This window comes from Vulpes lagopus, chromosome 1, assembly GCF_018345385.1.
Source record: "Vulpes lagopus strain Blue_001 chromosome 1, ASM1834538v1, whole genome shotgun sequence".
Classification (NCBI taxonomy): Eukaryota; Metazoa; Chordata; class Mammalia; order Carnivora; family Canidae; genus Vulpes; species Vulpes lagopus.
Window position 1 is genome coordinate 1,625,901 of NC_054824.1, and position 72,089 is coordinate 1,697,989.

A 72,089-nucleotide genomic window follows, 5' to 3' on the forward strand; every position below is an offset into this window, starting at 1 on the left:
ACCTGTCAGTCACAGATCAAGAGGGGCTTTGATTTATGCTTTCATCTATCGGGTACCTGGGCTGAGGGAGACTCCATCTCAGTGCTCCCATCCTCCAACATGAGAAATGATGTGCTAAGTCTGAAGGTTCCAGTTGGAATTGACATCTGGCTTTTCTACTCATATGTCATTGGCCCAGGCAGATCGCGTGATCACAGCTGAGGAAGTCTCAACCTCCCATGTGCCCGGATTGAAAATGGAAAATTAAGTAGAAGAATGTCAGTACAGTCAGGCTACAATTGAATTATCTTCACAAAAATTTCACAATTTTGTTTATGGCGCAGAGAGCTCTGCAACCTTCTTGGACAGAAATCCTTACTGCAAGTGCTCTGGGTGAAAGATCAGATGGAAAGTGCTCAATAGAAAAGAAGCATAACTGCAGGAGTCGGTCGCTCCTGGTTCCTTCTCTGCGTCTTGGAGGGCTAAGGCTTTGTTCTTCCCTAAAGCACTGATCTCTAAGGTAAGTCAGCAGCAATAAGCTGGCCTCAGTGTTTTTTCCTCCTCCTTTTCTCTCTACTTCTGCTCCTTTTCCCTATTCTTTTTTTTTAACCTCTTTTTCATATGCTACTCTTCATTTTTTTCCTCTTCTGTTGAAACAGGAAAAGTTTGATTTTTAAAATGATCTGTATATAAAAAAATACAAGAAAACAACATCAGAGTTCAGAAAAGAAACAAGACAAAACAATTACCTGAAGCCTCAGCTTAGTTTTCACAATTACGTATGTAGTTTTATCCGTTTCTCTCTCTCCCTCTCTCTCTCTCTTTCACACACGCCCATTCATTCACATACATGGAAACACTCCATACACGTTTTTTTATTCAAATGTTGTCATCACACTATCTAAACTGATTTTTGAGGATTTTTTCCTCACAAATGCATGGTGGACACCTCTCTTTACCAATGAATTTAGAGCTGCATCAGAATTTTAATGTTTGCATAATGATAATCTGAATGAATTCATATTCAACCCTCAGTCTTCTTTTTCTATTGTCCTATAATGTATATAATAAAAGTTGCCATTCTTACTCTTTTAAAATATACTATTCAGTGGCATTAATTATAATCGTAACGTTGTGCAACCATCACCACTATTTCTAGGGCGTTTTCGTCATTCCATCAACTTGTTCACCAGTACCGCATACAAATAACTATCTCCCTCCACATTGTCACATTATTTTTTTTTTCATCCTTTCCTATACTACAATAGATTTTTAATGGCTTCCCATTCTTGAAGGGCAAATTACAATGTGTGTGTGTAGAGGGAAATTTTGGAAACAAATTTTTAAAATTAACTGATATTTAAATATGATAGTTATTCTGATTAGCAAAGGAAATCCAAGAAAATATTTGAATCATATATTATAAATGAATATTTGATACATTAAACTAATAATCATCTATAAAGTTAATCATTTCGTAATTCATCTACTGTTCAAATATGAATTTGTACCCCTCACTTGCACAAATGAAGGTGTAGCCATTAAGTAATTCCTGGGTGTAAGAGAAAGGCATTACCACATGAAAAATATTCACTAAATACTACTCATATGTTAATAAATAGTCCCATGTTACAATTTATGTTTCTCACATATTCTGAATTTCCTCTGGAAATTACTAAAGCAAATAATTAGCACCTAAAGATATACTCATTGTAATAAAATAAATATGTCATTTAAAACCCAATAATTGCCTGTAGAAAATATTTATAAAAACAGAAGTGACTGAAAATATTCAGAGATAAACTATCAATGCTCCTTGCATATAAAATATGTGATTTATTTAATTAATACAAACACAATAGTTTATATTCATAAACACTGGAGGTAAGTAGATGCAACCGCTGTATCACATATGTTAATCTGACCTTAGGAAATAACTGTAGTCAGCGTGACTTGCAGAAAAAAATCATGAAGTTTTGCCCTCAGACAGTTGTGGGGTTTCAAGCTTCTTTGGGCTGTGCCACCTGTGTGAACCTGGACAAGTCGCACACATTTTCTAGATCTACTAGAAAGAAATCTTTCTAGATCTCAGTACTTTCACTCATCCATAAAGATCCATAAAGATCCAGCCTCACTGGAAAATTGTAGATCAAGTGAGATAACATGTGCATTTACCACAGGGCCCAGCAAATGACATACGGTCGGTATATGTTCTGCTTTCGTATAAATATGATGTATATGATCCATAGCACATGGGATGGAAGCTCAAGTCTTATCCATACGCTGCCCTTCCACAGAAATACGTAGATGAAACCGTACTCTGGTTCGATATCTCTTACTCTTTGATTTTATGTGGTTATTCTGTTTTGTTAACTGTAGCCTGTGGTGTTATTTAAACAATGAAAGATTTGTCTCTGAAATCCAGAGCGTCTTTATCCCTAATTCTAACCCCTGCATTAATATCAGCAGTGGCTGCTGATACGTAGGGAGGCAATGATAGCAATTACTGTCTAGCATCTAACAAACAGCTTCTCTCGGAGAGGGAGTTCCATATGTCCCTCCTGTTGAGATGCTTTCATTCAGCCCTGCAGACTGCCTATACTAATTAGTGTGCATGTGTGGTGGTGGTGGGGGGGGGGGTGTTTGCATAGATTATGGAATAGACATTGTTTGTTTTTTAAAAAGGATAATTGCATAAAAATACCTTTGATTCCATTTAGGGCCAGATTTATATGAAAAACAAACCGACCCTCTTAAATGTTGCCTACAAACCATTGTCCCTTTACTGTAACTCCCAGATTTCTAGACATGTGAACACAGACATGGTACGTGGTCCTTGGTGGGTATTTAATAAGTGCTTTCAAAAAGACATGAATAGATAAACATGGTAAAAATAGTAAGAAGAGAAATGATTGCGGCTCTCTTCCTTCTGTGAGCTTACTGATGTGGTCCGTGAATCGCTCATCTGTTCACAGGATAAATGCAAAGTGTGCGCATTTTCCCCAAGAAACCCTGATCTACTAATTAAAAGTTAAAAAAGCGAGAGCCAAAAAAGTAAAAAAATAAAAAAATAAAATAAAAAAATAAAAAAGCGAGAGCCACCGGTGTGTGAGGATGCGGAGTACACACTTTCTTCTGACCTTGCTGGTGATTGGCCAGTCCCGCAGCTCTTCATACTAACCCTGACCCCACTGACCTGTGGCGCCCAAGCCCCACCACTGCCAGCCTTGCACTTCAAGAAGTCATGATGAAATGTAAAAACACGGAAATGTTGATAACTCGATCGCTCTTATTTCCTACTTGCAAATAGAATGTTTGGGCGATGCATTGAAAACAACAGGGTTTAAGCGGGAAATTTAATCTTCGTTTGGCATTTCTACCCCAGGGTTGCTCTACTGATTATTATGCCTTTCATTTCCTCTTCTGAGTCTCTTTACTTCTTCCCTTCGATTTCCTCTGAGAACCATCCTCACTAGGGAGGAGAAGTAGGGATCTTGAGGGGTAAAGAATGGCTGTTTGCAGAGCTATCTCATTTGGCCCCATTTCCGACAGATCCTTAAGAAAGAGGAAAAAGTCTAAAAGCAGCATCTATGATCCTGAGGGAAAGGAAGTGCCTGCTCAGAGATGCTTAGCGCTCTCCAAGCTTATTTTTAAAAAGCACCATTTGGGCCTCCAAGCAGCTCAGCTCTGGGCTTGCTTCTTGCTCCTTTCATGTTAAAATGCTCCTTTGTCAAAGCTCTTAGGCCCCATGGTGATAACTGCTACAGAAAAAATACTAGTGATGGAAAGATATATTTTCAATAACCCTTGACTTTTATTAGTTCAGCCACAGCTAGAATAAAGGGTAAGTGGGCCCTTGATATTTTAAATGTTCCATGTCCCCCTCCATATACTTCCCAGGTCAGCATTCTTTACTGATGAAAATTCTGCTCTGGATCTTGGTTTGCTGTCATGGGGAGAAGTGTCTGCAATATCCTTTACCTCTGAGCTTTGGCTGCTATCCCCAAAAGCTTAAGATCAATAATGGTAGCATGAGCTTTGTGGAGGTTTCCTTATGTTCATTATATCTGAAAACCAGGCATCAGATTAATAAATCTCCTTGGAGGGTGGAGGTTTCCTGAAACAGGGGAGAATAGCACAACCTCCAGTGCTGGAAACTTAAACGTAATCAAGAAGATTAAAAAAAAAAAAATCCACATAAAACTCCTCAGAAGAGCTCTGTAGCTTTGGGTCCATGTTACGGATAAATTTTTAAAATTCTATTATCTGTAAAACCTTTACTAGCCCACAATTTTTCAGGATCTCTTTCTACATTAGCTGGTACTAGCATGAAATGCATGACACGACGGGAAGTATTTAACACGAGGATGGATGAAGCCAATGTTAGTATTTTTAGCACAAGTTCAACTTGCTCAAAGGTTTTAATCCAATGTAATTGTTCGTGTATCTCAGGGATGGTCGATCCATACCAATCTGTGCACTGCACTGAGAGAGTTTTAATTCAGGCAAAGGACAATAAATTAAAAGTTGACCTTCTAATGTGTAGATGAGCTAGATTTATTGCCCTCTGACTTTCAAAGCATATTTCTCAGGCTTTCAGTCAAGTGACTAGTTGATAGAGTGGAAAAGCTCTAATACGAAAGCTAGGACAGGTGGGTTCTAGCAATGACACCGGACGTGGGGCCTGTTAGTTCATGCTTCTGGACCTCAAGAAGCCCGCCTGTAAATGCAGGAGCTTGGTTAGGTGCCCTGCGAGGACCCTTTAATTAGAAAATGCTGTTTTCATTGAGTGGTGCCATCTATAATTTTTGCAAAACTGTTGAAGCCAGCTTGAGATGAAATTAGTGGAAGGATGTTTCATTTAAATGGATTCCCAGATATAGTCTGTCATTTGGGCATTGATCATTAGTTCATTGTAAAATAATTTTCAATTTTGTCTGATCTGATCCCCCTCTTCGGCTTGTGATGCAGAGGAATAAAAAACCTAGAAGTGAATCAATCTCGCTTTTATTTTTGTATAGCATCTTATATATTTTATATATTTCTTGTATTTTATCTGGTATGATGTTAAAATGAATCCCATGAAATATAAAAAATGGGAATTATGGTTACCATGTTAGAGATTTTAGATAAATGAGGTCAAATTATTTCTTCAAGTTCATATTAAAAAAACAGAAAAAAATTTTATAAAGAGGAAATTTTTTTCTTTTTAAAAAGACTTTATTTATTTATTTGGCAGAGAGCAGCAGGTGGAGGAGAAGCAGGCCCCTGCTGAGCAGAGAGCCAGAAGCAGGACTCGATCTCAGGACCCTGGGATCATGGCCTGAGCCAAAGGCAGATTCTTAACCACCCAGGTGACCCAAGAGTAAAGCTTATATGCAATCAATCCTGGCAGTGTAAACAGGGCGATTTTTAAGGAAAACAAATATAAGCGCACACACTGAAAATAGAAAATTACAAAATGGTAAGAACATTCATTTTCAGTATTCAGAAATTCAGTTGAGGGGCACCTGGGGGGCTCAGTGGTTGAGCGTCTGCCCTTGGCTTAGGCCGTGACTCCAGGGTCCTAGGATCGAGTCCCACGTCGGGCTCCGCGCATGGAGCCTGCTTCTCCCTCTGCCTGGGTCTCTGCCTCTCTCTCTGGGTCTCTCATGAATAAATAAATAACATCTTTCAAAAAATTCACTTGAAACCAAAGTATACTTTGTTCAAAATAAATTTTAAAATGAGACTCAGTGACCTGTGGGAGGTGTTAATTGGGGCATATCTTTAGATATCTCCCTTCTTATCCAGATGTTGCCATCTATTACTACTTAAGACTCACAGCACATCTTAGGAATTTCAGCCCAAGAATGTAAATATCAAGGTCAAGGCTACTTGGAAATCTCTTCCCATTTAATCAGCCTGTGCATTCTTCATTTCCTCTGGTGAAAGACTTGATGAAGTTTAAAAGAATTGATGAAACAAGTCTGATTTGGGGAAAAATTTGGAAGAAAGGTGGTGACAGACCTGTGGACTATAAAAGTCATTATTTCAATAAGCACCATCATTAGGTTAAAATGAAAACTACCACTACTTAGATTACATTTGGATCTATTGAAAAAGGCTCTGAAATTCTAGAATCATTAAGCATGCTTTGAAAAGACTGTCTTATCTGTTTATTGAGATACCAGGGATGTGTTTAATTTGTGCTTAAGCCAATCAACTGACCTTGCCAGTTGGTGGAACCAAGGGTGGAAAACCACATTAAAATTGGCTTTATATTTCTATTGGATTTAACATATATATGCATTTTTTTCTTTTTTGCTTGTTTCTTTTTTGCATATAATTGTAGTTAATTAAGTAATATTTCGGCATGGTCATTGATTTAGAAATATGAAGAAAGGATGGTAATTATTCAATCTATACAGTGGACCCCCATTTAGTCCATCTTTTATATACTTTTCCAGGTTGGTAATTCATAATCGGCCCTGTATCATTATTTTCTAGGCTACTAACACAAAAGTTTTGATGTGAGGACAAAAGATATGTTACACTTTTTGAAAAACAAATGTTCTGCATTGTTTAGAATAAGACAATAAATACTCCCTCTACCTCACAAAGGAAGAAGACGATCTTACTTATTTCTCTATTACGGTTTGTTTACTTGAACCACTTAAAAGAAAATATGGGTAAATATATACTCTTTGAGTGATAATAGAAAATAGTGCTAATTTACAAACTCATCTTTCCTTTAAAAATTATTCTTTTCATACATCATTTGTATGATTACTTGAACTTAGGAAATAGATACTTTGTGGTCGTCTTGTTCATTCCAGCAAAATCTTCATAAATTCGCAAAAATGTTTTTTGCTGAAAGAGGTCTTCTGCTGTCCTCTCCTTGTATAGATGAAGGCTCAGAGGCTCTTTAGGACAGGTGAGTCTCCTAAGATACAATTACAGGCTTAAAATAGCATCCAATTATTCTAACACGTGTCAGAGGATTTTGTCCTTTTCACCATCTTCACAGGAAATATGTTTAAAATGTAACTGAATTCACAAAAATACAATATTATAGGGAAATATAATTAAAACTACAATGGAACATCAGTTTAAATGTACCATCTTGATGAAACTCTTTAAATCCCGCGAAATAAGATATGAGTAATATGGAGAAACCAGAATATTTTTATTCTGGCTCTCCTGATACAGAATATGCCCCTGAGAGTAGCAGTGGCTTACACTTGTAAGCCATTGTACAGATGACAATTTGGTATTATCTGGCAAAGAGGAAAAGTGTATTTATGAAGCCTAACAGTCCACTTCTGTGAATATTTGCAAATGTTCCGACCAGTGAAAACCTGAAAGTAATAGAATGTGTAAGGATTGTGGTACATTCAAACAATGCAATACTACATAGCAGTAAAAACCAACAAACCACAAGTATAGGCATCATTTAGGGTGAATGTGAAGAAATACAGTATTGAAAAAATGAACAAATGATAGGAAAAAACATAGAGCACAATTCCATCTTTATAAATTCTGGAACATACATTTAAAACCATAAACCTAAGGGTTTGAGTATTGAACCAATAAAGAGAAGGACAACACAATTAAAGCTATATTATCAATATTATCAGTTACCTTCAATGGTAGCAGCAGCAGAAGTTAGATTGAGGAGGGAGTTCACAAATACCCCTGGTAATATTCCATCCCAGGGTCTGATGGTGGGTACATGTGAAACTTCATTGCTCTTCTTTCTGTCTTTCACATATATAAGACATACCTATTCAAAATTCAAAAATTCAACTAATGTAAAATTTTCCAAAAAAGAAAATCTTATGTCAAATAAAAAGCTGTCCAGGAATAGATCTTTGGGATCTTTAAGATGATCAACATCCGGACCCTTACTACATTTAGCCATCCGATGTCTCTGGCTCTGTGATAAAGAAAACAGAGAGTGAGATTGATAGGGATTGATTGAAAGGGGGTTTGAAGCAGTCTAGTGGAAAATTAGCTAAAAAAAAGTTAGGTTGCACCCAAAGTGCAGCAGCCACCATTTCCTGGCCTCATTGTTAGTCAAAGTAGTAACCATGACGCAAAAAGATGTTTTAAGGGGACTGATTGGACATAGTGTGAATGATTATTTGAATTTGGGAAGAACAACTACAGGTTGCAAGACCAGTTTTCAGCAGCAGTTATAGTATTAGCACAAGTAAATACGGAGCCTGAGGGTAGTGACACAGTGGACTTGGAAAGCAAAAATAAATAAATAAATAAATAAATAAATGAAATTCAAAAATGAAAAACAAAAATTACATACTATAAAGCAGAAAAATAATTTGGTTTTATTTTTTACATTTTTAAATTCATTTATTTATTTTAGAGAGAGAAAAGAAAGAGATGAGCAGAGGGCTGAGGGCAGAGAGAGAGGGAAAGAGATAATCTCAAGCAGATTCCCTGCTGGGCATGAGCCTGACCTGGGGCTCAATCCCACACCCCACCTCTGAGATCATGATCTAAGCTGAAAGCAAGAGTCTCCGCCACTTAACCCACTGAGCCACCCAGGTGCTTCAAGAATTTGGTTTTAAAAATAGATGTGAACAGTCCAGATCAAAAAGTTCAGTTTTGACTTCAGATATTAAATGCAGGTAACACAAGGTATAGTGATAACAACAACAAAAAATATGAAGTCAGAAAGATAATAGAAAGTTTGTATTGTTTTAGATTTTGGATAAAAAGAAAGTAAACTTTTAACAAACATTTTAGTGACATAGCGACTTAAAATTTCTGGTTAGATGATATTCATTGCTCAACTGAGTATATCTCCTGTAACAGGCTGGTGATACTGCTATTAATTCAAATTAATGCACATATAAGCACAATTTTAAAAACTTGATGAGACAGATGGATACATAGCTCTGCATCTGATGACATTAAGGAGAAAATGATCTGTACATATTACTCTCTAAGAACGGAACAGTCGTGGTAAACAGGCCAAGACTCATGACTGTGCTGTAACACAGGGTCACTCCTATGTGCTTTCCACACGGTCATTCCGTTACATTTCATTCTTCTTTAAGAGAGAGTTCACAATGATCTGTAAAAGAAAAAAAAGGAACATCCTCTGGTCGAATGTTAGACTTCATAAATACAAAATTTATTTGCAGCATATGAGATAATTGTATCAGCAAGTAGAGGGAAATATGCTTTTCTGAAGGAACTTATGTACATGAAGCACTTGGAATAATGCTATTTCCTTTCCTGCTCTTCATCACCGACATGACTTGAACAAAGTAAATATCACTTTGCAAATATTCGTGGATACATCTTCTAACTGATTTGAAAGTTAGGGCCAGTGATCATTGCCTATTTAAATAATAATGATGGGGTTGTGCAAATGCAAATCTCATAAATCGATGAGACAAAGATCTTGTTATCAAGGTTGACAAAACTTTATTATTTAGTGACTTAGTGGCCAGTCACAGACTTTTCTCCAATATTTTAAAAAAAAACAAGAGTAAAAAAATAACAAAACAATGAAAATCACTACATGATACATCCATTTGGGTTAAGCATTTTTTTTTACACTGGTATGCGAATTAATTAGTTGAGTAAGCTAAGTGAGTAGATAGATAATGAATGAATGAATAAATTCTAGATATAATATTAGATACTGGGACTATAATACTGAGCAAAACAAAACCATAAATGCATGCACTTATGTATAAATAAGATATTTTGTAATAAAAATAATAGATGTATGTTGGCAAATTGAAACACCAAAAGAAATAAATTTATTATTAAAAAAATAGATGAAATGGATCAATTTCTTGAAAGATGCAGTGTACCATAATTCACTTAGGGAAAAGTAGGCAATCTGAATTGGCCTATGTTTATTAAAGCAATTTCATCAGTAATTAATGCCCTGCCAAAAAAAAGAAAGCATCAGAACCAGATGGTTTAACTGGTATAGTCTCTCAATTTTTTAAGGAAGAAATTATACTAATTCCACACAAACTTTTCCAGAAAATAACAAAAGGAACGCTTCCTAAATCATTCCAAGAGGTCAGCATTATGCTAATACCAAGCCCAGAGAAAGATATCGCAAGAAAAGTTAACTAGAGACCAGCATCTCTCATGAATATAAACAAAAATGTGAAATCTTGGGAATCATGATAGTACTTATTTTGGATCATTTCCCCAGTAGATAATTTGGATAATTTAATTACCTAGCCTAGAGCCATAACATACAGTTTCCAAGTATCTAATTCAATTTGAAATATCAAGATAAACGTTGGTTAGAGAAATCAGCCTGATGTGATCAAATCAAAGGCATAGGAATACGTGATATCTCTTTTGCAGTTGGATAGCATATTCTTCCCTTGTCCCAACCAACCAATTCCCATCCGCGCGCTATTATTTTTTCCATATTATTTAGTAATCTCTTGCGTGCTTCTTCGTCAACCTGGAATATTTACTTCTTGCACTCTTTCACTCCGTTTCTCTGATTTTAAATCCCTCCAAGACCTTCCTAACAGATTTGCTAATTTATCATAATCTATCATAATGAGAATTTTGTCTTCTTACTCTTTACCTTTAATTGATAAAATAGATCAAGAAAATAAAGAACTAAAAAAAAAAATCGTAAAATGTATTTGAGAATATGGGTCTTGAATCCACATGTTAAGGCACCAGAATGTAATCCATAAAAATCTCAATTACATTCAACATAATTTTATGAAAACTAAGATTTCCATAGGTAGAAGCAAAGTTAATGGAAAATATAATGGACACAGAAAATATATCTCTAAAACATACATAAAATGCAAGAAAAATGAAAAGGAACAGGATGTGACATCTGTGTCTAAATCGACATGTCCCCCCTCATGATTGAGGCTGGAGTTGAAACTCTGAAGGAGTTTGGGCGAGATCAGCAATTCCTTGATCGCTCCAAGAAATCTGAGGAATAAACCACTGGTAGAGAGAAGGGACAAGTACAGCTTGATTGAAACAGACCTGATAGTGATTTTAACTGTTGGCAAGACATCACACCTCCTACAGACCTTTAGACATTGTATTGAATTGCAGTTGACATACAGTCTTCTATTAATTTCTGGCGTACAACACAGCAATTTGACAATTCTGTGCATCCCTCGAAGCCCTCGCAATACCGGTAGTCACTGTGTGTCACCCTACGAAGCCATCACAGTATTATCGACCATAGTCCCCCTTTGCGGTATTTTTCATCTTTGTGACTCCTTTGCTTTATAACTGGAAGTTTGCACCTCTTGATCCCCTTCACCTATTTCACTATCTCCCCACCCCTGCCCCTCTGGCAACCGCCAGTTTGTCTTCTGTATTCAGGAGTCTGCTTCTCTTCTCTTGTTTGTTTGTTCACCTACCAAAGAATGAGATCCTGCCTTTCGTAACGGATTTAACAGAGAAGAATAAGCTCTGAGCAGCGAAGAAAGAAAATCTGAAGATTTCTCATGACTGCTCTGGAAAAATAGGTTTTAATGAAACAAAATGAATTTTCCAGCTGATGAGTCCCTGATGCTTCTAATTTATCTACTCACTTAATAACTGATGCAAAACATTTTTTGTTCTGTTGTGGTTAAGTAGGCGCCACACCCAGGGTGGAGCCCAACATGGGGCCTGGACTCCTGATTCTGAGATCAAGACCTGAGCTGAGATCAAGAGTCGGAGGCTTAATTGCCTGAGTCACCCAATACAAAATATTTTATAATTAAAATGTTTGTTTTCCTTTGTAGTCCAGATTATCTCATTAGCTTGCTAGGACCCTCACAACTGGATACACAATGTTTTGCACATTCTAATTTAAAAACACTTTTATACATTTTAACGCATTTTGTTATTTTCTGCATGCATTTCCCTTTAAATTAAATATGTTCATAAAATCCCAATAATTGTAAATAATATAAATACATAAAAATCCCAATAATTATAAATAATATAAATACATATTTAAAGTGAAATGACATTAAGAAAAATCAATGATTATTTAATATGAAGCACAGGGATGAGGTATGGTTTGGAACCTTGTACTGCAGTGATCTATCCTGAGCTTCACGGCATCTAGCTTGAGCTATAGCTCAGATCGCCTATCAAGTCACGCTCATTTTTACTGCTCATTATACAAATTGAAAGTGATAGCACGCAATTCATTACCGGTTGATGGGGATGACAAGAAGTGTTGCATACGTCTGACAGATACTTCTAAATATTCAGATGGGCCATGAGCTGAGAAACCAAGAGGAGATTCCACACCGAGAACCACTGGAAGCCTAGTGGGCACCTACGTCACACACAACACAAATACAAGTTTTCACGTTTGACGTGGTGAGAGAAGTGAGGCCCTGATCCTCTCAGCTGCGGAAAGCTTTTATTGTTCTAGTCTATCACTTGTATGTGGCGTTGGATATTCTCAAGAGTCATATTTCATTAATTAATTTCTCTAATGGTTGAAAATTTCATCAAGTTTAGGAGAGAAAAATCAATGTCTCAGCAATTTGTGCTATAATTGGGTCTTAAAAAATACTGTTCCTCTAATCTCAATATTAAAAATCACAATTGTCTTTCACACTATTTGAGATACTGACACATTGCTTAGAAAACTAATTTGAAATTTTATAAATTATTTTTGTTGACATCATCAAGATCATAAGTCAATGTTCTAAAATCTATTCCTTATTTTAAAATCTCATGGAAATGTCTTTCCCCTGACAACTTGTGATCTATACTCAGAGGAAGTAAAACCAATGCTTTCTACCATTTCTTTAGATAACATATGGCAACAATGTATTCTGGGTGACCACAATTTCATTATACTCCTGATTTTACCGTTTTATTCCACACTTAATTAAAGTCAGAAGTGGTTTTGTTGATCTGTTACTATTTTGTCTGAATAAAGCCATGTAAGGATTTCAACTTTTAAATACACTTATTAGTTCCATTCCTTATTGCACTCAACTATGTTAATCCCAACAATCTTTTTCCAATTTACATTAGAAGTGAAAAAAATTACTGAAAATACTTTTTCTCCTGTAGAATAAAATAAACAATGCTGTCTATACACACACACACACACGCACACATGCACCCCCACACACAGAGAATCAGTGCTAAGAGATGATTCTGCGTGTTAACAATCCTGAGAAGCAAACAACTTTCTAGCTCATACCTGGAAGGATGGTGATTATTTTTCCCGTTGTATGATGTGGATTCTGTGGTGTTATCTCACAGATTTTTGCCCAGAGCTTTTTCCATTTTTTGAATACATGTCATTAGCATTATATCTAGTTTTATGGACATCTTATTTATTTGCTACAGAAAGTGAGACTTTTAAAATTCTATGTTTACTCTTGAAGGACTAGGGGAGTGTATTACTGGGATGAGGCAATTCAATTTTCAGAAATTAATCCTCGTATTTCCAATTTGCAATTTTGTTTTTGACTATCGAAAATAATCACCTTTTCAGACTTATTTGGCCTAGCATCCATTGAATCATATTCTTTAATAAGCCTGGAGTCTTTCTATTTGTGTCCTTAGCGTTATTCTGAGTTTAAACATGTACTTTAATAACTTCATCATATGTTTTATTTCACTGAAATAACTTCAAGGCCTTTGAGTCATTTGGTGAAATCTGAATGTAGAACAGTATAACAGAAACACCACCGACAACAGTAAATAACACACCAGCGATATAAAATTGTTGGGTGGGCATACTGCACCCTATTAACTGATTTTGCACAGTTTGTGAAAAAAATTAATCATATATCTCAGTCATTACAATATAGTGAGGTTTCTGTGGAAATACAGTAGTCTAGTCCCTCAAGATCAGCATTTTCTGCTGTTTCAGTTACTCATGGCCAACTGTAGTCTGGAAACAGATGATTCTTTTCTAACATATAGTCTGAATGTCCCTAGTGACATAATGCTATGGCACAGTTTCTACTCCAGTTACCTCACTTCATCTCATCGCACAGGTTTTTACTCCTCTTACATCATCACAAGAAAAAGGGTGAGTACAGTACAGTAAGACATTTTGAAAGAGAGACCACATTCACATAGCTTTTATTACAGCATATTGTTACAGCTTTTCTACTTTATTATTAGTCATTGATCTCTTGCAGTGTCTAATTTATAAATTAAACTTTATCATAGGTATGTACATTTAGGAAAAAACATAGTGTGTATAGGGTTTAGTACTATGGTGTTTTCACGCACCACTGGGAGTGTTGGCATATACCCCCATGGATAAAGGGAAGCTACTATAGTAATTACTGGATTCCAAGAGTGTAAAACATATGTATAGTGGGTTGAGTTCTCCCCAAATTCTTGATCACTTGGGAGCTCAGAACATGATCCTATCTGAAAATAAGATCTTTGCACGTGTAATTGAGTTAAAATAGGTTCATACTGGATTGAAGTGGGCACTAAATCCTATGGCTGATGACTTTAGAAGATGGAAAGACAACACAAAAAAAACATAGGGGGAGGGCCAGCTGGAGACAGTGGCAGGGGTGATGGACCGATGCAAGATTCCAAATATCTTTTAAAGGTAAGAGTGACAAACACTTTCAGATAAAAATGAGAGATGAAAAATAAAGGATGAAAGAATTGATCGCTAGCAGACTACATTTTAAGAAATGTGGAAAGAAGTTCTTCAGGTAGAAAGGATATTACATTAACATTAGATTTGGAAAAATCACGCAGGTGAGAAATATGTATAAGGTTAAAAGGAAAAAAGATTTAAAATACGTTGTTTCTCTTAAACAGTTAAATATTTTAAAATATATTTGTTTAAAGCAAAAATAGCTTGTAAGATAGGGATATATGCATAAGAAATAACGAATATAATGATAAAAAATGGAACATTAAATGAAATATGTTTATACATTTTATGTGTTCAATGAAGTAAAACAAGTTTTAAACACATATTGTAATCCCCATTGTAACCCCTAAATATACAAAATTATACAATCAAGATACAAGGAATAATAGATGACATTCCAAAAAATGAGTAAATAAATAAAATGAATACTGATTTTATCTTATTAGCCGAAAAGAAAAGAAAGGAAGAACAGAGAAACAAACAAACAAAAAAACAGGTGGGACTAAAATTAAATTAAAGATCAGTACAACTAACTTAAATAACTATTTTTAAATGAAAAATCTCTAAATAACAAGATCAAGGAAGAAATCACGCTCTCCTTGAAAGGCAAATTTAAACTTAACTGCTAATATTAGGAAAAATAAAAGGTTTAAAATCAATGATCTAAGCTTCTACAATAAGAAACTAAAAAAAAGTAACCTAATGAAGCAAAGAAAATATTAAGTAGAAAAAGCAATAACAGTAAATGGATAAACAATAGAGAAGTTTTTTTAAAAAATCTCAATTTTTGTGTTTTAAAAGGTCAGTATATTTGATAAGCCAATGTAGGATGACGGGGGGGGGGGGGCGGAGAGAAAGAAACCACGGGGCCCCTGGGGGGCTCAGCAGTTGAGCCTCTGCCTTTGGCTCAGGGCGTGACCCCGGGGTCCTGGGTCAAGTCCCACATCGGGCTCCCGACGTGAAGCCTGCATCTCCCTCTGCCTGTGACTCTGCCTCTCTCTCTGTGTCTCATGAATACATAAATAAAATCTTAAAAAAAGATAAAGAAACCACAAATTAATAATAACAGGAAGGTTAGAGGGGATATCACTGTAGCTCCTAGAGGTATTATGAAGACAATACTTTGTGGCAATAAACTAAATCACTGATGAAAGTTACAGATTTGTTGAATTAAATAAATTATTAAAAATAGCCAAAGCAGGGATCCCTGGGTGGCGCAGCGGTTTGGCGCCTGCCTTTGGCCCAGGGCACGATCCTGGAGACCCAGGATCGAATCCCACATCAGGCCCCCGGTGCATGGAGCCTGCTTCTCCCTCTGCCTGTGTCTCTGCCTCTCTCTCTCTCTCTGTGACTATCATAAATAAATTAAAATAAATAAATAAATAAAACATTCTACACATCTTCTCCTACAGTCTCAGGGGCCCAACTAAGCCAGTGGCTGCCTGAACAACTCTGTAAAAAAAAAAAAAAAAAAAAAAAAAAAAAAAAAAAAAAAAAAAGGAGAAAAAAAATAGCCAAAGCAGAACTAGAACATCTACATAGCTCAATGTATGTTGAGTGCATAAAGATAATATAAAATATTTTTTCCAGAAATATCCTAGATACAGATATCTTACTCATGAATTTTCTTTTTAAACCCTGAAATGGGCAGGGCCTCTGGGCAGGATCTTGGCCCGGCTCCAGCAAGTGGGCCCTGGGAGTGCAGACACCCCTCCGCCTCCGCCCCAGCCCCTGGGCTCTGGCTCTCTGTGCACCCTCAGCATTAGGTGCAGTTGGCTTCAACGGCCTTCCAACCAAATTGTTTTCTAAAGTTTGAGTGTTCTGACCCGAGTATTCGACATCGTTTGAGGGTCTGCTGTGTGCCAAGTTCCTGTTGGTGCAGCACAGAGGGAAGCAAAGCACAGGGAAGCAGAAATGAGAGACAGTATCCCAACCCCAAGTCCTGGATCAGTCAGCCCGGGGCCTCTTGAAGTAATTTAGCACTTGGAAAGCCTGAAAAAACCCAAAGCAGTAGAAGGTTACCTCACACAGATGGCAAGATATGGACACCCCACTGGGAACGTATCAGAACACGGTTTACTAGAGATCCTTCAAAAAGTAAGCCAACAGAGAAGAAAACCACAATTAAATTCAACATAGAAAACTCATGGACTGTGATGGAAAGGACTATTATTGAATTTAAGATGTTTAGAGATTGAAACTTCGTGGAAGAGTTCAAGGACAGATCATACTTGGTGGAAGTGAAGATCTGATTGACTATTTACCTGGTTTATTGTGTATATGCCTTAAAAAGTAAACTTATTATGCAAAATAAAACCAACAAACACTGGAACTGATCTAAGAAACTATCAACAAGAAAATGAATTAATGGATCTTCGTATTTTTATATGATTGAACATTATCCAGCAGTAAAAGGAATGAACTAATTGTGGAAGAGGCTCAAAAATGACCATGTTGACCAAAATAAACAAAATACAAAAGAATATATAATTTGTGATCCCATTTCTATGAATTTCAGGAACATATAAAGCTAATATTTGATGACAGATTTCAGAATGGTGGTTTTTTGTGGGGTTGGAGGTGGTGGAGGTGGAGATTGATGGGAAGTGGCACAAATGGACTTTCCTTGTAGTTGCATAGTATAAACATTTATCAAAACTCACTGCTTTATATACTTAAGAGCTGTACATTGCACTATATGTAATTTTTATCTCAAATAATAATTACATGAAGTGTCTCATAACCTGAGATTGCCTTCTAGGGAAGGACTATATCTATGGAAGTAATAATATTAAAATAGTAGGAAACATCACTTTATTTTTCTAATAATCTAGTTTTAGACATAGGTCAAGGCATGTGTGGGTTAAATATATAGACTTTTAGGAACCATGCACATGACAATTAACAACCTCAAATTGTTGATTGAATTTTTAAAACAAAATATTCAACAATCATTATATTTAAAGAATACAGACAAACACCCCTTGAAATCACTTAGGAAATATGTCTATAAAGTACCTTTGCGATCTTACCACACTAAGGAATGAAAGGTTATTTCCTATTGCCTTATTCCATTTTAAATAAGCATAGATTAAGGTGATTCTTCAGATGATCATAAATATCCTTATCAAGGGAATCAATAATGCTTATTTGAAAGAGAGTTCTTTTCCCTCTGAATAGTGAGTATAAGGTACTCATTTTTATTTCACCGATAATACCCGATTTGGGTTGCATTTAAGAGAGGTGGTAAGATTTACAGTATAAACCATTTTACAATTGAAGAGAAAAAGTTTTCTAGAGAACTTTTATGTATCATGATTTCATTTTTCAACATAACTATAAACATAAAAAGAAAAATAAAAACTTTCTGTACCAATGATACCATGTTAGGAAGACTATTTCAACAAAAACCAGAATATAAAAATATCTCCTAAGTAAATGATTACCTCAAGCTTTGCAGTGAATTATAGTTATTTCCAAGAAAATGTTGTGTTATTGCTCAATTGGAATGAAGCATGTGATTTCTGTAGGAGACATATTTTTGACGCCTTAAGAATTCTCATAATCTCTGTATATGATCAATCCTGAAAATATAACTTAGTGATAAAATGAGATGTTCCTTCGTCTGTGTTCTTCACATGCCTTGCTGCCCATAACCCATACACATCTGAGGATCTGAAGTGTCATTTGAATCAAATCTCAAAAAAAAAAAAAAAAGAATTAAATCTCGAGGTTCGGCGGTGGTGATTATAATGATATGTATCAAGGGAATTATTTGCTTTATTTTATTTTAAAAACACTAAAATAACACTCATCAGTAATGCCAGAGTGCATCCTTCATATTATTTGTTTATATTTTTTTCATATTATTTGTTTATATTTTTTTCCTGTGATGGAAACTTTTGAGATCTACTCTCTTAGCAACTTTTGAAATATACGCTACTTCATGAACGACAGAGTCACCTCGCTGTACATTTCATCCCCAGAATTTATTCACCTTATTACTGGAAGGTTGCACCATTTGACCACCTTCATCCATTTCCCCAACTCCCTCCCTCCCACGTCGGGGAACATCCCATCTGTGTTTTGTTCTTTGAGTTCATATTTTAAAGATTTTCTATATAAGTGAGATCATACATTCCTTGTCTTTCTGCTGACTTACTGAACTTAATATAATATAATGTCCTCAAGGTCCTTTACGTTGTCCCAAATGGCAGGATTTCCTTCTTTTTATGGCTAACTAACTATGGCTAACATTCCATTGTGTGTACATTCCATGTTTTCTTTATTTTTCCGTAGGTGGAAACTTCGGCTATTAGAGGTCTTGGCTATTGCAAATAATATGGCAATTAACGTAGGGCTGCAGGTATTTTTTTTTTTTTTTAATAGTGATGCTGTTTCCCTTGGATGTATATACACAAGGGGAATCGCCGGATCAAATAGCGGTTCTCTTCTTAATTTATTGAGAAACTGTTTTCCATAGACGTTATACCAATTTACACTCACAGGGTTTTCTTTACTTCACATCCTTGACAACATTTAATATCTTTTGTCTTTTTAAAGACCATCATTCTAACAGGTGTTAGGTGATATCTTATTGTAGTTTTGATTTACATTTCCCTGGTGATTAATAATGTCGAGTACCTTTTCATGTACCTGTTGGTCATTTTTATTCCTCTTTGGTAAAATTTCTATTGAGATCCTCTGTTTATTTTTTAATCAGATTGATTTTTTTATTTGTTTTTTTTTAATACTCTTCAGTTGTATGAATTCTTCATCTATTTTGGACAGTAACCTTTTATCAGAGAGATAGTTTGCAAATATTTTATCCTATGCAGTACATTGCCTTTTAATATTTTTGATTGTTGGGATGCCTGGGTGGCTCAGTGGTTGAGCATCTGCCTTCGGCTCAGGGTGTGATCCTGGTCCTGGGATCGAGTCCCGCTTCGGGCTCCCTGCATGGAGCCTGCTTCTCCCTCTGTTTGTATCGCTGCCTCTCTCTCTCTCTGTCTCTCATGAATAAATAAATAAAATCTTAAAAAATATTTTTGATTGTTTGCCTTTTAGTTTGATGTAGATTTTTGCTCTTTGTGACTTCACGTTTGTTGTCAAATCCAACAAACTAATGTCAAGACCAATGTTAAGGGGATTACATTTTCTTCTAAGAGTTTATGGTTTCAGGTTTTCTGTTCAAGTCTTTAGTCCATTTTGAGTTAATTTTTATATATGGTATCAGGGCTCCAGTTTCATTCCTTTGCAGGGGGTGCCCAGTTTTCCCCACACCATTTATTTAAGAGACTGTGCTGAATAGCATCAGTTTTAAAAAATGACTTTTCAAAAGATGGCAAAGATTAACACCTACTGGCCAACCAGAATCTTTTGGGCCATTTGGCTAGAATCTGATCTTTCACATCAGTAAAGAGCTTCCTTCGAAAACCTTCTTTGTAATCTACGTAACATAAAGCTTATAAAGATTTTGTTTGTTTTCTTATTTGGTATCATAGGCTTTAATCTCAGTGGCTGATAGATCATCTTAAAACTATCAGAACAAGAAATTATTGATCTCATTAAAAAAATTGTGGCATTGGACCAGGGGACAACCATGTAAGTGTTTGAGATTTCCCCCTCACTTTACAGCATGTCTTATAAAATGGTGCACAGATAGTGAGAGTAGACTGTTCTGATATATCACATGTAAAAAGAGAATCAGGAAGTATAGATAAAAAAATGTATTCAGCTTAAAATATCAGGAAAACAACAATTTCCCTTGCCAAACATGAATAGTGACTTTGTTTTGATTGCTTCAGAAACTGCCTTCCTTTTTCTTGATAGTCTTTGTGGCTGCTTAAGTACGTTTATTCAAGATAGTAACTCTTATTTTCATCACTGTCAAGTGTACACCACAGTTAGATGGATCAATTGAGATGATAGAGAATGTTTCTTGGTCGGTTTCTGTGGAAGACGTCTCTAGTTGTGCATCCTCCTACTTGACTATCGATTGATTATATTCCAGCTTCTCAATTGTCTTCACCTTCACTTTCTACCAAATATTTTTCAAAACTCAACTTGGATGAGAAATATCACTCAAAAAATCGTCGGTGCTATTCAGTGAGACACATGCCTATCATCTGGGAGACAGGAGATGCCCACGTGCTTTTTGTTAGTAACCAGTGCTCACACGAATAGCCTGGTTTTCAAAATAATGATACAGCCTTTACTTTCTTTCTGCAAATCAATCACGAGACTTTAGGATTTTCCTGACTCCTTCAAAGGAAAATATCTGTTTGCTATTTCACTCAGGATGTTGGACAGGAAACTTAAACTTCCCACTGTAGAGATTTTAGAAAAAAAAAAAAAAAACTGATCTGGGTTCAAATACTGATGACAATAACAGAAGCAAACACACACATGTGCACTTTCTATGTGCCAGAGCCGACCTACATAACACATATATTATTAAAACTCCCCCAAATCCTATCAGTATGACCTAGAGCTGCCTCCATTTTACAGATGAGAACATTGAGGCTCAGGTATGTAACTACAATGGTGATTCAGAAGCTTTTCCAAAGTCTCACATCTACTAAATGTCAAAGATAAATTTGAACCTTGGTGGTCCGAGTCCAGAGCCTGTATTCTTAGCCACTACATTTTGTAAAGTGTTCAACAGGGTGCCTAGGACACAGGTCATCATCGATACAAACATTTGTTCTCTTACTTTCTTCCACTTTTGGGAATTTATGCAATTCGTTCCTGTAAAGGTGCTTTCATTTATCACCCTTACTTATCACGTCCTTTGAAAGTTCTAATGAGACGGTCACATTCCTGAGGCTTGAACAAAATCTACCCTGTATCACCAATGAGTTCTCTGCAAAATAGAAAGAAATGCAACACACCAGAACTTCTATTTGCAAATCTTCTAGGCCATTGGTACATCAAAATCCTGAAGTGATGGTGTATGTGGAAGATTTGGCAGGATTTTCCCATGAGGAAAAAGAAAATTGGTGGCTAGAAGAAAACATTTTGAATCCTCATTGAGACAAGAGAAATAGAGAAAGCTTTTCATTTTCAGGACCAAATTTCTCTCAAATGGATTTTTTTTTTTTTTGTGGTAAGGCACAGTTATTTCCAAATAACGTCCTAATTTCTTTCTCAGAAAATAATTATGAAGATGTAGGAACGGGAGAGAACTTGAATTACGTATCCACATTTTAGTAAATATTTAACTGCCTCTGAAATGCATTATTTTCATTCATCCATTAAACAAGGATTTCTTCAGGGCTGCTGGGTGTTGGAGTTGGTGTGGAGATAGAATAATAGCCAGTGCGCTACTGCTCTTAAGGGAGTATAGAATATTAGGGGAGACATTAAAGAAATAGGAATAAATAGATAATGGGATAAAGGCCCTAGTCCATGCTGCGATTGCATAAAGAATTATCACCTTTAAGATGATTAGGAGGTAGTGAGCAGCGGGGTAGAAGTGGTCCCGGGAGAGGGAACACCCTATGCAAAGTCCCTGAGTCCAGAGTCGAAAATCTATGGCGCGTCAATAATTTCAGCTTCTGTGTGATGAGCTTTGGTTTTCTTTTCCAGTGGCTTAAGCAATATTTATCCAGTAGAACTTCATATTCAGAAAATGACTGACAATTTTTTTCTCCCTCTGTACAAGTTCACACGCTTACAGTAGTCTTTCCACTTCCAGATGTTATCCTCAGGATGGCTGCACTTGTTAACACTCAGTATTTCAGCACGTTTCCCTTCCTATCTATAATCTGGCATCCAGTTGGAAGCCATTAGTTAACATGTGAGTGCTATAATTAACTGAAAATGATTGAACCAGATTTTAAAATGTCCTTTAAAAACAGAGTGAAGCCTGCCAGGGTCACAATTGACAAAATATGCGGTGATAAAAGAGACATTTGGGTTGTACTTGGCAAATATATGATCTTTCATTTTCTGAAAACGAGATGGTTCTCTGTTACTTCTTTAGAACACAAATGCCTCATGTGCTACTTGACAACTATTAGAAATGGAAAAATCTTCTTTCCCACTCTTTAAGTCAGGCCATAAGTACCGTGGCATTAAGACCCGAGTGGGTATTGAGTTAGATGGAGTTTCACCACCTGGCATTTGGGCTGCAGTACTTGAAGCTGTGGATACTTGACCAATGAGCCCCTGGATGATTTAAAACAAAGTTTCTGAGCACTTTAAAATGTTCATGACTTATCTGCCATAATAAAATTTTTGCTACAATTGCTTATTAAGCAATCAATTGATTTTTTTAAGGTGTATCTTTCTAGCCACGTAACATTGACTCTTCATGTACCTCACTTTTTCCTGAAGTAAATGATCCTGAAGGAGCTTTGCACTTTCTGTTTAATAGGACTGACTCAGATCTCGACCACTCTAATCTGCTTTTCTCTATGCTTTTAATATACTCATAATTTTCTCCTAATAGCATCTTGTCTTTTATTTGGCTTTCTGTTTAAACCTACTGCTTGGTTAGAGGCACACCAGTACTTACGATATTGCAAAGGAAGAGGTATGGAGATGCTAATATATAAGTGTGCTACAAAGCATTTTTAAGAAAAAAAAATCTCTTTGCTAGCAATTTAGAGACTTTTGCTCAACTTAACAAAAGCAAGGTCTTAAGCATGAGAGCTTTTTGTTTCTTGAAAGTTTTATCATTGTCACTTAATATTACATTTTTACCCCAAGTTTGGTTCTCTGGGGCTCCACCTGCTTCTCAGACAGCTCCTTGAAAGCTGTGCTACTCTTGCCCAAGACAGCACTGCCTCCGCTGTGACGTCCTTTGAGGGCAGCTCCCCAGCCTTGATATAGTCCCACATGCTGTAGGACATGCTACGTAGCACTTCTTTCCCCACAGTATTCTGTTTTTATTCTCCCTCTGAGAATGAGGGATGATTACTTGAGCTGAAGGGTTAGAGAGACTACTGGGTTCTTCTTCTTCTTCTTTTTTTTTTTTTTTACATATTATTTGTTTTCCTTTTCTTTCTTAATAACAGAATACTAATTTAATGGAGTGATGGTGAGGCACTGGGCTCCAAAACCATTTTATCCAGCCTCCCTATATTTAGGGATGTCGCTAAGATGTGAGAGAAGTCATTGTTTGAGGTTTTAGGAAACCCCCAATCCCTTTCCCTTTTTCTGCCTGAGACACTAGACATGATAGACAGAGTTCTAGAAGAAAGTTTTCATGTAACGTTGATGGAGGAAGCAATGCACTGCAACTTCAGAAGCAATGCGCTAAGGGTAGCAGGGGAGAAAATAGAAAGGGGTCCAGGTCCCTGATGACTCTTCAGAACTTTTATATTAGCTTCAATGTCTCTAAATATGGACTTTTTCTAGAATAATACCCTAAGTTAAGACGTGGCATTCAAGTCTCTGCCAACCCCAAGGATACACAGCTTTCTTTAGTACTTCTAGAGCCAGGATTCAAATTTTGATGTCACCCCTCCAAAACTCTTGCCTTTTCGGCTTTAGTAAATAACCACACAAAATCATGATGTTTTTCTATTGTTTTTTTCTTAATGCTTACACTATATGTCTTTATGCATATATGTGATATCTAGTACATCATATATATGTATGTATGTAGCTCTAACAGAGTAGACCAAGTGCATCAGAGCTCAACAAATTAGAAAGAATAGGGATTTCCACTTTTTATTTCTCAACAAGGTGGCAGCTTCTGCATCTCATTAGACTCAGTTATAAATCATAGCATCCCCACATGAACTGTAATAAAATTAGATGAGGAGAATCTCACTGAAGTGGAATAACAAGGACACCAGATGTGAAGCAACTGGAGGAATGAGTGAATGAACATCTTCTCCTTATTAGTCACACAACTCTAAATTTGTCAAGAAATAGGAGTTTTGAAAACATCAAGCAGATTCTCCTCCAACATCTCGCTCCTGAAATCACAGAAAACTGTTGATACTTAAAAAATATAAAAACCAGGTCCTGTATTATCCTATATTGTCAGTACCGGCAAGAAAAAAAAAAAAAAAGAGCAAGGTCAGTAAGATACGCTGATTTGTGGCCAAAAGTATTCACCTTTGCCATTTGTGGGGACTGTTCCAAAACTGGGGCAGACACAGCTCCACAGTTAAGGGTCATCCAATTAATCAGTTCCGCCGCTGTTTTCTTCTTTCTTTCTTGGAAGCAGATTGTATTTAATTTGCCTTAGACGCTGCAAAAGTGGAAAATGATTTAGTGGCTGCTCATGGGTGAGATAGGAAGCAACTCTGAAATCTTAATCATGCACCTTGAAATAGACTTATTAATAAACCCTAAAGGGCAAGGACTTAGGAGGAGTTACATCTAAATTTGAATCCTGGCTCTAGAAGTAAGAATTACAAGGGCCAAGAAGTGAAACAAGAATTAACTATAGGAATGGAGTGAAGATCCAAGTCACTTTGTTGTGTTTGCAATAGAGCTCACACCTCACAATGTCCAATAATGCAGATGCAACCCATAAAGCTTTAGATAAAAATGAGATGGAAGTGAGTGTTCCTTAAACAGGCTTATCTTTGCATCTCTGAAAAGTGGTTTCACAAGAAGACCATATTTTTAAATAATTCATGGTTCTAACAGAGAAGAGACACTTTAGCTATTGAACAAGACAACTGCACTGACTCATCCCTGCCCCCACAGAAACACCTTCTTAATAGCCCAGGAGTGTCTGAGGAAAGGGAAAGAAATAGCATTCAACAACAAAAAAAAGAAATCGGTATTAAATTCTAAACCAAGGTACTGAAAGTAAAGAGATGAAGATAAAATGAACAATATTCTAGTAGTTAAATAAAACACTCCAAGAAAAGTTGCTCATAAAAAATGTGATGATTTTTACTTAATATTTTTAAAAATAGCATTATAAATATTAGAAGGCATAAATAAAAGTTTTGAAATGATTTGACTAAATAATAGAAGGATATGAATCCAGAAATAAGGAACCTAGGGGTGCCTGGTTGGTTGATCGGTTAAGCATCTGTCTCTCAATCTCAAGCTCAGGTCTTGATCACAGGGCAGTGAGTTTTTAAAAAGGAAGAATGAAAAAAGAAAACTGAACAAAGAAACTTTAAAAAGCAACACTAAATAGCAATTTGAAGCAGACAGACATAAAAGAAATCATAGGGAGGGAATGAAAAGGAAATAAATAACAACAAAAAAAATAGTCAAGAATGGTTTGGAGAAAATATAATAGATATAAAAGGTATACAAAAAGATCCAATGTTTGTCTAACCGAGTCCCCAAAAAGGAAGTGCAACACAATTAAGCATAAGAAATAGTTATAACTGTGATTCTGAAAGCTTATTTACACTAAAGAAAATTGGAATCTGAATGTTATAAAGATATACTCTCTATCTTGGAAATTCTATTCAAAATAATAAAAACTAAGACAATTCTTAAAACAACAATTAAACCTTAATAGAAACAAAAATAATTTCTTGAGATCTGGAAAAAGAGTTAGCTAAAAGAAAAATGGCATCGGATATAACTCTGATATCTTATTTCATTGAAGTACCAACTGAAGATTATCAGACAACGTTTTCAAGATATTCAAGAAAAGAAAATGTGAGCCAAGTATTTTATATACTGTGAAAGCCACAGGCAAATATTAATGAATTTTTTTTAACTTGGGAAATTTTGTTTGAATGAGCTTCTCCCGAGAAATCCATTAGACAACAAATTTCTGGTAACCTTAAAATGACCAACAAATGTTGATATATGTTTGGGGTGAACCGGTACATATGTTTATGAGTGAATTTAAAACTAAAATATAAGAATGAGGAAAAGATGGTAGAGTGTGTTGTCTTTTCTTTTAAAATAGACAAGATAATAATAGTGACTAAAATTAGAAAGGGAAGGATAAAGTGGGAGGGGAGAAGAATGCCTAGAGTAAAATGGTAATATATAGCATTTAAGGAAGGGTTGACTAAGGATTTTATATAAGGATATTAGTATCAAAATGCACCTTGGAAAAATGAAAACTTATCCATCATAAAAAGTAGTCCCCCTCTAAAAATTTTTAAAAAGCACAGGAAAAAAAATAAAACATTATAAAGTTTTATATAAAGACTAAATACGTCATGAAACAATATGACAAAATTAAAGACCAAACATATTGTTTTTATAAAAAATGTAAATGAGGATAACCAACCTAGAAGAAAAAAATCATATTCACAAAGTAAAATACAAAAATGTGCTTTTTCCTAAATACACATCAAAACCAAGTGATTCCAAAAGCTTAAAAATGAATGTATGGGGAGGTGACATGAGGTCAGAGCTCCCACTTTATACTTCAGTCACAGGCCAGAACAGGCACATTGGCAAAACCTAGGATGACCAAGCAGGTACAGGCCTGCAGAACACTCAGCCACTAGCGATGGATTGTTTGAAATGCAGAAACAAGTAGAAAAAGAGTTGTTGATCATAGAACAACTTCTGAAGAAACTGAGAGAGGCTGCCTCTGTTTTCAATACACATATAAAGCATTTGGTTAAGACTAAAAGCCTAAATGACATGAAAATGAAGGGAAATTTATCCCCACACTCAACCAAATATATACGCTCACTGAAAATAATTGCTTACACAATATCCAGGAGCTACTTTCGTACTTCCTACTACGATCACTAGTTGCTGTGAGAAATACTGCACTTGGTTACCACTCCATCTCCCTCCCGAGGACAGAGCCCCAGGTGCCACTCTCTCTGAATGACTTCCTGTGAAAAGATCAGACTACGAGGCATCGATGTTGAAGGAAAGTCTAATCCATTGATTGTGCATGTCAAATAGAAGCATGTTGGTATGACTGCAGAGACCGAAAGTCAGAAGCTGAGCACAGATGGTTATGGGTGAGATTGCCTGAAAGTGGTGACATATCCAACATGAGTAAGTAAAGTTCATACAGGGTCAGGTACAACAATCACTTCCAAGTCACTTTGAGAAGTGTTCAGAAAGGTCTAAAATATTACACCTAGAATTACTTCCAGAAGAGGATGGTCCAAGAGACACCAGACAAATGCAAATAGAAGGCAAGCAATAGCTAAGAATTTGATATCAGACAACACAGACAAGAGCAAAAACAATAAACAAGACAATGAATAACACTCTATAAGGTTAAAGTGTAAAATTCATGTCAAAAATTTGATATTAATTAATATCTATGGACCAAGCAGCACATGAGAAACTTTTGTGAAGTAGAAACTACAAGAAAAGCAAAGATAAATAGATATATTTTAGATACAAGGATTTTACACACCCTTCCAATACCTGGACACATGAAGTGGAAAATAATTGAGTAAGGATATTGAGATCTAACTGATATAATCAATAGTGTATCAATTTCTGCTCTCCAGTAACGGATGTTATATTTTTCACATGCGTATGAGATGTTTTATGGAAATTGATTGCTAGGCCACTGTAAGGCAAACAGCATTTCCCTGATCACAACGCAATAAAACCAATACGAAAGAACTTTTACACTTGGAAACCCAGGACTGCAGTAGTAAGCATACCTAGGATCAAAGGGGGAAATACAAAATTAAATTGCAGAGTTTTTAAAAAAATAATGATCAAAATATATAGAATTCTTAAGACGTAATAAAACAAGAAAATATAGCATTAAATATATTAATTACAATGAGGAAAAGAACAAATAAATAAACACCAAACTTTAAAAGCTGGAAAAGGAATTAAAAAGTTATAGGGCACCTGGGTGGCTCAGTTGGTTAAGCATCTGACTGGATCTCACCTCAGGTCTTGATCTCAGCTGCATGTTGTATGTGTGTGTGTGTGTGTGTGTGTGTGTGTGTGTGTGTGTTGGGTTCAAGCCTTGTGTTAGGCCCCATGCTGAGTGTGGAGCCTACTTAAAAAACAAACAAAAAAAATCCAAGGATTAAAAAAGTTATCTGAAAGAAAGCAAAAAAGAAAGAAAAAAAAATAATGAGTAAGAACTTAATGAAAACCTATTTATTTGAAAAATGAACAACATACAACGATAGTATTTATGCATTTCTAGCCAAATAAATTTGAAGATACATATAAAATAATCTACCAAATGTAATCTTAAGAAAGATGCATGTCTCAATATATACATTTTTATATTAAAAATAGAGAAAACTTTCAGAGATGCCCCATAAAAGAGAACCATGCCCAGATGTGTATAACAAATCTTTAAAAATCCAATAGTTCCAAATTTGCTGAAATTATTCTGGAGAATACTGAAAGAAGAAAAACTTTCAAAGCCAATCTGAAAAAAAGATTGAAACAAATATTACTAATGAATATCAATGCCAAAATTTAGATGAAATACTAGATAATAAAATCCTACATTATATTTAAATATAATACATATTGTCCAAAGAGGCCTGTTCATAATGGCAAGAAAATTGATCAACACTGACCAAGACGGCCTTCATGTTCTCCTCAGCTGACTAAAGGTTAGATTTCTTCCTGCTATACATCTCTGAGCTTCTTTTTCTCAGAGCATTTACTTCAGAAAATTTGTAATTGCAAATCCTTTCTCTGACCTTTTCAAGTATAGATAAATCTCCCAACCTCCTGCCAGTTTTACAGCCCAGCAATGTTTTTCTCAAGGACCTGGCAACCATCCCCTTGAAATGTAATCATCAAGAAAGATAGGTCTCCGATCTCCCGAGAAGGTAGGGGACCAACTTCCAAAAGTACCAAAAAAGCAAACACAGATGGTCTAATGACATGGACCAAGCTCCCCAATGTCTTCCAGGACCTTTTCACTAACTTCACAGGGATTAAAAATACTCCGCGTTTTGTTTCAACTGAGTTGGATTCAACGTCTTCCCTATTACACAAGTCTTGAGTTAAAGCCTTCCTTGACGATTTAACACCATCGGATGCAGTTTTTCTTTGATGGGATATGTTTCATAGTAAGATATTTAAAGAGACATATTAGATAGCTATTTCCATAGACGCCAATAAAAGAATTGCATAATTCAACACAGATTCCTTGTAAAAGAACCACCAGATAAAAATGAATCTATGCATTTGCAAATGGACACATACACCATACACACATGCATGCACACACACACACTCATATCAGGCCATTAATGTAAATTGTGGAACAAAATAAGATGCTCACTACTGACAGTGAACAAAATAAATATTCGAGAAAAATGAACAAAAAGAAAAAAGACAATAAACAGAAACAATTTAAAGCATAAGGATTGGTAACAGGAGAATAAATGATAAAACTAGTATAAACAATGAGATACTTTAAGGAAGCTGAGTATTGAGCTGGTGTACAGAAATTAGCAGTCTCATATTTATAGGCAATAGCCATTAAAAATTAAAATGTTAGGGACGCCTGGGTGGCTCAGTCATTTAAGCATCTGACTTATTTTCGGCTCAGGCCATGATCTCAGGGTCCTGGGATCCAGTCCCCATCAGACTCTGTGCTCACCGAGGAGTCCGCCTGTGGATTTCTCTCCCTCTGCCCCTCCCTAGCTCCCACGCTCTCTTTCTCTCTCTCTAAAATAAATAAAGAAAAAAATGTTTAGAAATTAAAATGGTAGAGCATTTATAATAGTAAATATTTTGAAATGGCTAGGATAAAATTAGCAAGAAATATGCCAGGCCTGCCTAAGGAAAACATTAAAACATCTTTGAAAATTATAAAAGTAGACTTGAATAGAGAGGAATTTTATGTTTTTGGAAATCTCAATTTCATGAAGATCTGAATTCTCCCAAATTGATATACAAAATCAAAATGACCCAGGTAGAAATACCAGCAGCTCCTTTTTAAATTGAAGATACATACATTGGTCTTAAAGTTCATTAGACAATAATCAAGGGTACAGTTTGTTGTAGTCTTTATACTGTTTATTTTTGCTTTTGTTGCATGTGATTTTGATGTCCTTCATTGTGAAGACAAATGCCAAGGAACTTTCTACCTATATTTTCTTCTAGTGCTTTTATTGTTTCAGGTCTTTCATTTAAGTCTTTAGTCCATTTCAAGTTAACTTTTGTGAGTGGTGTAAGGTAAAGCATCCAGTTTCATTCTTTCACATATGAACATGTAGTTTTCCCGGAACAATTTATTGAAGAGATAATTCTTGATTCCTAAGTATTTTATTGTTTTATATTCTACTGTAAATGAGATCAATTTCTTAATGTCTCGCTCAGTTTGTTGTTAGTGTATAGACACAACTGATTTTTGTGTACTGATTTCGTTCGTATCTTGCAACTTTACTGCATCCATTTATTAGTTCTAACAGTCTTGAAGAGTTTCTGCCTAAAAGAACTTACTGTCTGTAGACAATTTTACTTCTTTTCCAATTTGAGTGCCTTTTGTTTATGTTTTCCTACTTAATTTCTGTGACTAGAGGTTCGCTATGAGCTTGTCACATGTGACACTTATTATGTTGAATTATATTTCTTCTATACCTGTTTATTGAGTGTCTTTATCATGAAAGCACATTAAGTTTTGTCAAACGCTTTTTTTGCATTTATCGAAGTAATCATATAGTTTTATTCTTTATTCTGTTAATGTAGTGTATCACATTTATTGATTTTAGTATGTGAAACCATCTTGCATCTCAGAGATAAATTCCATTCGTTCATGGTGTTTAATCCCTTAATATGCTGTTAAATTCAATTTGCTAATATTTTGTTGAGGATGTTTGCATCTATGCTCATCAAGGATATTAGCTTGTAATTTTCATTTCTTGTACTATCCTTGTCTGGTGTCGGTCTCGGGATCATGCTGGCCCCCCAAATTATTTTGGAAGTATTTCTTTCTCTTCAGTTATTTGGAAGATTTGAAAAGAATTGGCATTAATTCTTCCTTAAGTGTTTGGCAGAGCTCACCAGTGAAGCCATCTGGTCCTTGGCTTTTCTTTGTTGGAAGACTTTTTATTACAAATTCAATCTCCGTACTAGTTACATGTCTATTCATATTTATTATTTCTTTATGATCCAGAAAAAGCTGCACGGCAAAGGAAACAATCAACAAAGTGAAAAAATAACATACAGATTGGGAGAAAATATTTGCAAATCACATATCTAAAAATAAGGTTAATATCTGAATATATGAGGAACTCATATAACTCAATAGCAAAAAACCCAAATAACCCAATTTAAAAAATAGTCAAAAGGGGCCTGGGTAGCTCAGTAGATTGTGTCATGATCTCAGGATTGTAAGCCCTCCATTGGGCTCCACACTGGGCATGGAGTCTGCTTAATTCTCTCCCTCTTCTTTGGCCCCTTCCCCACCTCTCTCTTTTAAAAAGAAAAAAAGTCAAAGGACCTGAATAGGCATTTTTTCCCAAAAAGACATACAAATAACAACAGGTACATGAAAAGGTGCTCAACATCAATCATCAGTGAAATGCAAATCAAAACCACAATGAGATATCACTTCTAACATATTGGCAAGGAAATGGCGAAATATATACCCTTATACTCTGTTAGTGAATGTAAATTGGTACAGCTGATATGGAAAACAGTGCAGAGGGACCCTTCAAAATTAGGAATAGGACTACCATATGACCCAGCAATCCAACTTTTGAATATCTCTCTGAAGGGAGAAAAAACCCAAATCTACTACTCTGAAGAGGAATCTGCACCCCTGTGTTCATTGCAGCATTGTTCACAATAGCTAAGTTTCAGAAACAAGTGGTGTCTATGGATGCATAAGTGGAGAAAGAAAATGTGTTCTACACACAATGGGGTATTATCCATAAAAAGAAGGAAGATATGGCATTTGCAACAACATGGATGAAACTGGAAGACATTATGCTAAGTGAAGTAAACCAGACAGGAGAAGACAAATACTGTGTGGAATCTAAAAGAAATGGAATTCATTGATGCAGGGAGTAGCATGGTGGTTGCCAGAGGCTGGTGGTGGGGAAAATGGGAGGTGTTGGCTAAATGTTACAAACTTTCAATTATTGGATGAATGTAGACTGAGAATCTAATGTAAAAGATGATGACCATAGTTAAAAACACTGTATCATATACTTGAAATTTGCTAAGATAGTAGATCTAAAGTGTTCTCATTACACACACACACACACACACACACTCACACACACCAGCTATTTAAGGTGATAGATGGGTTATTTAATTTTAGGGTGGCAAATATTTCACAGTGTATATGTATATGAAAGTATCATCTTGTGGTCTTTAAATATACACAGTTTTATTTGTCAAGTATACCTCAATGAAGCTGGAAAAATCAAGCAAGTATATATAATTAAGAAACTTATTTTAAAAAGAAGCAAAGATATATATATTATATATCTATATAATAGATTATTTATATATAATATATCTATATAATCTATATCCATATATAATTATCTCTATATAATATACACTAAATATAATATATATATATAATAAGGCCTTTAAGACTAAGGAAAATCTCAGAAATAGATCTCAGTGAGTTTGATAATCTATGAAGAGTTAATATAGAAAATCAGTGAGACAAGTTAATCGTTTAAATCATTGGATTAGTTATACAAGTACTAGAAGGAAGCATGGGTGAATTACTTTGTGCCTGTCTATAATAAAAACTTTCTTAATTATGATTCAGAATTGATAAGAAATAATAAAAAAATAAAATATTTGATTAAATAAACATACAAATTTGAATTAAAAATGTCAAAAGACCTGGGAAACTAAGAAATAGCAATTTATATCACAAAGAGCTACTGTCTCAAATGCAAACAACTTCTTAAATGTAAAGAAAATAAAATCAGCAGCTTAATATGAAATTTGCAGGCAACACGAATAATTTAGAGAAAATAGCACACAATTATCCATTAAATACATGAAAGAATGTTTTAGTTCACTCATAAAAATACTAGCAGATAAAACACCACTGAGATACCATTTCTTACACACAGATTGGAAAACAAAATGAAACAAAAGAAAAAGTCTTACAATATACAATGTTGGTGAGTATGTAGTAAAATAGTCACTCTCATATATTGCTAACAAGACTGCAAAGTGTTACAACTCCTACAGAGAAGATTTTGGCAAAATTTAGCAAAGTTATATCAAAGACGGAGCCACGCAATTTCACTTCTAGATATCCATCCCACCATCCTTATATATAATGTTATTCGTTAAAATTATGTATAACAGTGAAAGGGTAGGAATAACCATATTCTATTAGTAGGTAATGGCTTGAATAAATTACGGTATTACCATAGTGAACTATGAATCTGCAAAAAAAAAAAAATTAAAGAGATGTCTGCCTACTGGTATGGAGTGATGTTCAGTGTCTATGTGTGCAGCCGTGTGCATGGCTTGGTATACTTTGTGTAAGACATGGATGGGAATCAAAACAAGGACACTTCATTTGCTTAAATTTGGAAAGAGAGACAATGAAAAAATAAAACAAAAAAATGAATGAAAAGATCACCCATCAGAGAAGAAAAAGGAAGAAGATGGAGGAAAATGGAAGTAAGAAGAATAAGACTGAGATTAGAAGTATATCTAATGTATAGTTTATCTTTGAAGTCATGTGAGGTTTTATATAATAAAACAACAAAACCAAATAAAACTTTAAAAATCTCTAAGAAAATTAAAAAGACAAATCTAATGAATAATAGCAGGCTTTTACTCTAAAGAAATAATGAACTATAAAGAAAACTTAGCTGTATGCAGTCATCTTACTATTAGTGATAATATTGATATAGTTATTAAGACATAATTACATGTGTATTGTAAGAGAGATTTAAAAAGTCGTTTTCAGGAGCAAAGATTTTCAGCATAAGAGATAAAGTGTTAAGTGAAAGCTCTCTAATCTTGAGGTTAAATTTGAAATATCAGTATGAACATTATTACTCTCTTTATGAAACTCTTTCCTATCTTTATCCATTGGGGGAAAAATGCTAATGACAACGAATGAGCAATCCACTCCTAACAGGCAGCCTGTGACTTTTAAATATCATTCTGAACCTTAAAAAGAAAAAAAAAAGATAAATATGTGCTTTGAATAAATGGTTATTTATAATTATGGGTTAAAAAATATAACAGATGAACCTAGAATGTAAGATAAAAAAGAAAGATGTCATAAAGGCTAATGTGGTATGTCCAAAGAACACATGGATAAACTTGAAATGCTCTGGCCAACATGGTGCAACTTGAAAACCAAAAAAGAAGAGCTATACTTTGTGAAAACAATAAACATTAAAAAAAAAAAAAGTCCATAATGATAAGGAGAAAGGAGAAATAAAACTTCCTGGACACCACTGGGGATTACTAGAGCACCATCTCAGTACAATAAACACCAATAATTACAAGAAAAAAATCCCGCGTTCATTTTGATACCCAGTGTGAACTGTATTGAGGGTAATCAAATAGCTGAATGGATCCGGGCAAGTCCTCCACACCGTAATCCTGCCCAAAAAGTGCGGAAGAAATGATAACACCGTTTTTACTCCTAATGAAAAATTGATCCAGGCGAGTCATCAATGGATCGTAAAACCATTAGGTGAAAGGTCAACTGGAAACTTTAGGCTGACCTGGTCTTGCTGTCATTTTCTGAATTCATTAACCGACGTTGACATCACTACGAGCCACTAACATGCAGTGACAAAACCCAGACGTGTGTGTCTGCTGACGACAGGGAGGAGAACGGAGTACCCTGCAGATCCTGGCAGTGCTACGGCACCAAGGACACAAAATGAAAAGAACATGAACCAAATCCAACTGACAGTAAATTCATGGGTGAAAGGGACAACTCAAAGGATGTAGGAAGGAGCGCTCGGCCAAGGACAAAATGTGGGCCGTCAGGGAAACACAGATCCAGACCACCCTGAGATCCCCCCTCGCCCCAGTGAGAATGGGGAACATTAACAAGGCAGGAAACCACACATGCTGGAGAGGATGCGGAGAAAGGGGAACCCTCCTGCACGGTGGGTGGGAATGTGAACTGGTGCAGCCACTCTGGAAAACTGTGTGGAGGTTCCTCAAAGAGTTAAAAATAGACCTGCCCTAGACCCAGCAATTGCACTGCTGGGGATTTACCCCAAGGATACAGATGCAGTGAAACGCCGGGACACCTGCACCCCGATGTTTCTAGCAGCAATGTCCACAGTAGCCAAACTGTGGAAGGAGCCTCGGTGTCCATCAAAAGATGATGGATAGAGAAGCTGTGGTCTATGTATACAATGGAATATTCCTCAGCCATTAGAAACGACAAATCCCCCATTTGCTTCCACGTGGAGGGACCTGGAGGGTGTGATGCTGAGTGAAGTAAGTCAATCGGAGAAGGACAGACATCATCTGGTCTCATTCATTTGGGGAATATAAATAATAGTGAAAGGGAATAGAAGGGAAGGGAGAAGAAATGAGTGGGAAGTATCAGAAAGGGAAACAGCACATGAAGACTCCTAACTCTGGGAAACAAACTAGGGGTGGTGGAAAGGGTGGAGGGTGGGGGGTGGGGGTGACTGGGTGACGGGCATTGAGGGGGGCACTTGATGGGATGAGCACTGGGTGTTATGCTATATGTGGGCAAATTGAACTCCAATAAAAAAAATAAAAATAAATAAATAAAATAAATAAATAATTCTGTCCCTGAAAAAAAAGAAACAAACAAACAAAACCCAACGAAACAGAATGTGGGCCATTCCTCGAATGTCTAAGGTCGTTTTCAGGACAGCGTCGCCTACAAAAGTTACAAGGGATCAGCAAAACGGACCCCCCAAACCTGCTTTTAGCTCGATAGTCACTTAAAATGCTGATATGAGCCAAGAGCCAAGGGGGTGAGGCTCACCGGTGGGGCCCTGGGTTGGGTGAACGGACCACACGGGGGGAATTTTGTCCTCTGGGGTCACTCTGAAAGCAGACTAAGAGCGAGACAATATCCGGGCACAGCACTGATTTTGTTCAATGCGATAAGGATGTTGGACCAGTTAGGAAAAGTTCTCTCTGTTCTGGGGGCACCTTTCCTGGACGTCACACTTGTCCATCCCCACCGTGATGCAGAGGAAGCCCTGAGCTCACCTGTCCCGGAGCGGGAACACCTGTCACCGCTGAGCCCACAGGGGAGGCCGCAGAGGGCGATGGAGGCCTGGGCATCGGGGGGCACCTGCTGGATGCAGGGGGGGAGGGGCCCTCCTGCTGCTCGCCCCCCCGGGCCTGGCCTGCAGCTTAGCACCTGGGGTGGGGGGGAGGGGCCCTCCTGCTGCTCGCCCCCCGGGGCCTGGCCCGCAGCTTAGCACCTGGGGTGGGGGGGAGGGGCCCTCCTGCTGCTCGCCCCCGGGGCCTGGCCCGCAGCTTAGCACCTGGGGTGGGGGGGAGGGGCCCTCCTGCTGCTCGCCCCCTGGGACCTGGCCCGCAGCTTAGCACCTGGGGTGGGGGGGAGGGGCCCTCCTGCTGCTCGCCCCCGGGGCCTGGCCCGCAGCTTAGCACCTGGGGTGGGGGGGAGGGGCCCTCCTGCTGCTCGCCCCCCGGGACCTGGCCCGCAGCTTAGCACCTGGGGTGGGGGGGAGGGGCCCTCCTGCTGCTCGCCCCCGGGGCCTGGCCCGCAGCTTAGCACCTGGGGTGGGGGGGAGGGGCCCTCCTGCTGCTCGCCCCCGGGACCTGGCCTGTAACTTAGCACCTGGGGTGGGGGGGAGGGGCCCTCCTGCTGCTCGCCCCCTGGGACCTGGCCTGTAACTTAGCACCTGGGGTGGGGGGGAGGGGCCCTCCTGCTGCTCGCCCCCTGGGACCTGGCCTGTAACTTAGCACCTGGGGTGGGGGGGAGGGGCCCTCCTGCTGCTCGCCCCCGGGACCTGGCCTGTAACTTAGCACCTGGGGTGGGGGGGAGGGGCCCTCCTGCTGCTCGCCCCCGGGGCCTGGCCTGCAGCTTAGCACCTGGGGTGGGGGGGAGGGGCCCTCCTGCTGCTCGCCCCCGGGGCCTGGCCTGCAGCTCTGGACCTGAGGGGTGGTTCTGGGGGAGCCCTGGGGGCTCGGTCCTCCACTGGGACCGCGGACACAGCCAGGAGACCCCAGGGGACCCCGGGGGACCGGCACAGCGCCTGGGACACGCGGCAGGGGAGCTGTCTACCAATCTACAGCTTGTCAGACGGGCAGACTCTCTGGAAGGTTCCTCCAGGAACAAGGCAGCTGGCAGGTGCCACTCCCCGGAGACGCGCAGGCCCCGGCTCAGGGCCCACGTCACCCCAACTCGCCCGCTGTGTCCCCGCCCAGCCCTGCAGGTGCACCCCTGGGGTGCCCACAGGTCCCCTCTTAGGACCCGCCCAGGGCGCCTCGGTGAGATCGTGCATCCTCGGCATCGGGGCCCACAGGGCCTTACAGGCACACGGGCGCCCCCGGGGCCCTGACACCCCGCCCGTGGGTGCATCGCCCTTTGGCCCAAGCTGCCTGGCCGGGGGCAGCGTGTCCCCTCTCCCGAGGACGGGTGTGCGGGGTCCTGCCCCCTCCAGCCCACGGGCGGCCCAGACCCTTAAACCAGGGCCCCGCGCCTGGCGGTGTGAGAGCAGCCCCCAGGGGCCGGCACCGCTGCAGAGTCCCGGGACCCGGCGGGGAGGACCCCCGGGACCCCAGTGGGGGAGGACTCCGGGACCCCAGAAGGGAGGACCCCCCGGACTCCAGCAAGGAGGACTCCAGGGACCCCAGCAGGGAGGACCCCCGGGACCCTTGTGGGGAGGACCCCTGGGACCCCAGCGGGGAGGACCCGCAGGACCCCAGTGGGGGAGGACCCCTGTGTCGCTCATGAATAGATAAAAAAAATCTTAAAATCTTAAGGGAACCTACATGCTCACAAATAAGACAGCCTACAAGAAATGAATAAACTCCTAGAAACAAATAACCTACCAAAACCAAAGCAGGAGGAAATAGGCAATTTGAACACATCAATAAGCAGCAAGGAAATCAAGTCAGTAGTTAGAAAATCCCAACAAACAAAAGTCCAGGACCAGGTGACAATAGAAGAGGAAGGAAAACTTCTCACTTCACCCTCTGTGGCCACAACCGCATAAAGACGCCACCAGAGAGCGAGCGAGCGAGCGAGCTACAGGGCAATATCCGATGTTGAGCATAGACATAAAAATCCTCAACAAGATACTGGCAAACCAAATCCAACAACACATTAAAACATTCGTTCATCATGATCAAGTGGAATTTATTCCCAGGATGCAAAGGCGGCTTAATATTCACAAATCAATCAACATGATGCATCGTATCAATAAGAGAAAGGATAAAAACCATTTGATCATTGTGATAGATGCCAAAAAAACTTGATGGATGACAACATTAATTCAACAGAATTTCAACACAATAAAGGCCACCCATGAAAGATCCACAGCCAACGTCATAGCCAATGGTGACAATCCGAGAGCCTTTGCCCTGGGACCGGGAAGGAGGCGGGACGGGCCTCCCCCACTGCTCCTCCACCTGCCCTGGGAATCCAGCCTCAGCCGCGGCCGAGCCAAAGGGACAGAAGCGACCCACACCCGTGGGGAAGAAACCGAACTTTCACGGTTTGCAGATGACCTGATGCTATACACAAAACCCCTGAAAGACTCCAGCAAGCCAACAAACTACTAGGACTGATGAATGAATTCGGGAAACTCTCACTATTACGTTCTACAAAAAATCTGAAACATACGAAAACTTACAGCTAATAACTTAATAAGGCTTTTGTGTATGTTTAGACATTTTTCTTGATCATTTTAATTCCTTCATAGGCATCCAATCAACGATCTAGGTAATTTAAAGGTCATTTTGAAATATTTAATCATTTCTGGATCCTCTTTCAAAGATGTTAAAAGCGGTTAAGCAAGGCTGTCCCAGAAACCTTTTGTCTGTCAGGGGTACTTAGGCCGAGGACACCAAGGAAGGCTTCTCGATCACACGAGTCCTGTAAGATGAGGCCACCTGAAACGTTTGGGATACGATGTGGAGAACACAGCACGATGGGCCAAGTGGTCTGTAGTGACAAGGGGATTGTCTAGCCCCAAACTGCTACGGTCTTACTACGCTGAGAGGCCAGAAGGTTTGCTTCCCAGCACGCAGCTCCTGGAAGCCCCGCAGGCCCCGGTCCTGTCCCCAAAAGTGCAGGCCTTGCTAGGCACCAAGTGTCCGGAGGGGTTCGCTCACCAACATTCGAGCTTCGTGACTTAGGAAAAACCCCTCTGCTCTTTCCATCTTCCTTTTCAGATCTGCACCTTATGGGCTGTCAACACATTGCAGAGGTGAAATCTCATGACTGAATGTTTAGGGACACCCACAGGATGTTAACTGTGGCTGGTCCCGGGGCCTTTTCCCGTGGAATTTAACAACCTAACACCTTGACATCACTTAGACCAAGTATCTGGGGGCGGGGGGGGGGCACTTTGTTCATGGAATTACTACAGGATCAGGCTGTGTCCTGTGCTGAGTCATACGAGACACCCAGGATGATTTCACGAGCCGCTCACTGATAGCACCATGTAGAGCAAGCAGCGTGGGGGGAGAATATGCCTTATCTTTTTTATCCTTTAAAGGAATAAAGTCTAGGAGTTGAGTTTTCATAATAGGAGGACGAGTAGATAAAACTTATTATGGATCCCGTCCTGTAGGAAGACATTTCAGACACCCATGGAATAGTCACAAAAACCTTATAAACTGAGTACGATTACTGCCCTTTGCAGTACGTACAGCATCCAGAACTTCACTGTTGGTTACAGTCTGTCAATAAGTAAATGAGTGCGCTGATGGATAGGGAAAAATCATATTTAGAAGGTTTCTGGAAAATGTTTTATCTTTTCTAAACAGCTTCTTTTATCCATCGGCTACATTAGAAGCATAGGCTCCTAAGATAAGAACGCAGTAAAGCATGTTGCAGTTTTTTTTTTTTTAATTTTAGGTTTCTAAGTGTAAAATAATAATTGAATTGAATGATAGATAATCTTCTCCACTTTGGCAACTCACGGAAAAAAGATAAGGTAAAATAATGGACCTTGGCTCTGTTTTCGTAATGTTATTCTTAAAATCATAGTATTCTGGTTACATAGGGTGATGATGGGATCTATGCACTTGTGTTTGCTTCCATATTCCCTTTTTCTTTCTCTGTGGACATGAAGTTTTGGATTCAAATCACTAATTATTCTGCAATTGATAAGCTGAAATCTCAGAGGTTCAAACCATATATATAGTCTTGATCTGAAATTAAATTTTTTTACATTTATTTATTATTATTTATTTATTTATTTATTTATCTATTGAAATTGAATTTCTTTTGGATTTGGTGATAAAATTGATCCAGCCCAGTTAAGTTAGGTAGATGATGCCTCTTTACTATCTGCCTTTGAGGCCGCTGCTCAGGTTTATTATTTCTCTTAATGTTATTTCAGCTCATGCAACTGGTTCTTTGTGTGGCATAGGTTAGGCTTAAATTCTTTTCCAAATGCTGCTGAACAACCATCAGTATGTATGTAGCATTATTTTTTTTTCCTAGTTACAAAAGTAATATCTTCTCATTACAAAATGTCGTATTGCTTAAATTAAAATCACTATCACATTTGTGTGTGTGTGTAATTGCATTTATATGTGATCAGACTGTGGATATTATTGTTAAGATTTTGTTTTTTCCTGTTCAATGTCACGGACATTTTCTCTTGCCATTGGTATTATTCTCCAGCATAAACCTAATGGTTGTATAGGATTATGGAATTGAATTGTTTGGATATATAATCTGATTTTATACTGTTGGATTCCAGTTTTTTCACCAGTTTGCTTGTTTTAACAAAAGTCTGATGAACAGACTCTTATATTGCCGTGCTTAAAATATTTCTTTATTGGAGATAATTTTCTGGGTCCAAATACATTAAGGCTTTTGTACGACCACCTTTAAATGTAGAAGTTTTTCCAATAGAGAATAATCCCAGACTTCTTCACAAACGTTTTGTATACATGAAGAGCTTCAAGTGTTTGCATCAATGTATGGGCTTCCTCCTGGAATGTCACGTTTTATAGGTAATTTTTCATTCTTATTTTTCACTTATTCCTTTGACTCCATTATTTGTAGAGTGACTCTCTCTGGAGATAGCCACCACAGGTTTTCAAGTTATCTTGTGACCTGATAAAAATCGCAATTCTTCTATCTCTACTGTCTCATCCCATTTATCTACCAGAATTTTTCTGGTAAACAGGGTACCTCACACTTTTCCAAGCAAATTATTATCTTTCAGGTATTTCCTGTGATAAGCTTAAAATAAGACCTGACCTTATCAATATAAACATCTTTCTGTAATATGCATTTCTTTCTTTGTAACCAAAATTAAATTTCCTTGTTTTACCTTTCTCTAGGAAAAATCAAGACTGCACCGCAGAAGTCACTGGTTCTGTACACTTCATAGCAAATGGTATTTTTGGCAAAACACTCCCGGTTAACAGCCTGGTCACTTGCTAAATCTTAAGCCGTGAATGCTGCAAATGTGTATGAACTGATTTATATGAACCAACTTGTGTGGGATAATTAATTATTTGATCAACATTCTCCAGGCCAAGTGACTCCAGCAACGAATTTCACAAGTTGTTTTCCAATGACTTAACAGATTTAGCCAGGGTTTTGCTGAGGTCTTCTTATGGATTGGGCACCAGACCGAGCATTCTCACTGAAGATATCTCACAGCATCCTAATGGGTAGTGGCAGGCAATTTTATACCCAAATTACTGATGAGGAAACTGATCTCAGGGAGGTTAATTAACTTGTTGAAGTCACAATCTATAAAGGTTAGCACCGGGGATGGAGCACAGATGCTTTAACCCGAAAGCTACTGCTTTTCCCATCACCCTCTGTACAAAGTATTTTGTTTTCCTGTGTTTCATTCTTAGGAAGTATGTACTGAATTTTAACTGCAGGCCCTGTGCTTAGTACTAGGCAAAAAAAAAGAGAGTGAAATTAATTAATTAATGAGTTGACAATATGTAAAGTATATGGATCTTAGGTTTTTAGGGTGAACTGTGTAGTGAAGGGAGACAAATATTAATCAAATCCCTCAGAAAGAATGTGCATGTCAAGTATTCCTGAGATCTACAGAAAGAAAGGAAGATTACCATAAAATAAGTGAAGGTAAAATAAAAACAAAAAAAACCCTTTTATTTATTTTATTTTTAATTGATCTAACAGACTGTAATATGTCCAAAGCAATGACAACAATGTGTTTGATTACGTATGTTTAATTGAATGACTACAATGACAGAAGGCATGGGAGAGGGATTAGCAATAGTTGGCTATAACGCAAGCACTACCTGTGAAGTGGTCTAGTGTTATTTGAAGGTGAACTTGGGCTAGTTGTAAATGTGTACTGCAAATTTTAGGGCAGCCCATAAAAAAAAGTTAAAAGAAGAAATATAATTGATATGCAGAAGAAAGATGAAAAATTTCAAACTACAAAAGGCAGAAAAAGAGTGGAAGACAAAAATAGACACAAAGAAGGATGACAAGTAGAAAACCAATATAGTGGTTTAGAAAATAATAGAAATAGAAATAATAATAGAAATAGAAAAATAGAATAGAAATAGAAAATAATTTAGAAATAGAAAAATAGAAAACCACAGTAACCAATATAGTGACTACTAATCCAACTATAGCAATAATCAATTAAAACTTCAATAGTCTAGGTAAATGAATTAAAAGACTGAGATGTCAGAGTAGGTAAAAAAAAAAAAAAGACTCAACCATAGGCTGTCTATAAGGAAGCCTACTCTAAATAAAGACACGCACATAGAAATAGTTTGGGGAAAACTGGACAGTTACATGCAAATGAATGAAACCACACCACTTTCTTATACATTAACTAAAAAGAAACTAAAAAATAATAATAATAAAAAAATAAAAATAAATAAAAAGAAACTCAAAATGTATTACAGACCCGAATGGAGACCTGAAATCATAAAAATCCTGGAAGACAACCCTTCAGTAATTTCTCTGACGTCAGCTGTAGCAACACTCTCTTAGATACATCCCCCGAGGCAAAGGAAACAAAAACAAAAATAAATGAGTGGGACTCCATCAAAATAAAAAGATTCTGCACAGCAAAGGGAATAATTAGCAAAACAAAAAGACAACCTATTGAATGAGAGAAGATATTTGCAAGTGACAGATCCAATAAAGGGTTACTGTCCAAAATATATAAAGAATTTATACAGTGCAACACCAAAAACACAAATAACCCAGTTAAAAAATGGGCAGGAGGTACCTGGATGGGCTCAGTCAGTTAAGCATGTGACTCTTGATTTTGGCTGGGGTCATGACCTTGGGGTTGTGAGATCGAGCCCTACATTGGGCTCCACACCGGCATGGAGCCTGCTTGAGGTTTTCTCTCTTCCTTTCCCTCTGCTCCTCCCCTCCGCCACTTAAAAAACAAAGAACAAGCAGAAGACATGAACAGACATTTCTCCAAGGATACCATACAGACACACGAAAGATGCTCAACCAACAGCCAACAGGCCCACGAAAAGACGCCCAGCATCACCCATCATAAGGGAAATGCAAATCGAAGCTGGAAGACTATAGGTTGATGCTAACAAAATTCTGGTGGAAAATAATTTCCAAGCAAATTTTACATCTCGCTGAATTTCCACTCGAGTAAAGAAAGCATACAGATATTTGAAAGCATGGCATGTTGTTAAATTTTTGCTTCTTGTGTACTCTGGCTTAGAAACCTGGTGAAAAAAAAAGGAAAAAAAAAAAAAAAGAAACCTGGTGAAGACTGTGTTCTGTCATTATGAAGGATAAACCAAGTGTGAGGAAAACACGGTATCCACAAAACAGGGAATTCAACACAAAAGACAATTCAACAGGAGAGAGGTAAAGCAATTCTGGGTGGGAGAGTGGAGGGGGTTCCAGGCACAACAGCCGTGTGGCTGACGGCGAGGACAATCACTGGCAGACGCTTTCAAGAGGACGTTTTCTTTTTTCCCCAAAGTGCATGCATTCGGATGATTTGAAGAAATGAGAACTTTATTTTGAAGTATTAGTATCACCCTTAAATCCTTGAAAATTACATGATCCTTTGCATTCATTATTTAACATCTATGTAGCGCTTATTAAGTGTTTGCCCCTGTTTTGAGCTTTTTTTTTTCATTGATGATTCATGAAATCCATCTTAGTCCTCTGTTATACATATTATTATTATTATTTTTTAATCCTGGGAATTGAGATCTCTGTTTAGTGGCAGAGTTAGGATTCGAACTTGGGAAGTCCTTCTCCAGATTCTGTGCAGGGAACCACCATCTTTCTGCTTCTCATCCAGACACAGCTTGTCTTGAAATTTTCCCGGTCGTAAGAATGTCGTCATTCTGTTTTCCTTCTTGATTTTCGTCTGCTTAATGGATCTGAGCATTAAGATTGTGACTTTTGCTGCTTTATAAAAATGTAAAAATGGGGTCTTCTCGTTGGATTTTTAGCAGACGTGTTATATTACGTATTTTTTGCCTTCGATGTGAGAGAGGGAAATTAGCAAGTGCAGCCAACCCCCAGGGCTAGTTTCCTAAGACAGCCGCGTGCCTTATTGCTTCCCAACGCTACATTTCAATGTTAAGCATTTAGCAGCCTTTATTATAGATGACGGTGGTCAGAACAAAGACATTTTATATTTTGCTGTTGGGATTCAAGGTAGAATTATTTCATGTTGGAGTCACAGAAGTCAGTGTTACGGCGGAGCCCTGGTATCCTAGACGTCTCCATCTGCAGTTAGGTGAGTTGAGAGAAGGCTCTTCGTCTATTTGAGAAGCCTTCCAAGAGTTTCCCTCGGACACTACTAGCTCTGTCAACTCAGGAGCCGAACCGCTTGATCGGTTTGTATTCCCTGGTTAACCAGCATTTCTGCACCCGTGGGGTATGATCGGGATCAATAATAATAATAATAATACCGTCCTCCAGGGTTGTTTTATGGTTTTCAAGAGGCTAAAAACACACATTGGTGAAGGATTCCACAGGGCGTATAAGTGAGTCCATACTATGTATTTATTTATTTTTTCTGGACCAGAAAAGGATGAGAAGTAACGCGGTGGGCAGGCTCCTATCGAGGATTATTCTTACTCTGGAGGAATTCACAGCTTCATGAGGGGAAAGAATGAAACGCAACTGCAAGGCGGTATGAGGATCCCTAAACTATCTACTGAACAGAGACCAGAATCCCTGACTCAGTGGGTCCCTAGGCTACTGGTTCTCCCACTGTCCTAAACCAAAGCCACCACCTCAAATTCCCGACACCTGCTAACCTGCCCACTCGGTCAGCTGAGAACCTGGCGTTTTTAGTCACTAAAACAAAGACAGTGCCAAGGCCCCCACTGCCTGGCGACGTCGTCTGCCAGCATCCGCATCTGGGTGCTCTGCGAGTGTGGCCGCTTCATAGGGCAGCGACCCTGGCTCATACCCAAATCCCATTTCTTTGTGGGCATTATGATCCCATCCCTTCTGGAATCAAAGAAGACGTGATTTCAGCAGCACAAGATATATTGTCTTGTACTCATTTCTCCTCTCAGAAACAAAACCTTGTCTTAAAGCCCCTGGGCCCGATACCCACCGCTTGAGGTTTCTCCCTTTGTAGCAACGGTCCTCGGGAGTTACCTAACTTCGTGCTCTCTAAGCCCCATTCTCACCTGGTCTCTTCAACAAGCTCCAACACCACAGCGTCCAAGCCCCCCACTGAAACTGCGCTCCTTACTGGTGACACGTTCCACTTCATCCAGCGGACAAATATCAGTCCCCCTCCTGCTTAGCTGGTCAACAGCGTATGACACAGTACGTCCTTCCTTGTTAAAAGAACCTGCTTCACTCGGCGGGCAGCTGTTCTTCACACGTTCTCATCATTGTCTCCTTCTCACGCCTCTTGGCCCCTTCCTCCTCTCTCTCTTACCTCTTAACTTTGGAGCCCTCTCGCCTCCTCCTGGCTTAGCTCCTGTACCCCCTCAAAGCCCTCCCCAAACTCATATCCTCACCTTTATCACCTCATTCCAACCACTTGTCTATCACCCATCCCACATTTGCGTATCCACCCAGGACCTCTCACTTGACCTCCACGCCCAAAGGCGCATTATTTTAAAACTAAGGTTAAGCTTCACTCCTCACTCGCATGAATTGCTCTCGGGGTTCTGGAAGGTGGTCGAGAAATGTGATCCTAGAAATGTGATCCTAGAAATGTGATCCTAGAAATGTGATCCAACCATTTTTGTGAACTGCGCGAAGCACTCTATGTAATGGCAACTTGTTATGATGCAGAGTCTTTCATGCCTCTCTTGCCGTGAGGAATTGAAACAACTATGGACTTTTTGCAGATATGAGAAGTGAGATTTCAAACAGGGAATGAGTTTCTAGTCATAATGCAAAGTGGGTTTTTTTTGTGTGTGTGTGTCTGTGTGTAGGGTTCACATCTGTTGGAGTTCTATAAACAATGAATATATCCTTTGTGTCTCAGGTGTAGAAAAAAGGGGGAAGAATTAGGGGAAATGCAGGCATCTTGCATTCACAGGAAATAAACTGAAAAGATAGTTTCAGCGACATGTCACAAAGGGATTTTTCTGTTAGTTTACGGCAAAAGGTAAATGATAGAATAGAAATGTTTCAAAAAATTCAGTAATTTGCTACAAACTGGACATTTATATCAGGGCTAGATGAACAAAGAGGCCCTTGTATTTCTGGCATGCAACCATCCTTCCATGACAACTGAATACCTGGGAACACGCAACATTTGAGATACTTCAAAAGACATATTTTTACATACAAATGATCAGCAAATAATGGGAACATACAGTATGGTCAACACATTTCTTGAAGTAGTTAATCACTCATCATTGATTAACAATTGATTAAAACATCAATTGCCCATCATTGATTCATTTAATCAATCATTAAATAATTATTAATTTAGTGCCCACTATGTTCCATGCATATGAAGGAGTGTCCTTGTCTCTCAAGGAGTCTTATCAAGGAGAGATATTTATAAACTACTTGATAAATCTGTTCAGATAATAACATACAGACACCTAAGCCTCTCACTAGGCATCTTCGTAAGAGTAACGTTATCATTAAGCCCTGTGTGGCAATCCCTCACGCACTGCTGTGATGCCCAGGGAAGACGTGGAGACCTGGAAGCCCAACTACTTCCTTAAAATAATTCAACTTTTTATTTTTTAAAATGTATTTATTTAAGAGAGACAGAGAGAGAGGACATGTGAGTAGGAAGAGGGGCAGACGGAGAGAAGCTTCAAGCAGACTCCCCACTGAGTGGGAAGCCTGACCTAAGGCTTTATCTTATGACCCATGAGACCATGACCGGGGCCAAAACCAAGAGTCGGACCCTTAACCAACTGACTAACTCAGGCACCCCCCAAATCATCCAACTTTTCAATGATCATCCAAAAGGCTTCCCTGTGGGAGTAGATAACAATGCTCCAGGCAGATGCGGCAGATCGGCATGTCCCTGCTAGGGAAAGCTGTAGTGCTGCGGGCAAGAACGTCACGGCTCACGAGGCATCTGAGGGCATCTGCAGAATACCCAGCTCTGGAGAAACTATTGCTTCATATCCAGGGCATATGGGCTTTGTGTTCACCCAGAAGGACCTCACTGAGATCAGGGACATGCTGCTGGACAACAAGGTGCAGGTGCAGCTGTCCATGCTGGTGGCAAAGCCCACATGAAGTCACTGCACCAGCTTGGAGCAGCATATGGATCCAAAGAAGTCCTCTTCTTCCAGGCTTTGAAACCGCCCTTCCTCAACCCCCAGGAGAACCCCTGAAATACTGGGTGATGTGCAACTGAGGAAGGTTGGAGACGAAGTGGAAGCTGGTAAAGCCACCCTGCTAAGTATTGAGCCCCTCTCCCTTGGGCTGATCACCCAGCAGGTGTTTGACCAGGGCAGCACCCATGACCCTGAAGGGCTTGGCCGCATTCTCACTTCCTGGGAGAGCTTTGCCGAGGTGCTAGCGTCTATTTGCAGATTGGTCATCCCACTTTGCATCAGCACCGTGTTCTATGAGCAGGGGCTACAAGTGGGTTTTGCCTGTGTGGGAACTGATCACACGTGCTACTTGCTGAAAAGGTCAAGGCCCCCTTGTCTGACCCACCTACTCCTGCGGCCACGGCCACTGCAGCTGCTCCAGGCAAGGCTGGGACAGAACAAGAGCCCGAGGAATCAGGTGAGGATACGGGAGTCGGTCTCGGATTACCAGAAAAACAACCAACTCAGCCAACTTTATTTACGAGGCAAGGAAATAAAGGCTTACCTCTCTTTAAAAACTAAAGTATAGGTGTATGAGCACAAGGCAATGCATGAGGATAATTAGATAACAAGTTTAGGAACCGACATAGCAATCAAGCAAAGATGCTCTAGGGTAAAGTGGGCAACTGCTTAAAGTACAGAGTTGAAGAAGAAAGAGTCGTGGAGGATTTTATTAACCCTTCAGGAAGGACAAGAGCCCACAGAACCTGGCAGAGTGATTAAAGGGATTTTTTCTTCCAGGGCACCTGGGTGGCCCAGTCAGATAAGCATCTAACTCTTGATTTCAGCTCAGGTCATTATCTAAGTGTTGTGAGATCGAGCCCCGTGTTGGGTTCTGAGCTGGGCCTGGAGCCAGCTTACGACACTCTCTTTTTCCTTCTCCCTCTGATCCTCCCCCACCCCTTTAATTTTTTTTAAAGGACTTTTTTTTTTCTTGAAGAAATAAACCTTCCTTAATAGTTGTGTAAAAGATGCAATTTATTTTTCATTAAAATAGAAATATTTTCGAAAGTTAGATGACCAGAAAATTTACTTACCTAAAACAATAAGCAGTTCACTCTAAATACCAAAAATTGTTGAAAAATATATCTGTTTAAAGAAGAAGTAAACGTGGCAGTTGAAAGCCACATGCTATGAAGAGGTTTTATATTTTTTTCTTTACTATTTATAAGGGGAAAAAAAGATAGACGAATGTTCCCAAGATGATAAGAAAATTTTCCCATTGGGAAAAGAGAGAGGGGGCTTTGTTAAATTGTCTCTTCTACAGAAAATGGAAAGAGCAGAAGTTGAGTTGCTATTGAATTTTTTTCTCTAAAATGTGACTGTTACTCATCCCTCCGTCCTGGCTGTGGGTAAAGAATTAAAGATCAGATACAACCTCATAGTCTCTGTTAATCAAAGTCCAGAAATTATTCAAATAAAAATTCAAGTAAACAACGAAATCGTATTTGTGTTTTGTAGAAGATTGTTCTGTCAAAGGGTGTCAGGCCAAGAGTAGAGGCAAGGATAGCAGTAAAACTTTGACCTAATTCATGGGGAAAATAAGAGGAATTTAAGACAGACAATTGCTTGAATAAAGACATTTAACATTATTAAAATCTTATTCTATTCAAAGATAGTCTAAGTGAATTATAAATAATTTAGTCAAGTTCGACTACATTTAACAAAGCTGAGATTTGAACCCCTGCAGTCTGGCTCCAGAGCCTTTCCTGCTAATCATTGAACTGAACTCTTTCTAAACATGGACTGAATTGAAAGGGCTTTAAAAAAATAAGACTTACTATTAAAAATAAAAATAGACAAAGTTTCATGATTAGAAGTTTGAACTAAAAAAAGCCTAGTGACTTTGGTACAATTATTGCCTTATGAGACATTTGTTTGAATTGCGGTATCTACTGTTTAAAATTCCTGCAGCCTTCTCCCAACTATTTAATTTTTAAATTTCTCCAACTGTCAGTCATATCATCAATAATACCTGGAATAATAATACCTATTTTGGTAGAGATGAAAGAGAGAGAGAGAGAGAGAGAGAGAGAGTGAAGTATTAGCTCATGGTGCACATGTATATGGCACGTGATGCCGCTGCTGATTGTTGATTCTAAGCCTGGAGAACAAACTGAATCATGGCATTATTGTAGAATATATAAGACTAAGAAGGACAATGTGTGGGAGAAAAAGTTGTTGAGACTTTCACAGATATAATAAATTATTATTTCGTTTAATTGTGAAGAAATCCTTCTGTGTGAAAGAGGGGAAAAAACAAGAAAACATATAAAACAAAAAAAATGAATGAAAGAAGAATTCAATCATTTTAAAGCACACTCCAATTTCTTATTTAACCTTAAAAATCTGGGGCCTGGGAAGGAGGAGCGGTATTGTAAGATAGCGTTTGTTGATATTGGGACAGCCGTAAAGAATAAATCGTATAAAGTAAAAACTAGAAATAGCATTCTTTGTGAAATAGATAATATCCGATTCCTATTTAGTCTTAGGACTGAGTTAATTTCTGTTGAGGCCAGTGTATCTGTCACCCCTAGAGATTACTTGTTAAATTGAATGACATGTCAGACCATGTAACCAGTTTTCATAAATTTGCATTTTCTGTACCAACAGATGTTAAAATGCTGAATGGATGACTAATAAAAAGGTGAGAGATAAAAGAAGTCATCAGTGGACGTACTAATAATTGACGATTTGGTTTATGAGAGTGGATAATAGGGAGAATAAGGGATACCACTCCTGGTACAATTCCCTTGAAAAACAGAAATAATAGTTTTTAAAAAATGAGGAAGAAGGCCATGCTGTGAGAGGGGAAAGCAGAAAAGGCCTGTCATTTTATCAAGGCCGGTAAGATAAGTGGGAATCCTAGTTGGAAAAGGAATAATGCAGAGTGGAAGGCTGAGGGATTGATTATATGGAGACTTTCCTTAAAGAATCTTATATTTCAGATTTCGCTTTGAAAACATGGAAATATCTTACATAATTAGGAAACAACCTCAAAGCAAAACAAGGCAAAGGAAACCACTTCTAAAAAAATCGTAGCCAAATAAGTCAAGTAAACTTCGCTCTATGATATCAGTGGCTTAAATAAATAGAGAACCTTTATTTAGAAATTTTTAATGAATTGTGCATTCCTTGTGAGATTCATATCCCAAGGTCAAACTGCAAAAAACAAACAAAACCCCCCCAAAACCAACAAAAAAAACCCCACTTAAACTGATTTTTGTAATCATGTTGTTATTAATATTGGAACATTGACTTGTTGATTCTGAAAGCATGTGCTTGCACCTCTACACATATGGATAGAAATCATGTTAATGCTATTAATATGTTAGTTTCTTACTACTGTTGCAACAAATGACCAAAAATGTAGAGGCTTAAAACCACAAAAATTCATCATCTTGCAGTTCTGGAGGTCAGAAGTCTAAGACAGTTTCACCAGGCTGCTTCCTTCTGGAGGCCTTAGGGGAGGATCTGGCTGTTGGCCTTTGTTAGTCCTGGAGGTCACCTACCTTCCTTGTTCGCGGATACTGCTTCCGTATTCAAAGCCAACGCATCTGTGTGCGTAAGACTCTTTTGCCTCGTTCTTACAAGGATCCTTGTGATTGCAGTGGGCCCACCTGGCTAATCTAGAATGATCTTCCCATCTCAAGATCCTAATCACACCTGAAAAGTTCCTTTTTGCCATATATGGAAATCTATTCACAGGTTCCAGGGATTGGGAAAAACATTAGTAAGGGGGCATTTTTCAGTCTACCACAACAGAGGACTAAGAGTTTTAATATATATGTAAATGCATGTAAATAAATAAATAAACAAAAATTAGGTTTATTGAGCTTGCTACATGAAGGGAAATGGTCTTCAGAGGATCTATGCAATTTCTTTCTCTTTCTTTTCTTTTCTCTTTTCTTTTCTTTTTTCTTTTCTTTTCTTTCTTTCTTTTCTTTTCTTTTCTTTCTTTTCTCTTTTCTTTTCTTTTCTTTTCTTTTCTTTTCTTTTCTTTTCTTTTCTTTCTTTTCTTTTCTTTCTTTCTTCTTTCTCTTTTCCTTTCTTGTTTCTTTCTCTTCTTCCTTCCTTCCTTCCTTCCTTCCTTCCTTCTTTCTTTCTTTCTTTCTTTCTTTCTTTCTTTCTTTCTCTTTCTTTCTTTCTTCTTTCTTTTTCTTTCTTTCTTTCTTTCTTTCTTCTTTCTTTCTTTCTTTCTTTCTTTCTTTCTTTCTTTCTTTCTTTCTTTCTTTCTTCTCTTTCTTCTTTCCTTTCTTTTGCCTATGGCATATCTTAAAACAAGAGAAGTTACATAAGATATATATAGTGTTTGGGAGCCTTAAGGAATCATTGATAATTTGTAAACTAAGCAGGTTGCTGATACATCCATATTATATGAAGTTACTGTTAGATCAATTTATCAGTAGCCTTAGTCTTAGGGCTAAGACTGACTGAGCAAATACTACATCTATTTGAGTTAAGATATTCTGTGCTATGCATCATGGTTGGGTTTCTTAAATATATCACCTTTATTAGTCCACTTTGCATATGTGGCTTCTGCTTTAATTATCAGCACCCTGCTTCCAGGTATTCTTCAGCCTGAGAAAACAGATAAATTATTATCTTCTTAGGACGTGATCAGTTCAAATTTATACTACTGTTTTGGGTCTTGATTATTTGTTGAGTTTTTAAATGTAAGTCAAAAGATAGTGAAGCAATATCTTTAAAATACTGAAAGAAAGAAACTGTTAACCTAGAATTCTGGACACAAAGAAAATATCTTTCAAAAATGAAGAGGAAATAAAGACATTTAAAGACATAAAAGTAAAACCAATTAAATAACACCAGACTAGCTCTACCAGAAATCTAAAAAGGAATCTCTTAGAAAAAAGAGAAATGACAAGAGGAAATTTGAATTTATGCAAAGAAATGGTATAAAAGGTATAAAAGTAAGTAAATTAGAACAGCTTTTCCTTATTTTATAAATGTCTTTGGAAGATAAATTGGGATAAAAAATAGATTAGGACTGCTGATTTCTGATCATTCAAGGATCTTAGAAGTTGCTACTCCATCCTAACAGCAAGTTGAAAAAACTGAAAAATCAATAAGATTTTTTTTTAATCAATAAGATTTTTAGTTCTATCAGAGATCTAAACTCCTGGTTCCAAAGTTGGAGAGACAGACAGGCAGACAGGTAATAATTTATTAGAAAGAAACCAACCTTTGTGGGAACACTACAAGGATGGGAAAAACCTGAAGTATAATCAACAACTTTTTGGAGTTTCAGTGTGGTCCACTATGCGGCATAAAATCTCCAGGGGGATTCCAGTTTGGAAAGGTTCGTACACTTTTGTGAGTTTAATCTCCACTTTAGATCCCATGGACATTAACAGAATAAATAAAGGATATTATTATCAACTCTATGCCCACAGATTAGATAGCCTAGATGTATGTAATGGACCAATTCCTCAAAAAGACACAATCTGCTAAAATTCAAGAAACAGACAATCTGAATAGATCTATATCCATCAGAGAAATTGAATCAATGCTAATAATTTTCCAAAACAGGAGACTACAGGCTTAGATGGTGACTTCTACCAAATATTTAAAAAATTTTTTTTACCAATCCTCTACAATCTCTTCCCAGAAGACAGAAGTAGAAGGATTACTTCTTAACTCAGTCTATGAGGCTCTCATTACCCTAATACCAAAGCCACACAAAAATGCTAAAAGAAGTGAAATATTCAGATCCATATGTCTCATGAACATATATGCAAACATCCTCACCAAATACTTAGCAAATAGAATGCCACAATATGTAAAAACAAAGATATGCTACAAAAAAGCAGAATTATTCTAGATATGCAAGATTGGTTTGACATTTGAAAATCAGTTAGGCAATCTATTATAGCCACAGAAGAAAAATCACAGGATCATACCAATAAACGCAGAAAAGACCCTGGACAAAATAGGATACCCACTCACGATAAAAACTTTCAGTACATTTGGAAAAAAGGACAACTTCCTCAGTTTGGTGATGAACATCAACAAAACATTACACCTAGTATCATACTTCATATTTGAAACTGAAAGCTCTCCTACTGACGTTAGGGACAATGCAAAGGTGTTTCCTCCTCACTCCGCTTTTCAGCGTTGTACTGGAAGCCCTGGCTAATACAGTAACATAAGAAAAGGGAAAAAGAAAAGATATACAGACTCTGAAGGAAGAAAGAAAACTGTGTTTGTTGGCAGAGGACACGATCATCTATAAGAAAATCTGAAAGAATCACATAAAAAACCCTACTGGATCTAAAGAGCAGTCATAACAAGGTTTCAGAATATAAGGTTAATATACAAAAGTCAACCCCTAGGGCGCCGGGGTGGCTCAGTGGTTGGGTGTTTGTCTGCCTTTGGCTCAGGGTGTGACCTCAGGGTGTGACCTCAGGGTCCTGGGATCGAGTCCCACATCGGCCTCCCTGCATGGAGCCTGCTTCTCCCTCTGCCTGTGTGCCTCTGCCTCTCTCTCTGTGTCTCTCATAAATAAATAAATACAATCTTAAAAAAAGAAAGTAAAAAAAAAAAAAAAAGAAAGAAAGAAAGAAAGTCAACCACTTATCTATATACCATCAGTGAAAGTGGAATTTGAAATTAAAACATACTATCATTTACATTAGCACTTTCGTCAAAATAAAATATTTAGGTGCAAATATAGCAAAATATGCACAAGGTCTATGAGGAAAACTACAAAACTGGTAAATAATGGGAAAGGATCAGACTTTTGTCCTTCCTTTTTGGTAAAAAGTTACCTTAGGATAACCAGAAGTCAGTAAGATTCTCTCTGGCTGTAAAAATTGTAACTAATAAAAAAAATTGTAACTAATAAAGAAGGAATAGCAGAATTAAGTGTTACAGTTATACCGTTTATATATATATATATATATATATATTAAAGATTTTGTTTATTTATTCATGAGAGACACAGAGAGAGGCAGAGGCAAAGGTAGAGGGAGAAGCAGGTTCCTTGCAGGGAGCCTGACGTGGGACTCGATCCCGGGACCCCAGGGTCACAACCTGGGCCAAAGGCAGGCGCTCAACCGCTGAGCCACCCAGACGTCACTATTAACCTGTTTTTAATGAACTAATGATATAATTAGAATAATTCTCTCTTTCTTCTTAAGCAAGTTTGAATTGGGTTTCTGTTACCTACTATGTGCTATGCAGTGTGATGGGTGATACACAAATACTTCCTCAGGCATCACAGTGGGTATCCGGCAATATTTATTTTTCAGCAAGTCTCTGTAATAGAAGAGCCCAGTCATCCATACAAAACCTGGCTTAGGCTCAAAAAGACATTTTTGACAAATTGCCATTACTCCATTAAATGCACTATTAAGAACACGGTGGAAATCAGTGAAAGGGAATTCACATCCTTGGGAGCTGTATCAATGAGAAAATAGAAAACAATATTAGACTGAAACAAAGTCTAACCTTTGACACAGACTTTAATATCCTATACTCTGTTTTGGAAAACAGTCCCTCACATGTCACGATTAGGGAACACCCAGTACATTTTAAGGGTCTTAGCGCATAGAACAAAAGAGAATAAAATACCTAAAGGCAGTACTACGTTCCTCATATATTTCTACTCTTCAATTCTTTCTATCGTTCTTTAATGACATAGTTTCCGGATATTTTTGTATCCCTCTGTATGCATATTGTTGAGCACCTCAGTCCATAATTTGGCTCTTAGAATAGAACAAAATGCTCTAAGTATAATCTGATCAGTTACACCTTTGGGGGCTATTACATGGTTTCAAGCATCCTAAAGCAGAGTTTTCTAGTGTTGGTATCTGGTCACAGAAATTCAAGATCTGGGCAGGCATGGGAAATGAGATCACATAATTCTATTAAACCAGACATACAAGGCTGCTAAATTTGGGTTATTTTCTATTAGATTGATTTTTATTTAAATATTTTAAGTTTGTCAAATGCTTGGTAAATATTTTCCCCAAATTATAATTTAATCTTTGACTTGGTTTGTGATATGTTTTACTTTGTGTTAAAATTACTTATAAATAAGGAATCATGACGCTCTTTTATTGTATAGCTTCCAAATTTCTAATCCTTATTAAGAAGAGTTTCCCAATCCCTGGATTATACATTTATTCTCCTAAGTCTTCTTTAAGATTTTGTTATTTTACTTTTACATGAAAAATTCTTATAAGCCTGTATTTTGTTTATAGTGTGTAAAAAAAGTTCCAAAGGTCCTGCTTCATGAATAGCAACTTGAACCAGCATTGTTTAGTGTTTTTTGTTTGTTTGTTTGTTTTGGTTTGGTTTTGAATTGAGATAACTTTTTTATACGTTAAATTTGCATGTACCCTAGGCTTGAATTCTGGCCCCTATCTTCGTTTATATATTTTTCTTCTCCTGTGCTATTTCCAGGATATTTTTGTTATGTGAAATTATTGTATATGTTAAGCAATGTCCCCTTCTCAAAATAGTTGCCTTGGTTATTTTCAGATAGTTAAGTTCTCCTACACTTAAACTAATTTTAAAATGTAAAAACCAAGTTAGAATTTTACTTGGTATTATAATAAATTTATAAATTAATTTTGGGAATATCGACATTTTTATGATATTCAATCTTTTTTATTTAAGGAAAAGAAATACTCTTCCATTTACTCTTATTACTTCCATTTACTTCCATTTACTACATTTGAGATCTCATTTTATATCCTTCACTAAAATTCCATCATTCTCTTCCCATGCATTCTATAGTTTCCTTGTTCATTCTTGAGTGTTTTATAACTTTTATTGCTATTGCGAATTGAATATTTCCTTTTCTGTTTTTAAAATTTGTATATATTTTTATGATTTTTATGAACCTACATTTCAAAGTTTTCTCATTAATAATAAATATATTATATAACACAATTATGTATGTATTACACGGCTTAAGACAACACAAATTTATTATCTTAGAGTTCTGGAGATCAGAAGTCTGAAACCTGTTTTCCTAGTCTAAAAATCAATGTATTGGCAGGACTGTGTTCTTTCTGGAGGATCTGGGAAGAAAACCCATTCTCTTGCCTCTTCTAGTACCTAGAAGCTATCTACAGTTGTTGGCCTGTGACATCCCATCACTCTGACTTCTTCTTTTTTTTAATTTTATTTTATTTTTAATTATGTATTTATTTATTATAGTCACACACACACAGAGAGAGAGAGAGAGAGAGAGAGAGAGAGAGGCAGAGACACAGGCAGAGGGAGAAGCAGGCTCCATGCACCGGGAGCCTGACGTGGGATTCGATCCCGGGTCTCCAGGATCGCGCCCTGGGTCAAAGGCAGGCGCCAAACCGCTGTGCCACCCAGGGATCCCTCTGACTTCTTCTGTTGTCCCATCTTGTCTGACTCTGACTTTCCTGCCTCGTTCTTAGGAGGACATTTGTCACTGCAGGGAGCTCACCAGCTAATCCAGGATAGTTTCCTCATTTCAATGTCCATTACGTTAATCACATCTGGAAAGTCCCTCCTGAGTGTAAGGTAGCATAGTCATAGATTCCGGGGGTTAGGAGGAGGACATCTATGGGAGGCCATTTCACCAGCCTACCACATACCTGTGTGCATGACTTTCAGGACTCACCTTTTGGAACTCAGTCACTGCTGCTACCTCAGGCTCCAGGTACACCTGACAGGTACCCCTGAGTGCTGGGAACCTCACCCTGGATCACGTTTAGCATCCGACCAGTGCTTCTGTTGCAGGACTGGATGGGCATAGAGGATACTGCTCACAGAGAGGTCAGATGCCTGCATCTTGTTCTATCCCTCAAGTTCGCTCTTTGACCCTCATGGTGCCTGATTACTTGAGTCTCTCCAGCTCGTGCTCATCTGGCTGTGACAATTCTTTCTCGTAGGGCCTGCCAGTATGCCTGCCCCTCGGCTAGGCTCCCAGTGGCTTGGAACAAGCCCTTCTTCCTTTTCCCTTCCTTCATACTGCCTGGCTTTGAGCATCCCACACCCTTCATTTCCAGGATGGATTCCTGGCCGTGTTCCTCCAGACTGTCTTGTTCTCAAGTGTAAATGAGGAAGCCCTGATCATTGCCACAGGTTTGCTTTGTCTCCCTGTGCTCCAAATGTGCTCCAAATAATCCTTCCTTTGTTTTTTTTTTTTGTTTGTTTGTTTTTTTTGTTTTTTTCCAGCCTGTATGTACCTCTCCCAGCTCTGAATGGGATCCTCTACTGCTTTGTGAATCCACAGGTCCTAAGATCTGAGGCTCAGGGAGGGCACTGTGGCATTCAAACCACAGCTGGACCACCAAAGGTGGGCGTTCTGAGAGCAGGTGTGCAAGGGTCCCAAACATGAAGTTAAGGTGGTTGACTGGCAAGACCCTCTGGGTCTAAGGGTGGTGTAGTCCTTTCCTTGGCATCTTCCTGCTACAGATCTTCTTAGATAACCTTCGAGGTTGTAACCTTTGGTGAATGGAGCCTATTCAAGGTCTTGAACAGGGTCTATTCAAGTCCTTCTTTCCAGTTCTCTCAATTCCCACCCCTCCTCCACAGAAAGCTTATTCTCATCTTGCTGTTCTCCTGCTACAATGACCCTCAAGGCCCCATTTGAGTGAATGGAATTACCCCTTAAGTTAGAGCCTCCAATGTTTAGTAACATAAAGTTGTCTTTCCCAAGCAGGGCCTGGTTGGTTGCTTAGAAGCATGATGCTCTGTTTTTTAAGCAGCAAGTAAACAAGTAGAATTTGGATATAAAAACAGATTGACTATTTTTTATCTTTCTATATAGATCCTACTTTCTCACCCTTGTGCAAACAAGAATGATTGCCTATTCTTTACCACTTCCACACATTCTTAAATCTGTTTTTCATTTTACTTTTTAAAAATTTGCTCAAGCATTACTGAACCATCAGCTGAATATAAAGAGAGAAAATATTCACCCATGATATCACTGCCATCCCTGACAAATTAAACTATTTTTATTTGTTCCATATTCCCCTCCAGTTTTTGTCCCCATGAACATATAATTCAAATAGTCATAATCATAGTGTAGCTCTCATTTTTGTGTTTTGCATTTTTCTACTTGGTATTAATTATAAACATTTTTTCCATGTTGCTGCAGAGTCATGATAATTATCATTTTTAATGACTATAGGAGTTCATCAAGAGGGAAGTAGATTACTTAACCCTTGCTCTGTTATGGAGCCTTTTGTGACCCTTTCAGAGTTCTGCTTCTCCTTCAGGGTTGCCCTGGATAAGGGAGGGGAGTTGAGCTAAGAGGTGGGGAATGGGAAGAGGAAACACACACACACACACACACACACACACACACACACACACACCAGGAGAAGCAAGCAGAGGAAATTGAAAGAAGCCTACTTTACGCATATTCATAGTTAAGACTCCTAAAGGGGAGAGCTGGAAGGAAACAGGCCTTTACCTGTTAAGTTCCTTCACTAATGTGTATTTTTAAGAATGACTTTTCCCTTTACATTTTGGGATGACTTCTCAAATCTAGAGGAAAGACAGCTATAGGGAACTGATTGACAAAGCAAACAACCTATCAGTTTTAGCTTTTCTTGCCATCAAAATTAATTCCCAAAGGCTAATTCTAAATACTAGCGATCTAGATATAATTTTTGTTAATCAAATATTTAGTACTGATTAGAGTTAACATAATAATTTGAGAGGATTTGAACTCAAGTGTTTCTTCAGTTTCACAAGCTCTAAGCCTACAAGATACTCCATAAGAGAAGGGTCCCTTGACAAAAAAACATTTGGGAAACAGTGATGCTGCATGTTAGAGCCTTTTTTAGGGTATTTACGATACTCATTAATATATACAATGTTCTTAAAAGTCCTGCAGGAAGGAAAACTGCTTAACTTTGATTGACTTGGTATTTCCTAAGGCCGCTGGGCCCTTTCATCGTATGGTACCTCTACTAGCCAGAGTTTAATAGAGGAAATGAAAATAAGCTAGAGAATTCAGAGAGGATTGACCACAGAGGCACATGTTAGGAAGTGTTGGGAAAGTCGAAGGAGACAAAAGGTGTTGTAACCTAGAGATTTGCAGCTACAGGAAGGACCTGCAACTCCAACAGGTGGACATGGTGTTCCCAGAAGTTTCTTGTCTGCAATCCTGGAAGTTCACAGACACAGAACATGGTGGGATGCAGCGGGTGGTGGGACCACTGGGGAGATGATAAGCTTTGGTGCTGGATGATGGGAGTGGCATGAGCTGAGTGCTGGATCTATGGAAGGACCTGGAGCCCACAACTCTTCCCTGGAGAGGTGCCGTCTTCTGTGATAAGCAGATGTCTCCATAATCTCTGTCCCCTGGCGTCATGCTCAGGAACATGTCATGTTACACGGTGAAAGCGACTTTGTGGATATCACCAAAGTCACTAACCAGTTGACTTTATGCCAGGGAGCTTACCCTGGACTCCCTGGAATGGTTCTTTATAACCTCATGAGCCCCTAAAAGTAGAAAAGGAAGGCAGAATTGGAATCAAAGAAATTCAAAACATAAGGAGAGTCAATGTGCCGTTGCGGGCTTTGAAGATGGAGGGGGCCCTGGGCCAGGGAACATGAGCAAAAGCTGAGAACAACCACTGGCTGACAGCCAGCAAGAAAACCTCGGGGATCTCAGCCCCACAACTTTATGAAAGTGAATTCTTTTTTTTTTTTTTTTAGGCTTACTGAGAAATAATTGAAATACATCACTAGATAAGCTTAAGGCATGCAGCATGATTGTTTGATTTACATATATTATGAAATGGTTATCACAATAGTTTCAGCTAACAACCATCTTTTCATATAGATACCAAAAAAAAAGAGAAAAAGAAAAAAATTATCTTTGTGATAAGAACTCTTGGTATTTATTCTCTTGATAACTTTCTTAAATATGACACCGCCGTGCTAACTATAGTCATCATGATGTGCTTTCTATCCCTAGGACTCATTTATCCTATAACTGGAAGTTTATGGCCTCTGACCATCTTTTTCTAATTCCTTCTGTCCCCACCCTCTGTCTCTGATAACCAGAAATCTAATCTCGTTTTCTGTAAGTTTTTTGTTATTTTAGAATCCACATATAAGTGATCATACAGCGTTTGTCTTTGACTTGTTTCACTTAGCGTAATGCTTTTTAGGTCCATTCGTGTTGCCACAAGTGGTAAGATATTTTTCCTTTACTTAATAGCTGAATAATACTCCGTTGTGTGTGTATGTGTGTGACAACTTCTTTAACCATACACCCATAGGTGGACACCTAGGGTTTTTTTTTTCCATGTCTTGGTTATTGTAAATGATGCTATATGGACATGGATGTGCAGATATCTTTTTGGGTTATTGTTTATGTTTTCTTTGGAAATATTCCCTTCAGTGGAGTTGATAGATGATATGGTAGTTCTATTTTTAATTTTTTGAGGAACCTCCATACTGTTTTCCATAGTGGCTTTACCAATTTATAACCCACCAACAGTGGACAAGGGTTCCCTTTTCTTCACATCTGTATCCACATTTACCATCTGTTGTCTTTTTTATAAGGACCAATCTAACAGGCCTTAGGTGGTATCTCATTGTGGTTTTAATTTGCATTTACCTAAGGGCTAGTGATGTTCAGCATCTTTTCGTGTCTTTTGGATTTTCATAAATATTTTTTGGAGAGATGTCTATTTTGGTCCTTTGCACATTTTTTAATTGGGATTTTTTTTTTTTTGCTTTTGAATGAATTCTCTACATATCTTTAATATATACCTCTTATCAGCTATGTTTTACAAATATTTTTCCCATTCCATAGGTTCTTTTCACTTTGTTGATGGTTTTTTTTCTTTCTTTTTAAAATTTTATTTATTTTTTATGCTTTCTTTTTCTGTGCAGAAACTTTTAGTTTGTTTAGTTTATTTTTGATTTTGTGGTTTGCACATTAGGTGTCATATTGAAAAATATCATTACCAAGATCTATGTTCATTCCATAGCTTCATTCCATGTTTTCTTCTAAGGAATTCCATAATTTCAGGTCCTACATTAAGTCTTTAATTCATTTTGTGAGTGATATAAGATATAGATCTAGTTTCATTCTTTTACATGTGAATATCTGATTATTCTAATACCATTTATTGAAAGGACTGTCTTCTTCATTGTATATTCTTGGCTCCCTTGACAAAATTACTTGATCCTATATGCTTAGATTTATTTCTGGGCTCTTGATTCTGTTCCATTAGTCTATGTGTCTATTTTTATACCAGTTCTGTACTGTTTTGATAACTATAGCTTTATAATATAGCTTGAAATCAGAAAGTGTGATGCCTTTTCTTTTTAGGATTCCTTTGGCTATTTGGAGTCTTTTGTGGTTCCATACAAATTTTAGGAGTGTTCTTGGAATCCATGAGAGGGGATTTCTATTAATCTATAGATGGCTTGAGGTAGTATTGACATTTTAACATTTAATAATATTATTCTTCTATTCCATAAACAAGATACCTTTATATTTATTTATATCTTTATTTCTATCTTTCTCAATTTCTTTCATCAATATGTTGTTGAAAGACAAGTTTTTCACCTCCTTGGTTAAATATATTCCCAAGTATTTTATTGTTTTTGGTGCCATTGCAACCTTTTTTATTCAGAAAATTCATGGTTAGTGAGAAACACTACTAATTTTTATGTATATTTTCATTGTATATTTTGTATATTCTGTATATGTCTTTTAGTTTCCTTTAATCTATAGTGTTGTTTAAATATGCTATTTCCTTATTGATTCTCTGTCTCTTTCCTTAATGATCTACCCTTTGTTGAGCCTAGGTATAAAAATCTCCAATTACTATTGTGTTATTTATTTTTCCTTCTAGCTCTGTTAGTTTTTGCTTTATATATTTAGGTGCTCCAATGTTGGGTGCATAAATATTTACAATTGTTGTGTCTGCTTGATGTATTGAACTCTTTATAATTATATAATAACCTTCTCTGTCTCTTTTTACCATTTTTAGTTTACAGTCTGTTTTGTCTAATGTAAGTATAGCTACTACACCTTTTTCTGTGGTTGTCATTACCATTTGCTTGAAATGTCTTTGTCCATTCCTTCACTTGTAGACTTTGTGTGTTTTTAAGGCTATAGTGAGTTTCTTAAAAAAAAAATTATTTAATTTATTCATGAGAGAGAGAGAGAGAGAGAGAGAGAGAGAGAGAGAAAGGCAGAAGAGGAGGGAGAGGCAGAGGGAGAAGCAGGCTCCCTGCAGGGAGCCTGATGTGGGACTTGATCCTGGGACTCCAGGATCATGCCCTGGGCCAAAGGCAGACGCTCAACCACTGAGCAACCCAGGCATCCCTACAGTGAGTTTCTTTTTGAATTGTTGGATTTTTTTTTTTTAATCTGGTCAGACATTCTATGTCTTTGAATTAAATAATTTAATCCATTTACATTTAAAATAATTACTAATAGGTAAAGACTTATTATGCCATTTTAATTGTTTTCTGGTTATTTCATATTTTTTTTGTTGTTTTTTTTTTATCCCACTGTCTTTTTTTTTCTGTTTTGATGTCTTTTGATATCAGTGTATTTTGGCTTCTTAGCATGTTATATTGTGTAGTGAATACAAGATTTTCCCTGTGGTTAGCATATGGCTTACATAAAATATCTTAAACTTATAGCACCATTTTAGAAACTGATAATAACTTAACTTCAATAGAATTCATAAACTTTACACTTTTATTTCTCCTCTGCCTCACATTTTAAGTTATTGTTGTTATAATTTATATGTCTTCATACTATATAACTAATAACAGTTATAGCCATGGTCATTTCTATTGCTTTTATTTTTTTTAACTTAGAGTTGTCAGTGATGCACCATTATTACCATATTGCAAACTCTAATATGACTACATATTTACTATTAATGATGAGATTCACACTACCTTTTTGTGTTATTATGATGTTAATGAGCCTTATTTACTTCTACTGTAAGAGCTTCCTTGGCATTTTCTGTAAGGCAATATAGTGGTAATGAATTCCCTCAGCTTTTCTTTGTTTAGGAAAATTTATCCCTTCTTCATTTCTTGTTATTTTAAGATTTTATTTATTTATTTATTTATTTATTTATTTATTTATTTATTTATTTATTAATGAGAGACCTAGAAAGAGAGAGAGGCAGAGACACAGGCAGAGGCATCCTATATGTGGGACTTGATACCAGGACTCCAGGATCATACCCTGAGCTGAAGGTAGATGCTTAACTTCTGAGCCACCCAGGTGTCCCTCCCTTCTTCATTTCTGAAGAAAGCTTCACTAGGTATAGAATTCTTGGTTGAGTTATTTTCTTTCAGTATTTTGACTATATTATCTCTTTCCTGTCCTGAAAAGTTGAGGAACCTCCTGATAATCTTTAGTTTTCTTATGTGTAACTTCTCTTTTCTCTTGTTGCTCTTAAAATTCTTTTTTTGTCTTTGATTTTGGCAAATTAATTATAGTCAAAGTGCAGTTCTATTCATGTTCAACATATTTGGGATGCATAGGGCAAATTCTAATAACTTTAATAGGATCTGTTGAATTTTCTCTTATTTTTCAAGAAAAAAAAATAAACATTTCTCTTCTATTTTCATTGATTGTTTAAATTTCTTATTGAAGCCCATATAATGTTAAATGCATTACTCTGAGAAATTTAAACATATTTTGGAAAGTTTGCTCAGGAGATAACTGGTAGGATTGCTGCTGATTTTTGACTACCACTTTCTTTTTCCTGTCTTGCTCTGTCTCAAGCCCTGTGTCATATCACCTACAGGACTACATTTACCAGTTTTTGACTGCATTCCACACCTTGGCAGCATCCTATAACCATATACTCACAAGTAGGTGGTTTTAAAAATTAACTTCATGCCTTCACTGTGAATCCAGTTTATGTGCCTGGACTTCTGCTTTGATGTCCTCTTTCTCTGCTTCTATTGGGTATGATGGCGCCCTGAAGATCCCACCTGGCTGCTACAGCCTAACCATGCAGGTGGTTCCCGGTGATTAACAACTATATTCTCTACACCCAGCTCCAAATAAAAAAAAAATGAACAGGCAAATAATCCTTGGGTTGGCCCTATGCATCATCACTACTAACATACCCATAGATATAGTCATGGTATAAGTCGCACCTGAGTTTGCTAAATTCCACTAGATATAGTAAGTTGAAATACTGTCATTCAATCTCTTCCACTCTCTGGGGACTTTCTCCTAATTCCTATCTTACTCATTTTCCCATTCCCACTGGGCGACCACCGAACCACTAAACATCCTGTAAATCCATGTCAAGTACGGGTAGATTTGGGGATTTACAGAATAAATATATAAGATAATAATCATAATTAAAATAAAATGAATATTAATCCTACTGAATGATTATTATATGTTAGATATTTTCTAAATGCTTTACATTAACTGATTCATTTTATTCTCACAACCACCATAGGTACTACCCTCATTTTACAAATGAGGAATTAACTGACATCTAGAATAGTGTTCTCCTTTTGAAAACTGGGTTTCCCTTTTCAATTTGTTATGTGTCATACATTTTAAGATACTAAAGAGCACTTCCAAAATCAGCATAGTATGTGTATATCCTTTCTGCTCTCTCCAGTCACAGATTACTCTGGACTTTAAATTTTTCTTAGCACTTTATAATCTAGCCTTATCCAATTTGTGCCAATATTTTCTGATATTCTTAACATTTCGTAATATTCCTTTCATTTATTCTATTTATGGCATTTCTTGTTCCTATAGCTTATTTCCTCTTATAACTCCAACTCATCTGTAAGCTTATTGTGCATCCACACTGGTTTCTCTAATTTGATTTCCTTTCTTTTCTTTCAGTGAATTGCATAATAAAAAATTTAGTAGGTTCTACAATCTCAAGCCATATTTTTTAAACGCTCTTGCCATAGTATTATTTATATATTTTGAAATCTAATTTGAGATAAATGATTGACAATATACAGAATTGCATACTGCCTTTCTTTCTGGAAGCTCTTAGGATCTTCTTTCTATGCCAGGTATATCAATAAGATGTGATTAGCTGTGGGTTATTTTTTGTTTATTGTACAGGGCTTTCAGTAAGTCCATTCAATCAGGAAACTTCAATCCTTCTGGTTGGGGAAAGTTGTCTTTTATTAGTAATACTATCACCACCCAATCTCTTTTGCTCTCTTTCTTTGAAATTCATATTAGTCAAACGCTTGCTATCTTGAGTAAATACTTTTATGTCAATCTTTTTTTTCTTTCTCTTGCTTCTGTTATCCTTCCCAGGAGTTTGGAAACGCTCTGGTTTATGTTTCCTTTCAAGTATACACTGGAGAAGAAGTCACTTATCTAGTTAGTGTTGGGGAGGTAAGTGAGTGTTTAAGTGATCCTTACACAGGTATTCATACATGAGTCTCATTTTCAATCACTATTTCACCTCATATTTCTAGATTCCTGGCATATTTGGGAGCGTTCTCAAGGATGAATCATCGGGCAGTTCATTCAATTCTTTCTTTACCGACATTGAAGTTTGCCTTTCCCTTTTTTCTGATGAGTCATTGATAATCATTTAATCAATTTTATTTCATTATATATTGTGTTTTGGATTTACAAATGTAAATCCTCATTTGTTGATGATGGGATTAAGAAATATTTCTATTCCTTAATTTCTTTGAGGACCTTAATTTAAGGTCTTAATTTCTTTAGAGTGACCTTTAAATCAAGATTGTCAAAATTATTAAAGAGGTACCACTTTCAGTTGACTATTTCATTTTTCTCTTCGTCTATCCCCAGACTTGGTACATGCTATTCTTTCTTCAGGGAAAGACTTCTCTTACAGTGCTCTTTACTTTTCTGTCATCGCAAAGATCAGTCTCAACGGTTATTATCTAAATGCTTGTCTGAACACAAGCTTGTAGACCCCATGAGAACAAAACTAGGCTATATTTATGACTGTCTCCACTGGCAAGTGTCCCTCAATAAATATATGTTGAAAGGATAAATGTATTTTTTTGTGACCCTATCCTTCATCCTCATACGGACCAGTGGAAGTAGTAAGGAGCAAGGTTGATGACTCTGGGCAGACTTTCTGTCATGTCTTGGATTCACACTCCAGAAAAAACAGCATAAGAGCCAATTAGCCATGCCATCTATGCATATGGCTGTCACCATATGCCTCAGCAGAAAGTCACCAGACACAAACACACCATCATTTCTTCCTGGAATTACAGCAGTGTTCTTGCATCTGTTATTGCTCACGTATTAAATTATTGTTTATTGCTATTTTGTAGAATGCCATAATTAACCCTCTAGAAGAACCTCATACATATTACATCGTTTGGAAATTGTGTCTATTCTTTTCATCTAGCTACTCTTTCATTATCTTATTTTACTTGTCAACCTCTTCATATTTCTGTTCATTTGTTTAAATTTTCCCTTGCTTCTTCAGAAACTTCTTTCCACCTTTACCCACCTTCCTGAAATATTTCTCCTGTCTAGTGTAAGAATTCTTCATTTTCCTTCAAGAAATCAGAGGATAGAAATGTTTCCTAAATGTTTTCCCCTTTTTAGCTAGTCAGGCCAGCCCCCATCTCTAGCATTTGGAATAGGTGATAGCCTTAGCAGGAAGCTGAATATAATACATCTTCTCGTTTCCAGAAACAGTTCCACCTGGGCCCATATGAGTCTTGCTGGCCATGACTATCCATAGGGAATATGTGGTCATGTGAGTACTAAGTTTTTAGGCCTTTCAGGCTTTCTCTCTCTGTCCCCCCACCCTTTCTTAAAGCATTAACGAATGTATATGTCGTAAGTCACTTTCATCAACAAATACACTAGCATGTACAACCTTGCAGACCTGCCCTAGCAAATTTGAAAAACCCTCTCTCACCTCTAACAGGCCTATTTGGTTGTACCTAGTCACCAGGGCCTTCTAGCAGGTCACCTTTTCCTTCTACAAAATAAGGCTCTCAAAACTGTAAAAGCTCTCACCTTGCCACCTCTCTCATTTGAACTCAAACAGCTCTAAATTATCTGATTATTTTCACCTTTTGAAAGCTGAGTCTGAAAAATAGAAGGATTTACAATGGCCGTCTGTTGCTATTTCTTTGTCCTGAACCATTAAAAAATGAGGCTGTAACTCACAAGGATGCATGGATTTCCCCTTTGGCACATTCATCCGCTACAAGTCATCACTGAGTGAGAGTATGGGCAGGTGTTCTCTTCAACAATTTTCAACCTGCTGTTAGAGGGCTCACAAGTTGGCTTCTAAATAGACCCAGAGATGATTAAGGATTTATTCTTTGTAGCATTTTTCTCATTTATCCCAGCTAAACTAGAAATGAGTTGACAGAAAGAAAAAAAATTGATTAGCAAGATAAACAAGGGCTGTATGTGTGTGTGTGTGTGTGTGTGTGTGTGCGTGCGTGCAAATAGGGAAATCACCTTTGCTCCAAATGGTAATCTCTTTGTTATCTAGAGAATGCAAAGAATATATTTATTTATTCTTACACATTCTACAAATGAGAGCCCCGATCAACGTGGAGAATAAACTGTTTGAATCTTGCAAAACACCTTCAGATTAGGAAGCTGTGACACTTGCCCTTCCTCTTTAGAGCCTTTGCCCTTCATGGACATTAGCCAAACTGATGCTGATGCATCGGAAGGAGGCAAAGAAGCCCCAAGTGCCACCTTCTTTGCTTTGAGCCAATTGTCAAGTGGAACAAGGTTACAAAGGAAGAAATATCTTCCTGACCCCTACAGTGTTGAGCTTATTTCTGAAGCATGAGATTTGATTACTCTGATTTCTTCAAGTAGAATCACCTATAGAGGTTGTCAAAAAAAGAGTTGAGCTCTTTTTCTGTTTAAAGAAGCACACAAGATTTTTAAAGCTGTAAATTTCACAAGGAAATTCTTTTCTAGGTGGTAGAGAATTTTTTTTTTCTACTCGCTTTGCTTGCTGTTGCCTGTGTTGACTTACTTTGCTCTTATAGTATTGATCCACCTAAGCTTGCTTTTTAAAGCATTGTCTTGGGGGCCAGATTAGAAAGTGTGTATGTACAAGAAATGTGAAATAACATTTTGGACAATAAGCTTTCTACTTCTTGTCCTATTATCAGCCATATGATATTAAAGATAGGAAAAATAGGCCTTAAAAAGATACTTTCTTTTTTTCCCATGAAAAGTGTGTATATAAATGGCTTTAACATGAAAAGTCTGTACATAAATGGCTTTGAAAATTGTAAAGTACCATACAAATACTCTGGCTCACTGGAATATGATTATATTATATTATATCATAAGTGTTAGTGCCTCCAATCAGCATTGTTATAATTGGTATTAAATGTGTACAATTCTCCTTAACTGAGTGATTTGGAAATTTGGAAATTTGGAAATGCATCGTGGGATTCTAACAAAACCTCACCCTTTTGGTAAACTCTTTCATCAGGAAAGGTACTTACAGTCACACACTAAATTCTTTCACAGCCATCCCTTCCAGGTTTTTATTTTAATTTTATTTTCATTTTATTTTATTTTATTTTTTATTTATTTATTTTTTATTTTTTTTCCTTCCAGGTTTTTAATCCAGTTTCTCCCCGAATTCTTCCTAAGAGACGAAGCCTATTGTTTGAGGCAACCAGCAATATTGTTGATACATTAGCAGTCATTATTAGATTCTTTCATTCATTAAGCCAAACCTGCTTCACTTCCATTTCTACTCCAGCTTCAAATCCTATAAAATTATAAGTACCAAATTTCTCCGCCTCCCACAGTATGTTATTATATGCTCAGAACTGGATCAACTGTTTTTCATACTACATTTGCCTAGCATGTTACAGCTTACATAGTGCATTAAGGTAAATGATTTCATTTGACCTGCACAACAACCTTAGGAAGCCGACAGTATTATTATACTAGTTTGATAGGTAAGGAAACTGGGTCTTAAAAGAACAAAATGGCTAGTCCAAAGCTGTTCAACTCTCATCAAGCAAAAAGTGTTCGAACCTAATCTTTCTGTCTCTACTTCTGGAGCTCTATTTAGTCTGTAACACTGAAAGATTTCTAGATTTTTCACTAGTCCCGTCTGATATCTACCACTCTCACCTTCTAATTACATAGGTTACAAAATCAGTTAGGTGAGTGGTGTCTAGTGTAGAATTTAGTGAGATGATCACTGTTTTGCCTGAATTGAGAACGACATTGTTTAACCAGTCCAAGGTCACATTATCTTCCTTAGGCTCCCTTTACATTGTTGACCCACGCTGAACCTGTAATTAATTTAGAGCTTGTTATAATAAGATCACTAATAATTCATGACTCCTTTTTGCTGGAAATGTATAATTACTTTTGAAATATAAATTGTCACCATAGTTTTTTATTTGTTCTCCCAATATTTCTAGATTTTTTTTTTAATTGGGCTCTGTTTTGAGTTTATGGTGCAACTAAAGTAACAAGCTTTTTGTTTGGCATCTAACAGAGCATTTTCCAATGGCTTACAAATTTATCTCCTCTTCTAATATTTAGTGTTCATCACCAGGGCTCAGTGAGCAAGAACAAATGACATGTTTTATTTTATCAAAAGCTTTCAATACCTCGTATTGAAAAAAACATTTGGAAATTTAGGTTACTTTAAGTGCCCAATGATACAGATGTATTTGGTTAGTAATTCTCTTTAACAATAGTTCTCAGTCTTCTATCTATTATGTTTATCCTTTCGATGCACAGAATGGCCCTATAGATAACAAAAAATAAATGAGAGAGATATGAACAAATATAAATTATAATTAAGGCAGCATCGAGTTATAATATATAAAAATAAATGTCTTACACATAAAAGAATTTATTATTGGATTCACATGTTGAAGGCAATCTGAATTATTTGGAAGGAGCCCTGTACTTGTTTTCAAAGCTAATAAGTAATATGAGATAGCTATGGTATAAAAAGAACAAACATGTTTTTCATTAACTGAACTATTTTATGCTATCTTTTTAATTTTTTTCTTCTATTTCTTATTAAAATCATTTTTCAAAAATCCTGTTTTAGCTGTGCTAAGGGAAATTGGCTAAGGGAAATATGGGCCTATTGGATGAGCACCCTTTCAGGATCTGGCCTAAGACAGGATGTGGGAAATAGAAGTGAGCAACTAATAGGAAAACTGAAACTCAAGGGAGAGATGAGGCATTTGGACGACGACCTGTTTCCTCCTGGATAACCCCCTCTCAGAAGATATCCTGAAAACCTGGAAAGTCATGGGTTTAGCTTCATGAAGGAAGGGCATTTTCTATGTGAAATTAAATCACAAATGCACCTTTGAGAAATCAGTATCATTCCTGAATAGTAGCTATGATTTAGAATTTAATCTGTGCTCATTTTTTTTTTATCCTTTTATACTTTCTTCGTTTGGTTTCCGCAGGCTGGCTATGGTGAGCTCCCAATATGAATGGATTCTCAGCCTACTCGTCTTCTGAGTAGCAGTCGTCATTTGCTACCTTGGTTTTAGTGCCAGGGGTCTTTTGTGTGGGTTTGTGTCTTCTCTAAATAGGTAAACTCTAAGTGTGCAGATTTTTTAAATCTTTTTATTAACCTTTCTTAAAAAGCTAAATGAATACGTGGCACATAAGAGCAACAACATATTCTGTGTAAAGTGTGAATCCTAAATAGGGGATTAATCCTGACAATTATTGCCTGGGGTTGTGTACAAGCTTTGGCAACACCCAAAACTTTGTTGATCAATAAGACTCCCTTAATGGTTTCACTAATTATCAGAGTGGGAA

General features: G+C 37.5%; 1 long non-coding RNA gene across 1 annotated transcript; it reads left to right on the forward strand.

Annotated features, from left to right (window-relative positions):
• The first annotated feature begins 433 nt into the window (after positions 1-433).
• On the forward strand, positions 434-41,981 carry LOC121479496. Its single transcript, XR_005984740.1, has 2 exons — positions 434-499; positions 41,909-41,981. It is a non-coding gene; the product is annotated as an uncharacterized LOC121479496 (long non-coding RNA).
• The last annotated feature ends 30,108 nt before the right edge of the window (positions 41,982-72,089 follow it).